The 72,089-nt window shown below is 42.6% G+C and overlaps 1 protein-coding gene across 1 annotated transcript; it reads right to left on the reverse strand.

Annotated features, from left to right (window-relative positions):
- Positions 1–31,542: 31,542 nt before the first annotated feature.
- LOC147901194 (uncharacterized) lies at positions 31,543–33,327 on the reverse strand. The gene is made up of 2 exons (XM_087375407.1): positions 32,504–33,327; positions 31,543–32,404 (listed from the first exon to the last, which is right to left on the reverse strand). The coding sequence occupies exons 1-2, from the start codon at positions 32,675–32,677 to the stop codon at positions 31,829–31,831; spliced, it is 750 nt and encodes a 249-aa protein (XP_087231533.1). The 5' UTR covers positions 32,678–33,327; the 3' UTR covers positions 31,543–31,828.
- Positions 33,328–72,089: the final 38,762 nt, after the last annotated feature.

Below are 72,089 nucleotides of genomic sequence, written 5' to 3' on the forward strand. Positions count from 1 at the left end.
TGAAGTGGTGGAAGTGGGGGGTTCCTGTTGCATCTCAGAGTATGCATGCATTTGTATTTATGTCGTATGTGCTGATGAACTCTCCGAGCAGCTTCATATTGAGGTGGCAGGGTAGTCGGTCAGCTACTAGCTATAAGCCTATCATTACCAATGAGGCTTGCATGTCCAGATCCTTTAGAGCTTGCTAGGCTACTGCATTGTGGTAATAGAGGGTATAGTCTTGACCCTCATAAACGTACTTGGAGTGGATGGCACATTTTTTTAATTGCTGGAGCTAGGTATCATTAAGCGTAGAGTGAGCTAGTGTGCTAATGACCTTGTATTCTCCCTATGCTGATGTTGGTGTGCGCACATCTAGTACATTTGTACATGAAGGAAGGCTGATGTCACAAGTCTCCACCGCCCACATTGTTGGGTCTATCTACCGCCATTTGAATGTCTTGGGTAGCACCCTCAGCATCTTCCAACCCCCTCAATAGATCAAACAAATGTTAAATCTCCAAATTGAGACCACATGGACACCCTAGTGCCTTGGATCGGTGCCTTAGCCATGTAACACATCAATTGGTACCACACCTACAAGCCTCTAGCTCAATGCTTTAGCCATCCCGCCGGGTCATCGCCATTCTACTATCTCGACAGCCGTCACCATTTTGCTAACCCTCCGAGTCGGTGCCATAGTGCTATCCCCCAGTCTGTGGGATACTGAAAACTATAAAAGGACCCCCTATCCCCCCAGATCATTGCCTTATTAAAAACAACAAAACTTTGTCAGTTTTCCACCTCTTACAATCTTCCTTACTGCCAAATAGCCTTCAAATTAGCTTCCTGCAATCTTCCCTATTGCCAAAAAAATCAACTGTTGGATGTCCTTTGATTCCTCCTCCTATACCAATAGATCCTGACAATGAATTACTTGAAGCCTCTTTAAATTTGAAAGAAATCTTGGCATGGCACCCTCCCCAGGATCCATTAATTACCAATCTACTACTATGTTAGTCCGTCTGAGTTCGATATAGCACCCCCTCCGTATCTACTTCAACATCCCTACGGTCAAACTCCAAACCGAAGAAGAGATCCGCACTCTTAGTAGACTGCTCAAGAGCCAATAGCAAAGGCTGCCACTCTGCCTTCTCGATCATCCAAGAAGCACTCCGCCTTCTCGATCATCCAAGATTCACCTAATGATGACCTTAACTATGTGGATGCGTAACAATCGATAAGGACTTGTAAGCTATTGGTGCTTATTCGTGATATGCCTACTGTATTAACTCACTTGGACCTAGATGCGCACTTAACGTTATGCCGATTGTCATGGGGTTTTGTTCCAAGCAACATACTTTGTCATTAGCCAAGTAGAGCATGTGTTGATCTTGCTCATCATCGCGGTTGTCAATGGTGGATTAGCACTGCCCCATAGTGACTTTTGGCTTGTAGCATAAGTAGGACTAGGTGTTTGCTACATAGGCTTTGAGGGAGGTTCTTTTGTAACTTCCTCGCTTTTAGGGGTCATTTCTTGTGTTTCTCCCTCGACAATTTTGCTAAATTTCCCCTTGAGCAGTACTACACATGGTATCATGGTATTTTATGGGCTCTAAGCAAATTTCCTCATACTGGAATCGAAGGTGGGTTCTTGTGGAGCTGCATTAGGAGTCGACGCAAGTTCTTGTGTTACTACCTCATGAATCCAAGCATCATTAGCCCATGGATTTTGTGTGTCTAGAAGTTTTGGGGCCCAAATATAATGTTCGCCTTGGTAGTAGCCTTAGGCCTTCAAGAGCTCTATTGCGATACAGCGTGGGTGAGACTTCTGCACTTGGCGTGTTGTCGGACCTTCCTCTTCGAGGGAGTTGTCAATTTGGGAATGGGGCGAGGAGGGGTAGGAAAACATCCCACAGTTTTGGGAATCCAAAATTGTTGCCCTCCTTCATAGTAGCTTAGGGGAGGGCGGAGGATGTTGTGCACCCATTGTTAACGAGACATGCGAGTACTACCCATGGAAATGGGCTTGGGAAGAAGAGGTAGAAGAACAGTTGGCATCGAAGGTTCACCTTTATTGTGGGGTAATGGCCTTGAGTGGAGTGGGGGTGAAAGTCTTTCTTGGGACAATGAATGGGGGGTTGGAATGTCTCCGGAGCTTCAAGATTATCTCCTCCACAACCTCCTTCCCCTTCTAATGTGGTTGCACTATAGGGAAAGCTGTGTCCTCCTTATAGAGCTTGAGATAGGCCATCAAACATGAGAATGGTAGTCCATGCTCTCCAGTCATGATGGCATAGCACCATGTTCTCCCAAGGCTCATCTGTTCATTTGATACTTCTGTGGAAAGGGTGTTGGGTTTAAGGGGCAGCAACCCTTAACACTCAGGGTCTCCCATTTTTTGGGTGATACAATACACTTATATCCTTGCTTTTTCTTTTTCTTTTTTAAAAAATGGAGCTAACTCCCCCCCCCTCCCCCGACAAAGGATTAAGGGGCTATAGCACCGGACGGAAGGATATGGCTATACTACCAAATGAAGGGAAAGCAGGTTATAGCACCGGATGGAGGGATAGTAGCCTATTGCACCATGTTAACCCTCTTGTCATACCATAAATTTGGTAGGTGGGTTAGGTGGTTGGCACGTGTCAATCTGGGGGGATAGGGGGCTGTATCACCAAACTGGAGGGATAGAGCTATAGCATCCGTAGGAGGATAGCACTACAGCACCAACTCCGGGGACTATTTTTTGATGATTTTTGATGATTTTGAAGTTTTTCTCGGTTTTTTTTGTGATAGGGGGATGCTAAATACCTAATCTACCTCCTCAATGCAAAAAACAACAAAAAAGAATAACATTTGAATGGAAAATGGGGTGTTTTGCACTTCAAGCATCACTTTTGGGTGTTTTTGTTGGAGCTTGCTATCATATACACCTTAGCTATCCTCTAAAATTTCTTCCTATCAATTAAAAACACTAAAAAACATCAACAACAAGCTCTACATAATCCAAAATGCTTTCCAATAGAAAATGACAACTTTCTCTTTTCCCTTCCAAAACTCACACTTGTTTACTATCAATGCTCCTAGTTAAGCATGAAGCAATGAGTAGATGACGAGAGAAAGCAAGTGCAATGCAAAATCATACCTTGAACTCCCTGGCAATAGCGCCAAAGATGTCTTGAAAAAATGCCGATGGAGACTCCACTCCAAGCTACTCCTTGTGAGAGTAATGCAAAGCAGGAGCCATCGAGAAGTGTCACTCACACAGCTCCTAAGTTGTTGCAATGTGTTTCCACGAGAGAAGGAGGGAAAGGGGAGAAGAGGGCAGAAAGAGAAGGAGAAGAGGGGAATGAAGGGCGATGGAGTGGCAAACACAAAGTACTACAAAGGAAACAAGAGAACACTCAAAAAAACTCTTGTAATGTGTTTCCACGAGAGGAGGGAAAGGAGACAAGAGGGGATAAAGGGAAGGATAAGAGGGGAATGAAGGGAGATGGAGTGGCAAACACAAAGCACTACAAAGGAAACAAGAGAACACCCAAAAAAACTATTAGAAGAGAAGAGGGAGCTCGTATTCCAAACTTGTGCATCCAACAATGAATACCAAAATCAACCACTTGGCCTTTTATACATGTCACCTTTTGAAGGGAGGGCCAACCCTATTCCTTGTACCTCTCTCTCTCTCTCTCTCTCTCTCTCTCTCTCTCTCTCTCTCGGTTACAACCACTTGGGCTTGTATGAGACCAAGGCATATGCTAATTCTCTCAACCTTTCCTTGTCTCCAAATGGCTCTTGTGTTATCCATATATGGGATCCAAATGGTTCTTGTGTTATCCTTGTTAATTTGGGTGATCCCGGTGACTACTTCAAAACTAAGCCATTTGTGCCTCAAAACCCATAAGGTTTGGATGGGCCAGATCCGTTAACATGCTCAATGGTTGTTAACAAGTGGCAACTATTTGCACCCCCTTCGTCTTAGCCTTCAGTATAGAGGCAGTTATGCCAATGGAGTATGTAGTGCCCAGCCTACACATTGCAATTAAGGAGAGGCTCACCAAAAATGCTTTAGTTAATCTTGAACGGCTAAATGAGACAAGATGGCATTGAGCATATTTCCTTCGAGTAGAGAAGGCGAGGCACAAAAAATGGTTTGACCACAATCTCAAGAACAAGGACCTAGAATAAGGAGACTTAGCACTCCTCTATAGCATCCACAACACCAAGTGCAAGCTTAAATATGGGGGCATGGGTCCCTACGGTGTAGTGGGGATCACTCCACAAGTTGCATGTAGAATAGCCATCCTAGATGGGATTGAGCTAGATGGCTACCTCAATGGTAGCAAGCTGTAAAGATATTATGGTCCCCTCACTCTACAAATTCTTCACGCCATACACCAAGACAAAGAGCTTAAGGCCAAGGTAGCATAGATGAAATGCTAGGCCATCATAGAGGCCAAGATACATAATGCAAAAATCAGGCAAAGGAAACAAGTGGCTCTATTTAAGGCTACAGTAGAACACGTAGGTCCACCGACTAAGGAATTAACAATAGATCTGGCTAGGTTGAGTATTTATTTGTAGGGTCCTAGTACAAGGGTGAAGGCACTTGTGGATCTGGGAATGAGTCATAACTTCATCTCCTCAAGGTATGGGAAGCACTAAAGGTACCACTAAACCTCAATCTTGCTTTAATTAGGGTCATTAATGGCAAATTTCTAAATACATTGCGTTATGGGGACTTGAAACTAACAATTGCTTGCCATGTGGTAGATAGTCAGTTTCATGGTTTAGGATCTATGGTGTAGAGTTTAAGGTTTAGAGACTAAGGCATAGGGTCTAGGTTCTAGGGGCTAAGATCTACATTTTAGGGTCTAGGATGTAAGGGCAAGCATCCAAGGTCATGAGTCTAGGGTTTAAAGTTTAGGGCTTATAGGTTAGTGTATAAGGTTAATATTTTAGAGTTTGGAATGTAGTGTCTAGGGTCTAAGGTCTATGGTATAGGGTTTAGTGTTTAGTATTTAAGGTTTAGGGTTAATGGCTTATTGGTTAGTGTATATGGTTAAGAGTTTAGAGTTTAAAATCTAGGGTTTAGGGTATAGGGTTTAGGGTCTAAGGTATAGGGTTTAGGGCCTACAGTCTAGGGTGTAGGGTTTAGGGTCTAAGGTATAGGGTTTAGGGCCTATGGTCTAGGGTTTAGGGTTTAGGAGCTAAGGTCTAGGGTTTAGGGCTTAGGGCTTATATGTTAGTGTATAAGGTTAAGAGTTCCAAGTCTAGGGTCTAGGGTCTAGGGTCTAGGGTCTATGGTCTAGAGTTGAGGGTCTAGGATCTAGGGTTTAGGGTTTAGGGCCTAGGGTTTAGGGTTCAGTAAAAAATATGCAAAATGCATTGCACACTATGAAATTGATATCCGATGGATACGATGCTTTGTACAAGACTTAAAAGAAGTAAGGGTAAGACATATGCAAAGTATCATACCTATCGGGGACAAGCACATAGGCCAAAAGCACACTGATGCATATTTGTATATGGGGTAGTCTAAGTTGTACTCCCCTATTTGAGCTAACATGCACTCTATGGCAAAGTTTTAGGCATCTATGTGATGTGGAATATTAGATTTTAGTATGGAGCCCATAATACTGGTGTTGTGGCTAGAGCTAGCATGAGTGTTATGGCTAGAGCTAGCTTGAGTGCATAAAAGGAGCTCTGACACTCCTCGGTCCAATCAAAGACTATTAGTAGCTTATACAATGGCTGGCTATGTCCACATAGAATAGGATGAATCTTTGATAGTAACCCTTATACCCTATAAAATGTTGCACCACTTTGGCATTCGTGGGTGGGGGTAGCTCTAAAATGAGCTTAATCTTATTGTAATCCATAGAGATCCCATTCTTGGACACTATGTGACCAAGAATTACTGTGTGTTTGACCCAAATTTGACACTTGAGAGGATTTAGGGATATCCTATACAAACTACACCTCTCAAAGATTAACTTCAGGTATTTTAGATGGTCATCCCATTTGGAATTTATGCACACATCTAAGAATACTTCCACAAAGTCTCTTAGGTACTCCTTGAAAGCGGTGATCATCAACCGCCACCACTGAAATGTGGCGGGCGCATTGGTGAGCCCAAACAGGATCACAGTGGATGCAAACACACCCCATTCAGTTGCAAGGCAATTTTGTGCTGGTCTTGTGGGGCGATGGATACTTAGTTGTACCGTGAGAACCCATCTAAGAAGCTATATGCTTCCTTCTCGGCTACCCTTTCTAGAACATATTTTGTGAATGGCAATGGGTAGTGATCATGCCTTGTGGTAGCATTGACCTTTTTTACATATACGCATACTCAAAACTTTCCATTCTTTTTTAAGACTATTACAATGGGTGACACCCACCAGTCAACATGCTCTATTTCATACATGAATCTCACGTCTATGAGTTTTGGTATTTCCTCCCTTGCTATGAGCACTTATTTGGGGTTCATAGGATAGGGGCGTTGCCGCACTAGCCTAATATCATTAACCATGGGCATAGTGTGCTACACAACTTCATCAAGCACGCCCTTCATGCATGGATGATTTTTTCCTCTTAGTTTCATTAAGAAGTGAAACTTTTATATTGGAGTTGAAAGTTTGTATGCCCTAATAAAAATAAAGGATTGAAAGATTCACCAAGAGTTGAAACTTTAATGGGAAAATTTTTGAAATTTTGCCAGGATTTACAAGGTTTTCTTCAAATTTCAAAAGAATATATATAAAATTGTAATATCTTCTATTGATATTATGAAACGGGAAAAACTAGCTTGATAAGCTTTTGCCAGGATTTTATATTAATATATAAGTATAGCTTCGATAAAAACATCCTTTCCTTCATGTCTGTATACTTCTAGGCCATGCAGTCCTTGTACTTTTGAAGGAGAGTAATTAAGGATTTCTCCTCATTGGGGGAGAGGTCGTCTGCTATGTATATTGGTTGTGGTTCAACCCCTTCTTGTGCCAGGTTCACTTCCTTAACTTTGGTCGGGCCATTGTATCCTTGGAAGCTACCTTCTTCCTGGGCTCTCTTGGCCTATTGGTATAGGATTTTATGGTTTTCTATCGAGTAGTCCTTATAATGGGGGGGAACCGATTGCAGGTCCTCCTTTTCTTTCCTTCTCTTCCTCCACTTTGGGGGTTAACTTCTCCTTGCCCTTGGTGGAGACTTTTGGGATTTTAGATCTTCTAAGATTTCAACCTAAAGGGAGCTCTTCCATGGCCATTACAGAGCCCATTGGAGCAGTAACCCTACTCAATCGGGATCCCCAATTGGTGGTGATAGTGGTTCATCCTACATACATTATCCAATGAAGGCAACTTCCCCCTTGCTCACCTCACAGGGTTTGACCACATTAAACATATGGAGGGCTACTATCCCCTTCAATTCTTCACATTTGGGGGTCATTTTCTGGAACCCTATTCTTTCTGCGACATAAATTGTCGCCAAAATGTGCATCCAATTCTGAGGAAACTTGGGTTTGAGGAGAGGGGCATACCAAAACTCATCTACCTCTTTCCCATCACACTCCTTGAAACAGTTTCAAGAGAGGGGCATACCAAACCTCATCTACCTCTTTCCCATCACACTCCTCACAAGCTTAAAACAGGTTGAGAGGTCTCTCTAGAGGATGGGATTCCCTCGTAGTAAGGATGCAATCGATAGCTTAACCTCTATGGAGAGGAAGGCCGCTAACCTAGTAATATCCCGTGGTTTTGGAGAGGGTTCCCGCCTATTGATAGTGTCTCCTCAAAGCCATAGAGGTTAAGGTATTCCTCCTCTCTCAGGTTTTGCAACATTGGGCCCTCCTAAAACATTTGTTGCATCAAGTCGGGACCCTATGAGTTATTGTGTTGTCTCAACAGTGACTCACATGTCTTGGAAGAATGTCGATGGATCCTCTGCTACAAGCTACTCCTTGTGAGAGCAATGTAAAGCACAAGCCATCTGCATGTGTCACTCAAGTTTGTTGCAATGTGTTTCCACAAGAGAAAGAGGGAAGGGGGAGAGGAGAGAGGAGAGGGAGAAGGGGAGATGAAAGAATAGAGGGGGAGGGAAGGGTCAAGGGGATGGAGTGGCAAACACAAAGGCACTATAAGGGAAACAAGAGAACACCCAAGCTGATTCTTTCAGTGATGCATTAGGATGCTGGAGATCTTAGAAGGACTGCAGATCAAGTTGCCATTGGACATCTTCAAGTGGGAAGGAGGGGGGTGTGGGAGGGACATCATTGTCATCCATAGGAATAGGTTCCTCTTCAGCAGTCCCTATGGGTGATGGATCAATGGGCATAGGTTCAAAATTTGTCAGCTTGAGGAGCGTGTTGAGTGCCTCCTCTAGAAGGTCAACATGAGCATAAGAGGAGATGGACTGGGAGGTCCCGTGCTATGCATATCTTGTGTTGGAGGAGTACTTGGGGAGGTTTGTGGGGTAGTAGGGGCAGGGCGGGATTGGTGGTTTGCTGGGAGGGTTGGGCAGGATCAACAGGAGATGGCTGTGGGATTTCAGCCGGAGGGGTGGTGGAGTTGAAGATTGCTATGGCTGCCTGCCCTTCCTCCTCGGCGACATCTTCGAGGTATGCTACATGAATAGTTTCAAAATTGCTCTCAAATTGCTAACCAAGGACTCGAGAGAGTCCTGGAGAGCTTATAGCACTAGGTTATACAAAATGATTATGCTGAGGGGATGGTAGGCGGTGGAACGGTATGCAACTAGGTGCCCTTGAGTTTGGATAGCAGAGGCCTGATTGTAGGCCTGCATCCAATTGATATCAGCTTGGAGGCGGTCAGGAGTGCAGAACCATGGGCTGAGTTCATTGGGCTTGGCTAGTTGCATCACTTCACCATCCTGTGAATAATTGGTGGATTCTGTGATGACCTGACACTACGCCTAAAAGTTGAGTAGGATGGGGTGGGCAGCGAGGTCGTTAGAGGGATGGAGGAGGAAGAGAATGGTGGGTTGAAGATCAAGGGAGAAATATGACATGGCAAGGATGGGGCAAAAATGGTCAGGATTTCGACGAAGGATGGTTTTGAGTGCATTGGGAGAGGAAGGGGGCGGTGAGGTATTTCACATACCTCGTGAGTTATGCGGAGACCTCCCAGTACACATGGAACTCCAACTACTCCTTGTCTTCTAATGCTGATTCCTCTGGGTGGCTAGAGGTACACAGGCACTCGTTTTCTTTTGCATGGTTTTTATGAGGGCACGCTCATGTGCTAAGAGATTCTAGAGGGTTTGGATCTGCCTGTCAGTCTGAGTCCTGGCTTGCTGCTCCTCGACTTGTGCCCTGCATTCTTTTGTGGTACGAAGGCTAGATTTTGCCTTGTCCAACTGGTCCATGAGGGTTTGGACCAAGGATTCACTAGCAAAAATCTCATCCTTAAGCTTGGTGAGGGAGACTTTCAGCTCTTCTGCCTTGGTTTGATATTCCTCTTCTCTATCAAGGGTGGTTTGCCCTATAGCTTGTGCAGCAACCATAAGCGTGTGGCTATCGTATGCGCTAAGTTATGCCTGGAGAAGAGTGGATGAGAGCTGGGAAGCGTGCTCTTGCCTCCTTTGTCGTGCCACTTGTGGGAGCTGGGGGCCATGGCATCCAACAGCAGTCAGCTGGAGCTCCATCTAGTCAGCACATGAGAGCTACTCGACTGACATGGTGATGTAGCCACTCGAGGTCTGATACTAGGGTGTGCTACAAAATTGGAGGGCTTCTGTGAGCCCAGCCCATAGGAATGAGGAGGATCCAGTGATGATGGAGGTAGTCTTCTAGGGTGGGTGGAAGCTTGAGGCCAAGACTTGGGGAGCAAAGGGTGTGGCATGAGTGCCTTGGGCTCTAGGGTGGAGGCCAATGTGGACAATGTTGTCACCAAGGAAGTCGTTGACATCGATGGGGACTTGAGTGGTAGGCTTGCCCTTAGAGAGCGAGTCGGCATGCTCTATTTGGTGCTGCCTACATAGGAATTCTTGCACCTATCAGTCTTTGTATTGGGTGCATAGCTGGTTGTCAAGGGGTGGCTGAGCAAGACAGTTAGCGGGGTTGGCATTAGCTATGTCCTTGGTTGCTTCGATATGGCCACTGTCTCTTCTTCTTCAGCTCGCACAGGTCCTGTGGTTGCTTTGTTGGCCAACCCATATCCAATCGGCAGTCGTTGTTGTTGCAGCATATGGTAAAGGAGTGCAAGATCTCCTTCCTCGAGGTCCTTGTTTTTGAGGCTGCAACTGATGAACCATTTTGCTGTGTCCTCCACCTAGAGAAAATAGGCTGCACACAATCTTGTCTCATCTAGTCATTTGATATCGATTAAGTGCTCCGCCAAGGCATTTTTGGTGAGCCTTTCCTTGACCGTAATGCGAAGGCTGGGCACTACATATTCCATTGGCATAACTACTTCCACCCCAAAGGCTAGGCAGAATGGGGTGCAATTCATGGCCACTTTGTAAGATGTTTGGTAGGCCCATAAGGCTACGATGAGCTTGTGCTCTCAATTGGTATGACTGGCTTCTATGTTGCAAGTTATAACCTTGCAGCACGTTTTGTTCGAGCTCTCAGCCAGGCCGTTTTCCCTGGGATAGTATGGTGTCGACTTCTTATGTATGATCATGAATTCACTAGTCAGGATCGCTATAGTTTCATTGAGGAAATGAGTTCCTTGGTCACTGACCAATTCTAAGGGACACCCAACTGTGTGATGACTTGCTCGTATAAAACTTAACTATGGATCACGCATCGGCTTTTCTTGTGGCTCCCCCTCCACCCATTTGGTGAAATAATCTGTGACCACAATGATGTACCTAGCCCCTAATCCTTTATCTACAAGGCTTATCGGGCCAATAAAGTGTATGCCCCATTTCTCAAGGGGTTAATTGGTTAATATTCCCATTAGGGGCATCATGCCTGCTTTATGTGGGATTTGCACTCTTTGGTAGGGGTTGAATCACTTGATAAAATCATCTGCATCTCCAAAGAGATTCGGCCACCAAAGGCTTGCCTACAGCACTTTACGTGCCATAACGTCAACTAGCAAAGTGATCGCCTACTATCCCGAAATGTGCTTCTTTGAGCACATCGATGTGTTTGAGCTCACACACGCATCTACACATGATGCCATTCTTGCCCATGCGGTATAACTAGCCTACAATTAGCTGATATGGTGATGTGTCCTTGATGAGTTTGTGGGCTCTGTCCCTCTTGAGGGCTTTATCTAGAGGCAACCCATTTGCCAAGTAGTGGCCTATTTTGGATGCCCATTTTGGAATTATGTCAATGAGGAATAGGGGAGCATTTAGGAGGTCATCCTCGACTCCTATCAGAGCTTCCCCATTGGGAATCCTTGAGAAGTGGTTATCTAGGATGCAAGTCTTTCCTTACGCACCGCGACTGTGAAGTCAAACTCCAAAAGGATTAGCATCCACCTTGTGATACATCCCATCATACAAGGCTTGTTAACCAAATATAGTAATGCTTGATGATCAGGCATTGGTGGGGGGAGGTAATTCTAGAATGAGCTTGATCTTGTTATAATCCATGGAGATACCATTCTTGGACACTGGAATCACACCGTGTTTGACCTAGAATTAACACTTGAGGGGATCCAGGGATATCCGGTACAACCTGCACCTCTTTAGGACCAATTTCAAGTATCTCAAGTAATCATCCCATGTTGAGTTCATGCACACATCATCCAAGAAGACTTCCACGAAGTCCCTTAGGTACTCCTTGAAGATGATGACCATCAACTGCTGGAATGTGGTGGGTGCATTGGTAAGCCCAAATATCATTACTTTGGCTGAATACACACCCCATTCGATTGCGAAGGTAGTTTTGTGTCGACCCTGTGGGACAATAGATACCTGATTGTATCCCGAGAATCCATCTAGAAAGCTATAAGCTTCGTTTCTGACTATTCTTTCGAGAACATATTCTGTGAAAGGCAAGGGCTAGTGGTTGCACCTGGTGGAAGCATTGACTTTTTTCATCCATGCATACTCGAATCTTTCCATTCTTCTTTAGGACTATCACAATGGGTGACACCCAGTCTGTATGATCTATCTCATAGATGAATCCCAAATTTATGAGTTTTTGGATCTCCTCTCTCACTATGAGCACATATTTAGAATTCATAGGATAGGGAAGCTGGCACACTGGCCTGATATCATCTAGCATGGGTATTGTGTGTTGCATGACTTCAGCGGGCACACCCTTCATATCTGTGTATTTCTAGGCCATGTAGTCCTTATACTCTTGAAGGGGGGCAATTAAACCATTCTCCTCGTTGGGGGTGAGGTCATTTGCTATGAATACTAGTTGTGGGTCCTCCCCTTTCGGTGCTAGGTTTACCTCCTTAACCTTAGTTGGGTTGTCATATCCTTGGAAGCACCCTTCTTCTTGAGTTCTATTGGCCTGCTGGTATAAGATCTTGCGATCCTCAATTGTGTAGGCTTTGTAATGGGAAGGTACCTATTATAGATCCTCCTTGTCTTTGTCCTTGTCCTCCACTCCCCTTGGGGTGGTATTCCTCTTCCTCCACTCCCCTTGGGGTGGCATACCTCCACTCTCCTTCTCTTCATCGTCCTCCTCCACTCCCCTTGGGGTGGTATTCCTATTGGCCTTGGGGGGAATCCTTCGAGCTATTGGGAGTTGGGAGCTTTGGACTTGAGGGGGGCTCCTTCATGACACTTATGGAGCCGACTGGGGTGGTAACCTTTCTCAACCATAATCCCCAATTGGACGAGAACTCAGGATGAGTAGTAGTGGCACCCACATATGTTAGCCCCAGTGGAGGTACGATTTGACCCTTATTGTCCCCTTGCTCACCTCGCGAGCTTTGAGCATGTTAAATATTCTGAGGGGAACCACAGTGCTCAACCCTTCGTGCTCAAGGGTTGTTATTTGGAACCCTATTCTTTCAGGGATGTCGATGTTTGCCAGAATTTGCATCCAATTTTGAGAGAACTCTCGCTTGGGGAGAGGGGCATACCAAAATTCATCTACCTTCTTCTCATCCTCTTCTTTCCTACAAGTTCGGAACAATTTTAGGGATGTGGTCCTGTAAATTGTGTCAGATTCCATGATAAATAGTTGTCAAGGATAGTGAGTGGGCCTTGTAGGTATGCAAGTCCACTCGTACTATTTGCTCCTCATGCCATAAATAGATGTTATCGTTGCACCAATCATGTAGTCCAAACAATCGCAAGAAGGGCCTGCCTAGGAGGGCTTCATATCCAGGCTGTTGGGTAAAGTCCATGACTACAAATCTAACGAGGTACATGAATCCGAATGCTATAATGTTAATACCCGTGAGGACTCCCAAGGGTTTAGTAGTTTCATCTCGCTCAAGGGAAGGTTTTCCTCACCTCTCCCAGCATTCCTTGGTGTAGACACTCACACCTGCTCCCCCATCTAGGATGGCATTAACCTTTTGGTTCTGGTAGGTTATGGAGACAGCTGCATTAGTATTATCACCTTCAAAGTATTGGCCTAACATATTAATGGGGTGACAAAATATGAAGAGGGGAGAGGAGAAGAGTGGAGATGAGGAGAGAGGGCACAGCTAGAGAGCACACCACAAATGACTAACTGTACACTAGAATTAGTTGAAAAAATAGAATATATACAAACCCTTTTAGGGTTAGGGTTAGGGGATCTAACCCTTTCCTTTATAGCACTCTATAAGGTTAGTGCTATGCACATATGATCACGTGATGGTGCTATGCACACATGATCACATGATGTTGAGCATGAACTCTCAACACCTTCCCTCAAGATCAACATCATGAAGTAGGCCTTCCCTCAAGATGATGATTCTGGGGAATCGAAGAAGGACTGAGCATTACATTCCATCACACCCCTTTAATGGGAATGTCCTTCCTCTGCATCAAACCAAGAGCTAGTCGGTGTTTCTCGAATAGCTCTTTACCGAGTGGTTTGGTAAAGATGTCTGCAACATTTTCTTTACTATCACAATGCTGCAGTGTGATGTCACCAAGTAACACTCTTTCTCTGATGAAGTGCTCTCTGACATCAATGTGCTTTGTCCTGGAGTGATATACTGGATTTTTGGCCAATGCTTGAGCCGATTGATTATCACAGTATATTGTTGTTGGCTTTGACTCATCAAAGTAATCTGTTTCTGACAATAGTCTTCTGAGCCATATAGCCTCACATGCACCTGTAGTGAGTGCTCTATATTCTGCTTCAGTTGAAGACAAAGAAACAGTTGGCTGTTTGTTTGACAACCATGATATAGCACCTTGACCAAGGAAAAATGCATATCCCTGTGTCGATCTCCTGGTCTCATGATCTCCAGCATAGTCACTATCACAGTATCCATGCAACCGTGGATGACTTCCTCTGTATTCTATCCCAAACTGTCTTGTACATCTGATGTATCTCAAGACTCTTTTGGCTGCATTCCAGTGAGACTGTTTTGGATTTGCCATAAACTGTGCTAGTGAGCTTACTGCATAACAAATATCTGGCCGTGTGATTGTTAGATATATAAGAGATCCAATGAGTTGCCTGTAGTATCTGTCATTGACTGTAGGCTTTTCTGAATCTTTAGTAAGTTTCAAACTCTGTTCCATGGGAGTGGCTGCAATCTTGCAATCTGCCATATGAAACTTCTTCAGGAGACTGTCAACATACTTGAGCTGACTCATGAATGTGCTATCTGAATCTCTCCAGAACTCAATTCCAAGACAATAGTGCATAAGTCCAAGATCTTTCATGTCAAACTCTACAGATAAGTCTTGTTTTAGTTTTCTGATGAAGCTATCCTTGCTTCCTGTCACAATCAGATCATCTACGTACAAAAGTGCAATAGTAATATCTTCCCCTTGAACTTTGTAGTAGAGAGTATGATCTGCATTGGACTTCATGTATCCCAGATCAGCAAAATATTTGTCAGTTCTGCTGTACCAGCTTCTGGGTGCTTGCTTTAAGCCATAGAGACTTTTCTTGAGATGGCAAACCTTGTTCTCTTTTCCTGATTCAACATAACCGGTTGGTTGTTGCATGTAGACATCCTCGTCTAGATAACCATTGAGAAATGCATTCTTGACATCGAGCTGATACACATTCCATTTACTGAGTGTCGCTAGTGATATCAAGAACCGTATGGAATCCATCTTTGCTACTGGAGCATAAGTCTCATCATAATCTTGGCCATATTGTTGTGCAAATCCTTTTGCAACTAATCTGGCTTTGTATCTCTGAATACTGCCATCTGGATTGTACTTCACTTTGTATACCCATTTGTTGGCTATGGCCTTCTTGCCTGGTGGAAGGTCGCATAATTCCCAAGTGTTATTTTTATACAAAGCATCCATTTCTTCATTCATTGCAGTTTGCCATTCTGGCTTGTCTACTGCGTCTTCGAAGTACACTGGCTCTTCTGTAGCCATGATGGTAGTTATAAGAGCATAGTTGGTGGTTTCCACCTGAATTGCTTTGCCTTTCTGAGCATATGTCAATCTGGCTGGTGGTCTGCTTTCCCTAGTAGACCGTCTGAGCTGCTGTGGCACTGATTGGGGTGTTGCTGGCAATTCTTGCTCTTCTTCATCAACCTGTTCTGTAGGTGACTGTGAAGTCGATGCTTCTATCTCCTGTGTAGGTGAGGTTTTCCATTCTGATTCCTCATCGGAGATTACATCTCTGGAGATTACATCTCTGGAGATAATGACTTTGCGGTTGATGGGATCATACAATTTGTATGCTTTGCTTTCTTCACTGTAGCCAACCATGATGCATTTGCGTGACTTCGCATCCAATTTCCTACGATGATCATCATGTATGTGGGCATATGCTATGCAACCAAATATGCGGAGATGCCCAATGCGTGGCTTGTGTCCAGTGAATGCTTCATAAGGAGTCATACCTTGTATCGGTTCGGTAGGAAGCCGATTAAGCAAGTAGTTAGCTGTAGCTATTGCTTCTGCCCAATACTGATTCGGAAGATGCTTTTCACTAAGCATTGCTCTAGCACTGTCTGCTAAAGTCCCATTCTTCCTTTCAGCTATTGCATTTTGCTGAGGAGTATCTGCACATGTGAATTGTCTTCGAATACCATGATTTTTGCAAAAGTTCATGAAGGCTGAAGACATGTATTCACCTCCTCTGTCTGATCTCATGACCTTGATCTTTCTGCCTGTTTGGTTTTCTACCATGGCTTTGAATTCTTGAAATCTGGCAAACACTTCAGATTTTCCTTTCAGAAAGTAGACCCAACAATATCTGCTGTAGTCGTCGATGAAGGTCAAGTAATAAAGTGAACCATTGATGCTACGGGTCTGGGCATAACCCCATACATCTGTATGAATTAAATCAAGAATACCTCGTGCACGAGAGGTACTTCTGACAAAGTTGGTTCGCTTTTGTTTGCCGAAGCAGCATGCTTCACAAACCTTTCCAAGAAACTGTAGCTTCGGAATCCCAATTGCCATATTTTGATTCCTGAGATCTAACAAGTACTTGAAGTTGACATGACCATATCTCTTGTGCCATTTTGCAGATAGTGGCATCTGTTGCATTTGAGCTGACATGGCATGCTTATCTGGTACTGTAGCTAGCATCCTGTATAAGCGTCCTTCCTTGATACCTTTTGCTACTAGCTGACCTCTTTTGGATTTGTCTCTGATAGTGCATTCATCACCGTCGAAGATGACTTTGTAGTTGTGTTCCGTCATTTGACCTACTGACAAAAGGTTCTTGCTGAGCTTCGGAACATAGAGCACATCTTTGACTAATCCTTTTGTACCAGTGAAATTGTTCATAGGGATAACACCTGTCCCTTGAACCGGATTCGGTGTATTTTCTGCTGTGTAGATGACATTCTTTTGACCTTCTAATGGCTTCATTTCTGTGAACCATTCCTGATGATTTGTCATATGAGATGATGCACCGCTGTTGATGTACCAAGGATCCTGTTCCACTTGGTCGACTTGATAGCTGAAATCCTCTTTGGGATTGAAATCAGTGTCTAGGTGCATTGTATCAGTCTGATACAATTCCTCACTTGCAAGAAACATATTTCCATGTTCATTTGCAAAATGACTGTGACTAGAATGTCCACCACGATGATTTCCTCTTCCTCGGGAATTCCCTCCTGCTGGATTGACTGCCTTGGTCATACTGCTTCTTGCGACAATCTCTTTCATAGTGTCCAAACTTGTGACAATAGTTGCATTGAATGTTTGACACATTGGTGGATGCATTCCCTCGTCCTTGGAATCTTCCTCGGTTGGAATGATTTCCTCTTTGCTGATTTTGATGTTGCTGAGGATGCTACTGATGCTGATGCTGATTCTGACTTTGTTGATGATGACCACTTTTCTGATATGATCTGCCTCTGTTTCTGCCTTTGCCTCTGCTTCTGTCTGAAGCTGTGAATGCCTGATCATTAGAATGACCTTTACGTGCTTGAATGGCCTGAGTCCTGAGTTCTTCACCAAGTAGAACTGACTGAAGTTCTTCCAGTGTTGGAATTTGCCTTGGAATTTGCCATTGGATGGCAATACTTTGGACTAGATTCTCATATCCTTCTCCTAGTCCATTCAGGATTACTTGAACCATTTCTGCGGGATTCATAGTCTCTCCTGCTGCTGCAAGTTGATTGTTGTAGTCTTTGATGCGGAGTACATAAGCATGACCGGTTTCACTGCTGTTGCGGAAACTCTGGTTGATCTGGTTTCTCAGGGTGAGAATCCTGGATGTGTTCTTCGACTCGTAAAGAGCTGCGAACATATCCCATGCTTCTTTTGATGTCTTGACTGTGTTGAGCTGTCCTAGCATGACATCTTGCACATTCTGCTTGATCAGGTGATAGGCATACTTGTCTTTCTTATCCCATTCTGCTTGAGCTCGGGCAATGGCAGGATCTGCTACTGGTGCGGAAACTGTTTGTGTAGATGTAGATCCCGTTGCTGGTGCTGTGACAACAGATGGAGTAGAGCTACTGGTGGCTGGATCGGCCAATGGTCTAGGTATGGATCCATCGACATACTCCCATTTGTCCTGAAGCACAAGAATGGTCTCCATTCGGTATTTCCATGTACCATAATTGGAGTTGTCTAACTTAGCAGATGCCTCCAGATTGAGGTTGCTAGTCGACATGGTGCAAACAATGTACTCAAAAGTGTCCTGAAAAACTCTGTATGAATCAACTGCAAATACACTGAAGATGCCAAGTGAAATCTCTGTACCGTCGGTGAAGATAGAACTGCAGTAAATAAGATCTGACCTGTGTTACAAGGCTTGTGGCAATGATGTCGGGAATAGCCAAGAGGCTTTACAAGGCTGAAAGATGATGTGCACGATGCCGTGAGATAGCCAAATAGGCTTTACAATGGTGGCATGTGTGTGTGAAATCAAGTGCTATCTGCGCACTGAATCAATCTGCAATGCCTCTGAACTCTGAAGTCTGCTCACTGAACTGATGAACGTAAGGTTTCAGGTAATGTAATGATGTGAAATCGGATGTGAGCGTATGGACTGACTCCGAGTAGGTACTAGTCGGGAATTTCGGGCATGGCTTAGATTGGCAACTTGGGGAATTTAAAGCGTCCCCTCTATGGCGATCTAGTCTACTCTGATCTAGATCTAAACCAACCGTCGATCGATGAAAGAGCAGCAAATAATTCCATTTCCTTTGTTCTTTTTAAGTGCTGGGTCAGATGCGTCGATGTAGAGGCAAATGTGCATGAAGGAAGTGGTTTTGTCGATGAGGCTCAAATGTGAGTGTAACTTGTGCCGAAATGTGTGCGTGATGTAACGAGCGCGTAGAGCACAAAAAATCGAGCGACTTTCCTTTTTGGAGCACCCTCAAATTCTTCCTGGATCAAGAGATATGACTTGATCTAGGTGGAGGGGCAAAAGGAGTGCAAATGGTGCTCAATGATGATGTGTCACTGTGAGTCACATGCAGTGATGATGTGGCACTATGCTTGGCAAGAGGTATGCCAGTAAAGCTCTGTGCTGAGGTGGCAGGAGTGTGCACATGCAGTGTGTGCACAGTGTGCCTGGAAAGGGACTGTGCCTGCAGGGGTCAGTGCTGACTGGACTGCTGAGGTGGCAGTGCTGAGGTATCACTGATGACGTGGCACTGATGACGTGGCACTGATGACATGGCACAAGTGACGTGGTCGATGACATGGCAGTGTTGACGTGGTAAATGACGTGGCAGATGACATGGTAGTGCTGACGTGGCAGATGACGTGGCAGTGCTGACGTGGCAGATGACATGGCAGTGCTGACGTGGCATGAGTGCGCTGTCGAAGTAGTCGTTGGAGTCATTTGCTTTGGAGATGGTAGACCGTTGGAGCAGCCGTGCGATGGCGAAGGTTGTAGAGAGCTTCTCCCATGAGCTGGAGACTAAGTGACAAACGGCCAGGAAGGAGACCACTGAATGATTCGATACTACGATGCACCTGCTCCTAGGCTGTCGATTGCGTCGATGAAGGTTTCCCTGAGTAGGATCGACATACGGATTGCACATGGAAAAGAACGGCGGGGTGAGACCTCTCCAGTTCTAAAGTGAGACCTGGGAGCTCGAACTGGGAGAGTAGCCATTTTTGAAGCAGCTCTTCCTCGGTGCGCAATCAGACATGATGCTGGTAATCGGAGATCCAGTCCCTGTGAGGCTATTCGCCTTTGCTCTCACATGCTTCATGCTATCGTGCTACACTGCCAGAATTCAATAGCTGGATGATGAAGGCGTTGCAGAGGCTAGGAGTCGTGAGCATGCACGCCGGTTGAAAGTCGCCTGTTAATGCGTAGGAGCTTTGGACTAGATCTCGAGCTTTGGAGGCTCTAAACAAACTAAACGAGCTTTGGAATAGAAGGTGGTCGACGGTGCTAAACCTATCCTCACAGAACTAGTTCTCTCAATCTCAATGCTCACTCTTTCTCAAAAGAAGTCTAGGCTCTCAATGAACGGAAGTCTCTCTCTCTCTCAACTCAAGAAACACTCAAATAAACTCTCTCAAATGATAGAAATCTCTCAAGAACAAATGACGGAAATTTTCTTCCGATGGACGGAATTTTCTCTTAACGGAAGTGAAGGGAAGGATCTCACAATCACTCAAGAGAACTCTCAATCTCACAATCTCTCTCACACTCTCAAGAATCACAATGTCTCAACGGAAGACAAGGGAGCTCTGATACCATGACAAAATATGAAGAGGGGAGAGGAGAAGAGTGGAGATGAGGAGAGAGGGCACAGCTAGAGAGCACACCACAAATGACTAACTGTACACTAGAATTAGTTGAAAAAATAGAATATATACAAACCCTTTTAGGGTTAGGGTTAGGGGATCTAACCCTTTCCTTTATAGCACTCTATAAGGTTAGTGCTATGCACATATGATCACGTGATGGTGCTATGCACACATGATCACATGATGTTGAGCATGAACTCTCAACATGGGGATCTTGGGTAGATTCTGGATTTCCTCCTATGGTTGGTCGACTTTAGGGCTGGTAGGTCCTGGGGGTAGGAATTACCCCTTCACTAGAGGGTAGGATTCTCTCTTAACAAGGATGTGTTTGGTATCTTAACCTCTGTGCAGAGGAAGGCTGCTAACTTGGAGCTATTGTACGGTTCCTAGGAAGTCTCCCTACCTATACGGATAGCAAATCCTTGAGACCGTAGATGTCTCCTTCCTCTCATAGGTTCTATAGTACATGGTTCTCGTGGAACATTGGCTGCATCAAGTGTGGAGCCTTTGATTTACCAGACCTGGATCGTTCCTCTTCTTCAACCCTCTCTAGCACCCTAAGTGCCTTTGCCACTCTATGAGTGGTGGGGTGGTCCAAGTGGATGGTATCTGACCCTATGTTAGCCTTGAGCCTATGCTCGAATTTCTCCTGGCATTCCCGTATCAAGTTTTAAGTGTCTATTAAGTGTCGTTTTTCCATGGCTGGGTCTTGATATGTTTCGTTATACGGAGGTAGAGATGTAAGGGCTTGGGCCGACCCTGGCTTGTTTACATCCAAGTACGGAGGCATACTCGGGTCATCCTAGGAGAGGGCTTGTCCGGAGGTGGCAAGGGTGGCTGTCTCCTCATCTAAACCATCTTGGATGAGCACTTGGTTCATCCCTTCGCCCACCTGAGTGGCCTTCATGGACCTAGTCTGTGGGGGTTAGGGTGCCTCAGGGTTTTACGACACATGCATTTTGTCCTTTGTTGCTTGCTTCTTTATTTTCATGCTTATGGCTCTAGCCTGCATCCTCGTGATGACCTTCAAGGGTACTGCCACTAATTGACCATGTTCAATACTTAGCAAATTGACACTAGTACTCTTGGGCGGTGTGGCTGGAGTTTCTAGTCTCCTCAGGGGCCAATCCTTGAATAAATGCTCTACTCTGCAACCAGCACACAAGGGCATAGGTCTGTTGTGGGCGGAATCGCCAGGGTAAGATCCTATAGGGGAAGTCCTTTAGAAAATGTTACCCTTGGCATTGGTCTGCTGAGCCCTTATATGGGGATTTTCTTTCCCTATGCGGACCTTGGCAAGTATAGCATTGGGGGACTTTGCATTACGGTTTCATGTCTCTTGCCCTTGCGGCCGTGGGAGTTGTCTGGAAATGGGATATGTTGATCCTCATGTAGGAGGTAGTGACTTATGATGCCACTTCCCTCCTCACAAGGGTAATAGTTGGGGTGACCGTGGTCCTGTTCTGGCTCCTCACAATCATTGGATAGTTCCTCCGCCAACACTTGATTGATTGGAGTTAAACGAAATGGGGAGGTTGCAGACCCAGTATGGGTGGTGGTAAGGGAGCCTGTTATGCCCTATATTGCCCTAAATTGGCGAAAGGGGCACCTTGTGCATTCATCGGGTTGGGTGGGGCCATCATGGCTAATGGGGGTCTCACTTGTGATAAATCGGTTGGGGAAGGGCCCTCAGGAATCAGCATTGGGAGGTGTTGTATAGCAGTGTGCACAGTAGAGTGCTTGCCTTGCCCTAAGGCGGGGACACTCATTGGAGGGGTGATTACCATTGCATACCTCACACCACACATTGTCTCTCTTGGGAAAAAAGTGGGGGTTACTCGGTGTCTCCTTGGAGGTCCCTGACTTCCACTACTGGCCCAGCTGATTCAGTAGGTTGGAGGCCAACTCGCTCATATCCAAGCCCTTAGGCTCGTTGTTCTCGTTCTTGGTAGGATCCATACTGGAAGACCTTACCGATTGTGATACCTTTGATGGAGTTGTAGTTTTGTCTTGGACAACCTTATCCATCATATTATCACTTATATGGATAGCTACCTTGCTATAGAGTTTGAAGGAAGTGGGAGTCATAACCATTAAGTGGTCATGCGGCTTTGGGTTTGCCAATCCGATGAGGAAGCGTGGCAGCAATTGTTCATCGCTCATCCTCTCATGTGGTTTGTAGCAGAGGGAATTGAGGTGTTTGATCCTAGCGATGTAATCCTAGAGGGATTCCTTGTCATTCTGTTTCACCTCATATAACTAATTAATCAGACTCCATTTATGACCATTGGGGGCGCGAACCCTACAATGAATGCTTTCTGTAACACCTCCCAATTGACTTTCTCTTTCATGTTAAGGGCCTTATACGATTGGCCTACCTTGCCATTCACACCGAGGCCAAACTCATTAACCATTTCTAGATCTCCGGGAGCACCAAAGGCTTCGCATATCTCCTTCCCCAAGGAATTTAGCTATCAACTTGGAGATGGCTATGGCCCGACTCCTAGAGGGATTGATGATCCTTGCTGGAAATACGGGTGCGGCTAGGGGTGGGACATCCCCCCTTCCTAGTGTGTTCACCAAGATGCGCATCACCTCATTCGATAGCACCGTTTGGGAAGCTGGTGTGGGCAATGTCATCATGGACCTAATGGGTCGTAGAGGCAGCCTCAAGCTTAGCCCTAGTGGCGGGATCCATTGGGTTGCCACAGTACCAGCATTGGGACTGTGAAGCTTGCTCCCCCGTGCATTGGAGCTATAGCTACAAGAGTAAACTGTCCGACTCTAGGAAGTGGGTTACTAGGCATCTACATGGAGGTTCCTTGCATTGGACGGTGAGGTGGAACTTGTAGCCGACGAATGTCTAGGGTACTTAGAAGATCAGAAGTTCATAGGACCATGCATTCCAAGTCAGGGTGCCCTATGAAGGCTATGGGACCTGAGTCCACAAAGGCGGCCTCAGTCCCTACCTGCTTCTCAGGGGCCAGTTGATGGTGGCCTCCCCTTTCCACGGACATATTGAAAGGGTTCTCCATATTTGCTGAATCCGTTTAGTCCTCTTTAGAATTTTAATTGAAAGACCAATTTACCATTGCCATCAAAGGACATTGTATGACAAATCATATAAGGTCAATAATCCCTAACACTATGAGATCATGTAATTCATCAAAGAAGAACACACATGGATTCTCCCAACCATCAATGGATTCTCCTAACCATCAGTGCTTGTCCTCAAGAAGTTCTCTATATCAATGCCTTGACCAATACCGAAACTTTAGCATCATTTGACAAATATATATCATAGGAGAAACCAAAATGATTATTGACTATATCCCTTCATGATGCTCTTCATGGCAATGCCTTGACCGATACCGAAACTTTAGCATTATTTGACAAATATATATCATAGGAGAAACCAAACCAAAATGATTATTGACTATATCCCTTCATGATGCTCTTCATGGCATTCTTCTTTATCTCTACATACATCATCTCTACAAGTTTTGGTAGCTTTGCTCTTACATCCTTCATTCTATTGGAGCCATTCCATATGAATTCATCCACCAATTGCCCAAGTCTTATCGACCATTTGTTCAAGGCCATATGCTTTTTTCTCATCAATATCACATTTTTTACTGGTTAATTTCTCATCTTTTGAACTTAGTACAAACAATAATGCTGAATAAGATGCTTTAGTCTTCACTATAGTTGACTGAGCATTTCCTCTATGGTGTCGTGCTAGTCCTTCTTCGCAGAGAAGCTATCACCATTTAAGATTTTATTTGATATCTTCTTGACAATTTTTATAGTATAAATCTTAAAGGCCTCCACCAAATGATAGATATTGTCCTTATAATTGTTTGCTTCTTTCCTACTATATAATTTGGTGCCTTGTATTATCTTTCGAAATTCTTATGCTATGCATATATCCATTATACATTGGAAGATGCAATCTTCATGAAACATAATGCAAATATAGTCTCTATGTTAGCAATGGCTTCCTCAAATCTTGGGGGCTTGGTATCCGCGTGGTAGGACATCATGTAAGAAAATAATACGTCTATGCTCAACAGATAACAGGATCTAGTACGCAAGAGAGAAAACAAGATAGTATGGAGAATAAAAAATTTGATTACTGTAGAACTGATACAATAGATAGCGCTGCCTCCCAACCGTGCGCTCCTATGAAAGAAGCTTCGATGGCGTGCTGGAAACAGTAGAAGACGGAGGCTGGATGCTAAGGAATCAGGGTGGCTATAGCCAGTGATGAAATGGGCTTCACGGGCTTACTCTTATATAGCCACCAGTTGTAGTCGGTTAGGCTCAATTAGGTGACCGACCCAGTCCGCCCAAAACAGTCGACTGGGGATCGGTCCCGAAATAGGCCACCGACCATACGATAGAACCGGTGCGCAAAACAGAGTAACTAACCTACGGTATCCGTTCAGCCCAGAGCCATCCGGGATCATCTGAGGCTCCAAACGAGCCCCACAACCCGAGAGTGGACTGCCTCGGGAATACTCCATCTACCCTCAGTGCGGTCAGTTAAGGGATGCCTTCCCGCTCTTGCATATAGCCTAGTTGGCGGTGTGCCAACTCTATCTGAAGCCGTCCAGCCATCAGGCCACACATGGCCCCCATCTGGTGTCCAAACCAGTACCTACCGAATAACCGAGCTACTCAAATGCCTTCTCCTCATATGGGGGGCTTACAAGTAGAGTTAGCTGGTTTCCGCGTAGTTACACGAGAGTGGAGCATTGACATCTAACACCCCTCCTCAATGTCCACTCGTAAGTGAACTTACTTTTTCGGCCCAATGCCAAGTCGATGAAGATGCCTCTCCAGCAAGTCTCTTCCAAGAGTCTTCGTGAAGATGTCCGCAGCATTCTCTGTAGTCGGATAGTACACCAAGTCGACCTCTCCATCCATGATGAGCTCGCGTACAAAGTTATATTGAATCTCAATATGTTTTATGTGAGCATGGAATACCGGGTTCTTTGTAATCGCGCCATGCAACTCTGATTATCACATGATAACTGTGTAGGCTTGTTCTGCACTGCACCCATGTCCCCCAAAATCCACCTCAACCGCACTACCTTGTAAGAAGCAAAGCATGCAGATTTGTACTCGGCCTTAATAGAAGAAAGAGCAACTGTGGGTTGCTTCTTGCTGACCCATGACACAACTCTAGATCCAAGTGAGAAACAGTACCCTGTCACTGATCTCCTACTATCCACATCTCCTGCCCAATCTGAGTCACCGGTCAAGATGTTGCCCTTGGTATAGGTGATGCCATAATCAAGTGTGCCTTTGATGTATTTCAGCACCTGCATCCCTGCCCTCTAATGGTTCTCCCAAGGCTAATTGGAAAACCTGCTTAGTACACCAGTCGCAAAATTGATGTCCGACTGTATGTTGCACAGGTAAATCAAGCTGCCCACAAGCCTTCTGTACTTCGCTTCGTCCACCACTGGTGATGAATCCTCGTTTGAGAGCTTCGCGTCAACCTCCATAGGGGTACCAACTGTCTTGCACTCAGCCATGCCAAATGCCTTCAGTATCTCTCCAGCATACTTCAACTGTGAAATGAAGATCTGTTTCGGCTCCTGCCAAACTTCAATCCCCAAACAGAAATGCATCAGTTCGAGGTCTGTCATTTCAAACTCTCTTCCTAGCAAATGCTTCGTCTGCGAGATCTTCTCTTCATGGTTCCCTGTTATGACAAGGTCGTCTACATAAAGGACCACGATCATGCACCTGCCTCCTTCTCTGAAGATATACAAATTTGCATCAGATGGGCTCCTCCTGAACCCATTTTGCAAAAAGTAGGCATCAATTCGCTGGTACCACGCTCGTGGGACCTGTTTCAGCCCGTAAAGTATCTTCTTCAGTTTCCAGACTTTACCTTCTGAACCGGGGATTTCAAAACCTGGTGGTTGTTCCATGTATACCTCCTCCTTAAGATCTCTATTCAGAAAGGCGGATTTCACATCCATCTGAAACACAGGCCAACTTTCCTGGGCAGCTAAAGCCAAAACACTGCGAATTATGGTTAGTCGAGTTGTGGAAGCAAAAGTATCTTGATAATCAAAACCATGTACTTGTGCAAGTCCTTTTGCCATGAGCCGAGCCTTGTACTTATCCAACGTGTCGTCGAACTTGTACTTGATCTTGTACACCCACTTGGTTTCGATTACCTTGCGTTTTGGTGGTCGATCCATAAGGTCCCAAGTGTTGTTCTTCATTATGGAGCCATACTATGACTGCATAGCCTCCATCCACCTATCATCGCCCTGTGCCTCTTCAAAACACTTGGGTTCATCAGCATGAATCACTTCTGTCATCAAAGCATAGTTGACCAAGTGTTCCCGCGCCCTTCTTTGCTCCTCTAATCTCTTGGACCGGCGGTGTTCGGATGGTTCCTCCTCAATGGATGGAGGTTCTTTGTCGTCCAAAAACTGCTTTACCCACTTCGAGAATGGCCGTTGCCGTTGTGGTTCTGCAGGCTCTTCTTCATCTTCTTTATCTTGAATCCTCCCAAGCACCGTTGGGGGAGTTCGATCTGCTGTTGGTGGCAGTACTGGATGGATATCCTGGTCCTGGTTATCTGGAAAGGAAGCATCCTCCTCCAATTGATGCGGCTATTCTGAGAAGATCACATCGCGACTTACAATTACCTTCTTAGTAACAGGGATATAGAGACGGTAACCCTTCGCCTCTTCACTGTAGCCCAAGAAAATACACTTCCGGCTCTTCGGTTCCCATTTGGTCTTGGTAGCATCAGGGACATGTACAAAACAGTCACATCCAAAAACTCTAAAATGTGCAGCTGAAGGTTTCTTACCAGAAAAGGCTTGCAGTGGAGTCATCCCATTCACAGCCTTCGTGTAGCTACGATTCAGGATGTAAACTGCAATGTTACATGCTTCAGCCTAGAAAGTCTTTGGCAAATCTTTCCCTTTCATCATACTCCGGTCCATTTCGCAGATGACGTGCATCTTGCGTTCTGCTACTCCATTTTGCTGTGATGTATGTGGCGGGGGTTTCTGCCTCTTGATCTCGTGACTTTTGCAGTAACTTTCGAATTCAGTCGATGTGAACTCTCCACCTCTGTCTGATCTCAACTTCTTTACCTTCCTCCTCGATTCTTTCTCGACCATTACATGCCATTCCTTGAACCTACGGAAAGCCTCGTCTTTCGTCTTCAGGAAGTATATCCATATCCTTCTACTGTAGTCGTCGAATCAATGTCATGAAGTAGTAGGAACCACCCAAAGCTTCCGTCTCCATCTTTTCGCAGAGGTCCGTGTGAACGAGCTCTAGAGGAGCCTTTGCCCTGCTGGCCTCTTTAGGAAAGGGCTGCTGATGCTGCTTGCCCATCATGCAAGCTTCACATACATCAGGCAGATCTGAAATTTCTGGTAGGTTTGCAATCATTCCACTTTTATGCATCTCCTTCAAAGAACTAAGGTTTAGATAACCAAACCTCTCATGCCACAGCTTAGTGTTCTTCACATCTGCTCGAGCACTGAAAGCTGAGAGTTCGTAAATGTTGTTGCGCCGTGTACCTTTACCAACGACCTTCCCTTAAAGATCCAGATCTGTGCACCATTCTTATCGAATTGAACTTTGAGGTCCCGATCCGTGATCGCAGAAACGGACAGCAAGTTCCTCTTGATATCTGGCACATAAAGAACATCGGACAACTGTTTTACAACTCCATCTGACTTGAGAGCAATCGTACCTTTTCCTTTTGCTAGACATTTTGCATCATTGCCGACTGCTACTTGGATGTCATTCCCTACTGACTGGAGCTACTGACTGGAGGGAGGTATACCAATCCTTCCGACTGGTCATGTGGCGCGATGCACCACTGTCAATGATCCACGGTTCATCCGCAGGTACATGAACTGCCTCTGTGCAAATCTCCTCAATTGCTACGAACAGCTCTATTGGTGTTGCCTGCGCGCTGTTACTGGACTCTTTCTTCACTCCGTTCTTCTCATCTGCAATCTTCTTGTGGCACTCATTCTGCTTGTGCCCTGCCTTGTTGCAATAGAAGCACTTGATCTTCTTCTTTCTCTTTTTATCATCAGAAGAAGATGGGTTACCGGAGTCCTTACCCTTACCTTTCTTTGATCCGGTCCAGAAAGTCGAATCTTCTCCAGTCCTCATCTTTTGACACATCTCGTCCTCCAGAAGCATCGCGCTGAAATCCTCAAAGTTGAGGGATGGATTCCTGTTCTGCGTATTCAATGCCGTAACAAGACCGTCGTACTTTGGTGGGAGAATCCGTATGTACCTTCATGCTAGATTCTCGCCGGTAATGGTGATGCCAATCGCAGTCATCTGATCGCGCAGATTCTTCACCCTGGTGATGAACTTCTCTGCCGCTTCAAACTAAGACAACGTCTCGTTCGCGAGTTGAGTCTCCAGATTCTGAATCCGCGTCTGATTCATGGTCTCGTACTGATTTTTCAAGACCGTCCATGCCTCCTCCGCTGTGGTGACATGTTGAATTAACGCCATGACGGAATCACTAACACTGCAGACAATAGAACACAGCGCATCTACATTTCTCCTTGTCCACGCGAGAATCTCATCCGCAGTTGGTACTATCTGTTGTCCTGCATTGGCTGGATCCGGTCTTGCAACCGGCCTCACGGTCCACCCTAGTAGTAGTGTTCCAAAGCTCGTATGTGCTTAGGATGGTCTTCATCTTGAACTTCTAGAGTGGATAGTTAGAGCCGTCCAACTTTCCGCTTTCGCCGAACGGTGGGATTCGCAGTCTTGCGGGCTGGGCCATCTCTCACAATCTGCTCGCAAACAGAAACACATTGCCAAATCTTCTTACTAGAGTCCAAGCTCTGATACCATGTAAGAAAATAATACAACGTCTGTGCTCAACAGATAACAGGATCTCGTACGCAAGAGAGAAAACAACATAGTATGGAGAATCAAAAATTTGATTACTATAGAACTGACACAATAGATGGCGCTGCCTCCCAATTGTGCGCTTCTGTGAAAGAAGCTACGATGGCATGCTGAAAACAGTAGAAGACAGAGGCTGGATGCTAAGGAATCAGGGTTGCTGTAGCCAGTGATGAAATGGGCTTCACGGGCTTGCTCTTATATAGCCACCAGTCGTAGTCGGTTAGGCTCAATTGGGTGATCGACCCAGTCCACCCAAAACGGTCGACTGAAGGTCGGTCCCGAAATAGGCCACCGACCATACGATAGAACCGATGCGCAAAACAGAGCAACTAACCTACATTGTCCGTTCGGCCCAGAGCCATCCGGGATCATCTAAGGCTCCAAACGAGCCCTGCAACCTGAGAGTGGGTTGCCCCGAGAAATGCTCCGTGTACCCTTAGTGCGGTCAGTCAAGGGATGCCTTCCCGCACTTGCATGTAGCCTAGTTGGCGGTGTGCCAACTCTATCTGAAGCCGTCCAGCCATCAGGCCACAGATGGCCCCCATCTGGTGTCCAAACCAGGACCTACCGGATAACCGAGCTACTCAAATGCCTTCTCCTCATATGGAGGACTTACAAGTAGAGTTAGCTGGTTCCCGCGTAGTTACACGAGAGTGGAGCATTGATATCTAACACATCATTCAACACACCGTACAACCAATGGTAAAAAATTGCCTTTTGCCCTTTGTTGTTTGTGGCTTCCTACAAATTGCCCATAACTCTCTTGCTTCATGGGAACTTTTAAAAGTAAAAGTCTATTTTTCTTGCTCTTCATTTGCTATGGTAGATTAGTCAACCTTCCACATTCTAAAATATACTTTGATTCATCTTGGAATAGGCACATAAAAGTAACCACCCTAGCAAACTTCGCTAGGTATTCTTCTAATGACAAGTTCCTCTTTTGCAATTCCTTCCCTACAATTATGCATGCATTGCAAAAATGTTGTCCACTAGTGGGCTAAAAATTGCACTTTTGTAGGAACCTCTTTGGAGACATCATGTATTTCTTTGGGTCATCCACGTATCTGCTCTCATATGATGTTGCTTAATAAACTATGTCAGTCTATCTAAAGGCTTTTGAATCTTAAAAGAAGCCACTCAATTCTAGTTGAACAAAATATAACTCAATTTGCCTTGTGCAACCAAAAAATAAACCCATTCATACTTTCATATAACTACCACTACAAGTTGCATAGTAAAGCAAGTTAAAACTGACTGCAAAGATGCACTTCAAAAAAATTGCCTCATGGTGTGCCGACAAGTTTTGGAAGTGCTAATTCTAACAAGGCATTCCATGCCGGCCCTCAATAATAAGGCTAGCTGAATAATAGACATTTGCTAGTGGCATCCAACTAGTTGGCATTAAACGCAAGCCTCAACATTCAATTCGATTCAATTCGATTTTAAAGAGTATCATACTAGCTAGATTTGCCTTTTTTTACAAGAAAAATGTTTAACTCTTATCATATGAATCCTTCAAAGAACAATCTTCATCCTAAGGCCTCATTCAATCTCATTCGCAAGAAAGAACCACCTTAAGCCGACACGTTTCTTTCCTTTTTAAGAAAGTCCCTAATAAAGTTCAAGGTAATAAGTCTAGTCGACAAGAAATGATGCGATAAGTTTTCTTCTAGCTAGAATGTGCCTTATATTTCACCAAAATTCTTCAAAGAACTGCCTTCGATATGCAAAAGCATTCCGTCTCCTTCACAAAAAGACCACCACCTTATGCCTCATTCGCAACAAACGGGCTTTCAGAAAAGAAACACCTTTTGTAAGGATAGGGCCATAGCTATATTTCATGAATGGAGGTTCTTCAGATTCTCGTTCTTGCTTCTTTGTAGTTACTTGTCCATGTGATGATTCCAATTCTTGAATGTCGCCTATAAACTTTCTTAAGTATAATATATGTTGCACAGTCCTATATGGGCATTTGAAAGCATGAACCTATGATTGAGCAGATTACATATAGTTGGGCAAATCTCAATCCTGCCCCTTGATTAACATAAAATAATTAATACCTAAATTTCCAGGTAGTTCCTTACGAACTTGACTGTTGCTCACATGACACATGCTGCTGCATGTCCATGCACTCTCACAAAGATTTGCAATACTCTCAACCCCTTTGCAATTCACCCATACGACCTAGAGAACATGAGAGAGAGAGAGAGAGAGAGAGAGAGAGAGAGGTAGACATACATACAAGGGCACATGAAAGCACAAGAGGAATACAGAAAAAGACAAATACAGACAGAGAGAGGGAGAGAGGCCAAATCCAAACACCTCTACTTCATAGCCTTGTCTTTGAAATACAGAGGAGGCTGATGTGCAGCTATATGTTGAACAATCAATCATGTACTGAATCCAGATAAGAAACAGAGAGGGACAGCAGGAAACATGTCCCTCGCAGCCTAAATTTACAATGCTGAAAAGGCAGATGAACCATCATAAGTGAACAACATATGGAGAGGGAAGAAAACAAAAAGGAGGAGAACCAAACTATGGATTTCCAGGCATTGACTCCCTCAACTTCGCAGTCATCCTTGCCAATCCCTCTAAGGGAAGATGAACCACCCATTCCCGGAAAAGAAGTAATAATCGCAGCTGCAACCTGATGTTTGTTTTAACTCGCTAAACCTGTCCGTAGCCTTCCACAGATGCTTGGCCAGAACGTAGGGAAGGGGCCTCTGTTGGCTTGATCCCCCTTTTGATGTGGGAGGGTTCTGTTTGTGCTGTTGAAAACAGAAATACTCCCAACCCAATCTGCAGAAAGATAGGAGGAATTGGGCTGACTTTGCTCCAACATCAGCTTCAAGGGTGCCCCTGATTGTTGGGGAGGAAGAATGCGATCATCATCGAAAAGAGTATTCCTGCTGAGTGTGCGCTCCGTGATACTATACCCGTCTTCGTCTGTCAAAACCTCGCTGATTTCATGCCCTTGAGAAAGTGCGGCATTCCTCTCTAGCTCTAGGAAATGAGCTAGTGACGGAGACATGGTCTCCTCACAAGTATCAGAGCCTGCGCAACCAAGGAATGGACAACACAAACGATGCCGCACTGTGCCTCTCTTCTTGGAATTTTCAGCTTCGAGTAGTTGCTGCACTACGCCTCCTCGTGACTCATCGATCTGGGTATTTGAGTGGATACCGATGAGCCTCCCCAGAGTAGTACTGGTTTCTGGGAAGAACGATCCAGTGGACTGCACCAAAATCACAAACGATACGAGCTCCAGAAGATCGCCATATTATTGATCAGATGAAAAAGATGATGTTTAGGGAGGTTGATAAGAAAAGCAAACCTCTGTGTCGAGATCCGAGGAGCATTCTGAGGTGAGGGACGGTGTGGAATTGAGGAAGGAGGCAGCAGCATCGTCAGCCAGACGCATGTGCTCGATGAGGCTCAATCTGGCAGTGAAGGGATGAAAGCCAAGCGGCTGGCCATAGCCATAACCTGCTTCTGAAGGAGCAAGCATATGAGATGTGGGAGATCGTCGATGGAGAGATATGATGGAAGAGGAAGGGCTCTTGTCTTTCTCTCTCTGTCTCTCTCTGAGTCCCCGTCTCCCTCTCTCCAGTGGCGATGGCAGAGGGCTGATAGGAACAAAGTTCCTAAAGCTAGGCCTCTCTCTCTCGCTCTCGTTCTCTCTGCCTCTATCTCTGGCGATCGCGAGAGAGAGCTCGTAGAGATTCAGATGAGCAAGCGCTTCTCTCTGCTGTCTCTCTCTGAGGCGATGGCAAAAGATGCCTCTATGGCTATGGCAAAAGCTACCTCTATGGCAGTAGATATGGCGAGGGGGAGAAGTGTAGAGGAAGACAGCGGATGCAGACAAAGATGGGCGGCGATGGCGAAGGGGAATGAAAGCAAAGGCGATGGCGATGGGAGAGGAGGTGGGTGTTTCTGCAATATTCTTCTTCAACGCTGGGTGTTTGTCTGGAGCGCGATCTGGGCCTCGGATCCTCTGTGGCTGATGCTTGATGCTGCATGCTTGCCACCATAGCCAAGCTCGAAGTGCTCACTGCCACTACTCTGCCATTGCCAATTTTGACACTCCCACTCTCACTTCTCACTCTCCCATTCCCGCCATAGCCAAAAGCTCGACCTCCCACACCCCTCAACAAGATGACTTCCTTCATACTCTTGCACCCAAGACGCTAGAGGCTTCCCAACACCTGACTTCCACACGACGCTAGAGGCTTCCCTACACCCGACTTCCACACGAACCATTGGTTGGTGTGTTGGGCGTCAGCACAGATTGCTTTTCGCCTTCAAGGTCTTGGGGCAGCTGGAATTTATGTCATCAGTCGTCAGACCGTAAGTCTCAGCTGTCGACGTCGGATTTCCCAGCCCCTCACGTCTCCATTAGTGCTGGAAGATGGCCTGCAACTTTGTTTTTTCGAGCTGGCGACTCGAAGTTCAACCTGCGATCGCAATCAATATTGGTCCCCAGGACCTTGACTTTCGAGAAATGCCTCCCGTGGGCATTTCCCTCAGGTCCTCTCAGCCTTGGCGAGCTCAGCATCAAGAACCTAGGCCGGTTGGTGTGAACACAACACCCAAGCAGACTCATCTCACACATATTCTGGGCTACCAGTTGGTGTGAACCCAACCAGAGACAAACAAGATGATTTCTTAGAGCCGATCCACTTTGCTTAGTGCTCACCCATGGGAGAGAAGGGCAGTCTGTGGCGGTGGACAGGCTATCTTGTATTAAAGCAACTTACACAACAAAGGTTTTCAATTGGTGTATGTAGGGTTCAACCCAACTTGTCAACACATATTATGCATAGGCGAGTTATGGATAGGAGTTTAGGTTGCCCATGCTCATGGGCCCTTCGTCAATATCAAATCGAAATCGTACACATGGCGGCCATGTGAGGGCACATCCTTGACAGCCACACTTGGTCACCAATACAACTAACATTGGTTGTAGCATCAAAGCTATCCCCATGGATTGCCCCACAAATTCAAGCTTTTGGACACTAGCTCAAGAGCCTTAAAAATGTTCTTTCTCCCCCTATGCTATCACTTTTATGTTCTCAATCTCCCATGCTTTTGTCCTCTGCAAGTGTTAGAAATATGTTTTCTTTGTAGCATAGGGCCTTGGGTCTCCATTGAGAGGTATAGGCTGAAGCGTGGAAAGCAATTCCATTAGCTCATGTGAAGAAGAGGTGTTGATTGATCAAAGTTAATAAAAGTTTTCACCTTCTTTGGGGTTTAAGTTTTAGAAAAGGTTGTGAATATCTTTGTTGCCACATCAATGCTTTCTCAATCAAGTGATTGCTACAATAGACCATTATGATTCACTTTCACATTGCTTGTTGAGTTGATGGGTTTAACTCATTACCTACCTATTTCCCCAATTGTTAAGAATTGTCCATTAAAGCCCCAAATTCTTGTATCCAACGTTGCAAAAAACAAGTAAATTTTTTATTAATCTTTTATCACCAAAGGTTCACCCATCCAAATCAACCCATGTATGTATTTGACTACCTAACGTCACCACCTAAGTGCTCTTAGCACCTACATCAAAGCCAAAGGAATCATTGGAGCTAGAAAGGACTATTTTTTAACTCGAGTTATAGTGGAGAATAATATAATTTTCCAAAATGGCATTTTATGGGCCATAGCTCCATTGGACCAATGCCAGACTAGTGTGCATAGTGGCACATGAAAAAAAGAGCTTCATGGCCAAAGTGGACTCGAGCCCATATTTTCCCTACACGGTATTCTAAAAACCCTATTCTAATTTTTGTTTCCAATGATGTAGTGTTTGATGAAAAAGTAAAGCAAGTGATATGCCATCATGGTAGAGCAAAGTGACAATCAATTGAGGACAATGTTTTTCCTTGCCTATAAGGCATAGCAACATAATGGAGTGGTGGAAAGGAAGAATAGCATCATTGTTGCAAGGAGCATGATGAGGACTAAGGACAACCTAACAAGCACTGAACAGAAGCACTTTGGACAACAATTTATCTGTTAAGCTGGTCCTCCACTATTGCATTACATGATATGACACTAGAGAAAGCATGGAGCAACTATAAGTGGGATGTCTAGCATCTCATGATCTTTAGATCAAGTGTCTATGCTTAGGTATCAAAAGATAAGAGATAAGTTTGATTCCAAAAGTGGGAAGTGCTATGTGATATGACACTAAAAAAGGTTGGACTCGACATAAGCCAAATGTCCATCATCTCACAACCTTTGGATCAAGTGCATATGCTCATGTGTCGAACAGCAAGAGAGATAAGTTTGATTTTAAAAGTGAGAAATGCATTATGGTTGAGTGTGCAAAAGTACACAACGCATATAAACTTTATGATCCTTCAACTCACAAAATTTTTACTTCCAATGATGGCTTATTTGATGGAATTATAGCATATTGAATGCCATCATAAATATGAGGAATCAAATGGTAGAGCAAGCCATTAATCAGTTAAGAACAATGTCAAGGATGAGGAATTGCAAACATCCATAGAATACGGTAATTGGGATACTTGTTGATGACATGGTACCTAGGGTGAGTAGGAATAGTCATCACAGTAGAATGGGGGAGTCACCCATAGGCAATCTACAAGTTTTCAACCGGAGATGCATCCCATGGGTAGCATGACCAAAAAGACACATAATCTAAGCCAATGCCAAAGTGGGCAAAATGATTGATGGATGAAATAGAAGACATTATCAAGGACATGAGACCTAGAAAGACAGTATATAGGTGTTGTGTGCCACAGGTTCGAGAACTTATCTGCTTCCAAGAGGTAGTACAAAATGAAGAATGGGTACGCATCACTGTAGAAGAGTGTAATGGGATTTAGAAGAGTGATGCTTGGGAATCGATAAAACCACCAAAGGGAAAGCATGCCAAAATGCGTCTACAAAGGTCAAGCACAAGGCTAATGGAAGTGTGGACGAATACAAAACAAGGTTAGTGGCAAAGGAATATGCTTGTTAAGAATGACAAAGTGAAGCTATCCAATTGATGTCGGGCCACTCTCTCTTGCATGCAATATGGGGCTATATTTGCATCAAATAGATGGTCAAGTCTTCATCCTTGGTAGAGAACTACACAAAGACGTGCACATGAAGTAGCCACAAGAGTGTTGAGAAAGAATGTGAACACTTGGTGTGTAAATTAAAAAAAGCTACTTTATGCTCCAAGCAAGGCAGCCTAGCACACCAAGATTGGCAATTATGTTACAGAGTAGTGGTTTCAAGGAGTAAACTTGATCATGGATTACATTGAAGAAAAATGCAAATACTCTCACAATTATAACACTCTATGTGGATGACGTCATCATAGCAGGTAGCACAGCAAGTTGATGATGGAGGTCAAGGTAAATCACTCCAAATAGTTTGAAATCATGATCTAGGGCTCTTGCATTACATTCTAAGTGTTGAGATAGTGTAGATAGACGTGGCTTAGTTTTTATTCAAACCAAGTACATAAACTCTATGCTAGAACAATTTAGAATTTTGGATGCCACATATCTCATAACACCTACTGAGACCTGGCACAATATGTAGAAGCTAAGTATATGGCTAATACAGGAAAGAGGCATTGGGAGGCAGTTAAGTGCATCATGAGGTACATGAAGGATATGAAGGAGGTGTGTATCTACTTTGGCAGAGGAGAGATGCGTGTATTTGGGTACATAGATTCAGACTATGTAGAGCATGTGGATAGTAGGAGATCCACTTCTGGTTATCTGTTCACCTTTATAGGTGGTGCAATGTCGTGGATGTCTCGTGCATAGAAGTGCATTTCTTTGTCTACCACAGAGGCCGAGTATGTTGAAGCCACAAAGGGTTACAAGGAGGCTATATGGCTTGATTAGCTAGTGAGAGATTTGGAGATTCATACAAGTGTGTCAACATTGCATAGTGATTCCATGAGTGCTATTCAACTAGCATGGATTCTGGTCTTTCATGTAAAGACCAAACACATTGAGGTTAGGTACCATTTTATCAGGGAGGTACTTGAGGACAAGCGCATAGAGCTTGTCAAGGTTCATACAGATGATGACCCTATAGATATGCTGATGAAGAGTCTACCTAGTCAGCGGTTTGAGTATTGTCATGCATTGATGGGCATTGGATAGTATGCTCATTGGTTGTTCTCCCTTAAAGGCACATTGGCCTTTAAATGGGAGGTTGTGGGGGTCAAAGGCCACTGTACCTTAACCCCGGTTATGTACAATACTCAAACACATATATATATGGATGACATAGAAGATTAGGGTGTCCTGCACCCACCAAAACTTGTGTGACTCTCTCTTTTGGCTCACTCTCTCTCTCGCACCTTCTTCCATTCCACTTTCGTTGTTGAGATCTCTTAGAATAGAACAATCATGGAGCATGCAAGGAACATGAGAGTACATGCAACCCCTTTGGGATGGAGCAGTGAATACAACAGATTGCCTTTAAATTCCTTAGATGAAAAGGTTAACGATTCTTTTGTGAAGATTTTTTGTTGTGAAGCATTTTTCCACGTTGATAAGGAATCGAGAATAAAACTTGAGGCAAAATCCAAGAAGTGCATCTTTATTGGATATGTGGGTAGTGAGTTTGGTTATTGTTTGTAGGATTATGAAGTAACAAAATCAATAGAAGCAGAGATGTTGTATTCAATGAGACTATTATGTATAAAGATCACTTGTACAAAAGGAAGAAAGAAGATGCAAATAAAGAATACACAACCCTGATAAGTCACAGGAGATGATATCATAGGTCACAAAAATGAGAATGTGTAGTAGTAGCAACAACAGCAAGAACCTCCAATTCCTCTAGGTGCACTTAGAAGGTCTACGAGGGTAAGAAGACCACCTGAGTGATTTTCTCCTTTCAATAATGTCCTATTGATTGATTCTGTTGACTAATTCTGGTGAACTAGAAGCGTATGAAGAAGCAATGTAGGTAGAATCCAAAAGGGAGTGGAAGCGAGGTGAAGAAAAAAGATGGAGGAAAAAGGAGGTACAAGGCAAGGCTTGTTGTAAAGGGGTTTGCACAAAAGGAAGATATAGACCCTGATGAAATAGATGGGAAAAAAGATGGAGGAAAAAGGAGGTACAAGGCAAGGCTTGTCGTAAAGGGGTTTGCACAAAAGGAAGATATAGACCCTGATGAAATATTCTCTCATGTTGTTAAAATGACTTCAATAAAAACTATCCTGAGTTTTGTGGCTATAAGACTTGCATCTTGAATGATTAGATGTGAAGATAGCTTTTCTTCATGGAGCAAGGGCCATATCGACATGCCATTGGACATATGTGGAATGTCTATATGGACCTTGCACCTAAAGGGGACCCCTCAAGGGCCATATCAACATGAAAGGGAATGTTCACCTTGATGCAAAGTTGTATTTAGTATGTTGCAAAGTTGTTTCAGCTTGCATCCTTTTTTCCTAGATATTCTTTATCATATTGTGAAGCCTATCATTTTCCTTTTGAAATCACATAGCATGCATAGTGGATTCTTCACAATTGCTCTTTCCTTAGCAATTCTCAATCACCCCTTGTGCTACATTGTGAATCTTCAGCACCATACCAAATTGCACAATGCCAGTTTGCCAAATTTTCATTTCAGTTTTGGAAGTTATTGCATTCCATGAAATCAAGTCTTGATTTTTTTTCAACATAAGTATAGAAGTGCAAGCTAGTATTTTAGATAATTTGTGATGTTAGTTATGAACAAAAGGGAGAGCATCCATTTGGTGCTGCATTTATGCCTATCCTCATCCTTTCCTTTTTGTCAACCACTGGTTGCCCATTTCCCTATCTAGCATAGCACACTTTATATGTTGAGTGGTATATTGTATGGCAACTAATGTGGAACAAATGCAAGTTCATTGAAAATATAATCCAAGAACAAATGCTAATAATCCAAGTACAAATTCACCTTAATCATTAACACTTCTAGTCAAAGAATTCAAAAAAGTTTGGTAGATGCCAATATAAACATCACCATGGTGGGTGTAAGTACAGATGATAGATAATCCATGTGGAAGTGCAACTTTTTTGCTTTGAAGATAATACAAAATGGTTCACATAATAATCTTATGTATGTTCCTTTGCATCCTTTTCCTTCATCTTAACGATAAATTCTAAAATTTTGATAGACTCGTCATCGTTGAGCAGGTCATGCTGGAACTGGGCTGTGTACACTTGGTGATCTTAGCATTGAAGCCAAACATACAGCCATGGTTGTACATTCTCCATCAAATATGACTACATTTCTTCAAAACCCTGTAGCTCAAACTTGGGAAGTATGCACCATGTATCGGACAGATTTCAGTGAGCCTTGTACATAGAATCATCCAAAATAATGGTGTTGGCTCGATTTAATTGCCTGTGCTGATCCCATATTGTCTGTAGGTCCTTGAACAAAATTGGCTTGTCTCCTAATGAAAAATATGCCTGATGATGCTGTTCTTGAGCCAATATTTTAATATCCTTGTGGTGTACAAAACAAGCACGAAGAATTCTATCAACTTTAATTCTTTGGGAAGTGCTCCAAACAAAAACTTCAAACCAAGTAAGATGAAAAACTAAAAATGTGGGAGCATCTTTCCTAATACATATAGCACGTCCCTTGGACTCTTGATAATGATTCATCAGGGATGCATATGTCGGGGGAGATTCTCCATGAAAGGACTCTATGATCTTCACCAAAAGACCATTCAGATCCAACACAATTACTCTCTGATCTTCATGGAGAGGTGTTGGAACAATCTTTCATGGGGGTGCAGGTAGGCATAATAGTTGAGGGTGATCCATCAATGGGATGGCTATTGGCCCACATGGATGTGTCTGAAGTCTCAATAACATTCTCATTGCCCTTCTGTGAATTTGGTCCCATGTATTGTACTCATCCTTCAATTGACTTGCCCGATTGGTCTCGAACACTATTGATCGGGCATGAGAGGCAGTAACATCAAGTAGACCTACACCAAAAGGTTGGTTTAATAGTGTTTAAAATAAAGCTTCATGTACATCCTCTAGAGTCATACAGACATATAAAATCAAGATGAGCCATATAGATTCAAAATGAGCCATAAATAATCAAAACAAGCCATATAAAATCATAATGGGACTTATAAATCAGTAATATAACATCATACATATAAAATCAGAATGAGCCATATAAAAGCAGAATGAGACATATAATATACTTTATAGTGAACCATAAAAAATCACAGTGAATCATATAAAACTAGACATATAACATCAGATATATAAATTTATACATTGAAAAAATCAAAATGAGCCATATGAAATCAGCATACAGACCTATAAATATCCCTTCTATTACTTAGCCCAAATGGCTTCGATACAATAGCTCTGTGCTATACTCTACACACCCCAATATACAGTCTAAATGGCTTGGATACAACAGCTCTGCACTGTACTCCACACACCCCAGTATACTATGTTGTGGGAATGACCCTAGAACCTAGGAGATCCTGGCCCTTCTTCCTTAGCATCCTTTTCAGCAGGTGACTAGAGGGATTGTCATCTTGCATAACCGTAGTTGCAATATCTTATGGGTCATATCTTGCATCTATAAGCTCTTTCACAATGTTATCAACCTTTTTTGCAATTCCATCTTGTAGCTCTAGAGTTTAAGAGTGTGCAGCTCTGTTACATATTGATGGATCTACAAAAAATGACAATCCAACAACGAATGCTGAAATAAGTGGAGTATGTTGAAGGCATAACCTCCACCCATGTGGACACTTACCATGGGATAGGATAAATACACCTCTGGTAAGAGGGAGTTACCAGAACAATGTAGTGGGATCATTTTGTAACTGTCCCTAATAGCACTCCTTAGTGGCCTGATCCACCACATAATGTTTTGGACTATGACTGTTACATTTTGAAACTTATTGTTGCCTTACAACAGTCGGACTGATCTTGGATGGCTATATAAACCTTGTATCAGCTCCTGTTGAAGAGAGTTGTTGAGTTGATGTATTCTCTACTAAAAAATAATATACAAGAAACATACTGCCTTTGCAAGGTTTCCTCTCTGTTCTTTTTATACATATCATGATAGTTTTGTAGTCCAATTACTTTTCGATTATACTCTAGCTACTGGCACCTTGTTCTCAGGAGGAGTGGAGACGTGTTTGTGTTTTTCACTTGTCTGAAGACACTTTGAACACTATTGGTGATCCTATCAGCGTTCCTACTCAAAATTGCTGGTTTTCGCTCATAGCAAAATAAGAGACACTGTCGATTACGATGTGATATAACAACAGAGAAACATACAAACCGCAACTCTGAAAACATCAAAGCTTCCAACGGCATTGTAGGATCATACTTGCATGCACAAAGCTAGGGAGTACACCAACGATTACAAATGACATAGGAAACCACATACAATAGCTAGTGTTGGAAAGCAATAGTACTTGAGCAATGCTCAAACACTAGGAAGGAAATCTTTAAGAAACTTGCACGTTGCCTGAAACTCTAGCCTAGTGAATACACTAGTAGAGGAAGACCTCATAGCGACAATTCAGCAATACGTGCACATCCGTATTGTAAAGAAATACTCCACCAAAGCGAGCTTTGATGAGGTTCAATATAGTTGTCATTAAGCATCAACTGCAGGAGCAATCGTTTCAATCCAACAAGGCTCAAAGCTTCAAGCTGCAATTCAGAAAGAAAGACCTCAACAAAAGCAACAACAAGCAAAGACAGCTGATAGTCGAAATCCTATTGGAATAGCGACATACGATAGCAACATCAACAAGACACAGAAACAAGCACAGTACATCATGGTCATCAAAGAAGATCACAACACGACATCACAGTTTCACTGTGAAATCAGCACTCAAAGCTTAGCTGACAGAAGCACATTCTACTGACCACCCAGTAAGCTACTATAATCACATCTCTCTCCTTTCCTTTCATGGCATGACTAGCCCATGTCGGATAGCTTTGGAGAGGAAATGTCGCCTCACCATATTGGTATTGCATATTTTACAAGAAATAGAGCGCTCGGGTAGAGGCTGCTTCCCAAACAGATGATCCAAAGGATATCTTTCATGACCCTTATTATATCCCTAGTGGGACAAGTTCCTTTGATAATTCCCTACATAGCCAAGAGGTGCAAGAGGCAAAAACTGAGCTAGAAAGCTTAATGCTATCCAATCCAACATAGGAATTACTACAAAGAACACTTGCCACTAATACCTGTAGTAGCCAGTGTCTTTGTGATTGCAAGGAAACAACTGAATTTCAATCCCCTCCCACCACCTCCAAAAAAGAAGAAGAAGCCTGTTAAAGTTCAAGCTCCAGCAACAGCTCAGCAAAAAATTCAAAACGCATTGGTCAAAGATGCAAAGTTTACTGGCAAGAAAGGTCAACATATTGACAGCCATGTTGGGCAATTTGAGACAAGGTGGACAGCTAGTGGATTTGGAAAACTACCAAATGATATCAAGAAGGAGCAATTTGCAACAACATTGAATGGTAAAGCAATGAATTGGTTTATGCAATATGGTATTGTACATTTTGCCACTTATGATGAATTAAAGATTGCTTTCTTAAGTCATTTTAGGAAAGAAAAAACACCAGAGGACATCTTGAAAAAACTGAGAATAATGAAACAAAAAGACCTCATGGTTGAGGACTATTCACAAATGTTTAGAAACCTCAACAAAAGGCTAATAGCAAACCAAAGATCCACCCAGGAGCAACTGGGAGACTATTTTTGCAAAGGATTAAACAAGGAACTGAGAACTGCAAAAGCTGGCAGGGACCAACTTGGAGGAGCAAATGATTTAAACAATATGGTGGAAGCTGCCCAGACGGCAGAGAGAAGACTTGGTACAGCATCAAGATCCAAGAAGACAAAAAAGAAAATACATTCAGATTCAGAAACAAACTCAGAGATAGACACAAATAGTGAAGCAGAAGAAGATATTGAAGATGAGGAAGATGACTCATCAAAAAATGATGAGGATGATGAGGAACACTCCAAGAAAAAGAAGAAAGAGAAAAAGCAAAAGCTGAAAGAAAAATCCACAGCAAAAAAGACAGCAGGCAAAATCTCCAAGTTGGAGAAGATGATTAAAGACCAGCTGCAAAGCTTAAAGCAACCCCCACAACCACAGAAGGTTCCATGGGACAATCATGACAGAGAGAGATGTTGGTACAACCCCAATTATAGAGGGAGAGTACCACCTTACATTCAGTAACAACAGAATCATGCACCAGCAGTACCTGTTAATCAAATAGCAGTGGCAAGACCAACACAACAAAGGTATCAAAATACAGCCCCAAGAAGGTCCAATCAACAACCATGGGGGAACCAGCAGTAGAGGCAAATGCAAGACCAAGCTTGCACCTATTATGGTATTGATGGACATAGGCAAGGTCCACCATGTGAGCTTTGGTGCAAGCATAGGGAGGAAAGAGGTATACCTATTGTTCAATACGATGGAAGGACCAATCAAAATCACCAGCAACAACCTCCTCCAAGAGTACATATGGTTTACCCATCAATCAGGAGTACAACGACATCAATCAATGCAATCAAAGAAATATTCAGGCTTTGGCAATTATGAGGTGCAAGAATACAAAGCCATTACCAGGGCTAGGAAATGCCCCAAGGGAAACATCCAAGCCAATGAATTGGCCAAATCAAACTGAGACTAGGAACAAAGCATTGCAACAAGTGCTAGAGAACAATGCCTCACAAGATGTCAAAAAACACTTGACTAACAGAGGCAAAGGGATAATACAGTACAAACAGAGAGAGAGTACAAACAGAGCGTACAAACAGAGCCGACTGCAATCCAAAGACAGTCCGCCTGCACAACACAAAAATCAAGATATAGATTTACAGGGTAGTAGCAATACATCATCACAGATTCTAGGGAAGAGCCAACATACAGAAAGTGCTTACTCAAGTAAAAATACAACTCCAAAACAGAAAACAAACTCTCAGGTCAGAACAAAGCTAGAGTTCCTAGAATTATAGAATACGATTGCACAGACAAAACCATGGACTATGATACATGCCAAGACAACAACTCTAGGAAGTGAGGATACTACGACAAGTCCCCAAGAGATGCAACAAGGCACGAGCATGTAAAATGAAGACAACACACTCTTTTTCCAAGAGTTAATGGACTCCAAGGTACAAATTATTATTGATCAACTACTAAACTTGGTTCCGACTTTCAAACAACAAATTTGTAAGAGATTGCATCCAGAAGAGTCACATCCAACAAAAGCTCAACAACCAAGTAATGATGAGGAGTAAACTCTAGATATTTACACATCAACACTTGAAGATGTGGACTACCAAGTACCACTCATTGATGTAGACTACAAAAGGCAAAGGATTCTAGAAGTTTTGGTTAATGGAGGCTCAGGTGTCAATATCCTATCAAAGGATATATTAAAAAAAATTTGGTGTAATGAGTTGGTTCCAATACCATTCCAGGTGAGGATGGCTGACCAAAGGAGAATTCAACCTCTTGGAATATTGAGAGGGCAAGAGATTACAATCATGGGACTAACATTCACAGTCACATTTGTAGTGCTCCAAATGGAGGAAAAGGATTCTGCTTACTCAATGCTATTGAGTAGGTCATGGTTAAGAGCTACCAAGGTCAAGCAAGACTAGGGCTCAGAGAGAATCACTATCAAGAAAGGGAAAAAGAAAGTCAAGATCAACCTATCCTCCAGAAGGTGTTTTCCAAGAAAAACACAGCCACTTCAAGTAGAGGGAATCAATATGATTCCAGATTTTGATGAAGATGAGGAAGAAATTTTCCTCAAAGGAAACCCCACTGTAATTTCTATTTTTGAGATTGATCTTATTAAGATTATTGATCAATATACAGGTCCAAATCAGTAGATACAACATTTTGACACAGATCTGACTGCTGTAGAATAGAACAAAGTCGAAAACCAATTGGATTAGGTTTTCACGGAAAAATATGCAACAGAGGCTACTGATGCAAGCAAAAATGATGCACCAGGGGATATCACTTCTAAATTAGCAGATGAGGCAATCATGGAAGCAGAAATAAAATTTGAAGAACATATGCAAAAAAGTGCAAGGGTCAGGTAGGATGACTTGGAAGAGATGAACTTCGGAAACACTAACAACCCACAACTAGTTATGGTAGCACAAATCTCTCTCCACCTTTTAAAATGGCACTCAAAGAATTATTGATGCAGTACAAAGATATTTTGCATGGCACTACACTGATATGAAGGGGGTAGATCCTAAATTTTGCCAACATAGAATCAATCTGAAAACTAATGTAGTACCAATCATACAAAGTAGATATAGAATGAATCCAAATTATGCCAAGTTGGTCAAAGAGGAGATTGACAAGTTATTAAGAGTTGGTTTCATATATCCCCTAACACATGTCACATGGTTATCTCCTATTGTGATTGTTCTAAAGAAAATAGGAAACTAAGAATTTGTCTAACTATAGAAAATTAGATGCAGCCACTATCACTAATCCATTCCCAATACCATTTTGTGATTCATTGCTTGATGTTGTAGCTAGACATGAAATTTACAGTTTTTTGGATGGCTTCAATGGGTACAACCAAATCAGAATGGCTCCAGAACATAGGGATACAACTTCTTTTGTCATAGAATGGGGTGTGTTTGCATCCAATGTGATGACTTTTGGACTGAAGAATGCCCCACCTACTTTTCAAAAATATATACAAGAGGTATGTGCAGAGTACTTGAAATCCTTCATGAAGGTATTTTTGGATGATTTCTCAGTTTTTGGAAAGATGGTGGAACACTTGAATCACTTAGCTTTATGCTTTGCTAGATGTAGATTTGCTGGTCTCAGTCTAAATCCATCAAAGTGTGATTTTGCTGTTAGTAGGGGAATACTACTAGGACATATTCTCTCCCAACAAGGTATGGAGATTGATCCTAACAAGGTTTCAGCAATTCAAAATGCAAAAGCCCCAAAAAACATAAAACAACTACAAAGATTTATAGGCCAAATCAAATGGCATTGCAGATTTCTAAGATACCTTGTAGATATTTGTTATCCTCTCACAAAGTTGACTAGAGATACAGAACCATTCATTTGGGGAAATCCTCAAGAATATTCATTCAGCATTTTGAAAAAGATGCTTATGGTGGCACCTATCCTACAACCCCCTGATTGGTCTCTCTTCCTTTTGAAGTATTTGTGGATGCTTCAGATTCAGTAGTTGGTGTAGTCCTAATGCAACAGAAAATACCAAAATGGTTCAGATTAGTCTACTATGCAAGCAGAATCTTAACCAAACATGAGAGAAACTATGCAGTCACAGAAAGAGGGGCACTTGGTATGATTTATGCATTGCATAAGTTTAGGCATTATTTACTAGCTAATAAGGTAAATTTTCATGCTGACCACCAAGCTTTGACTTATTTGGTCAATAAATAACAACTAACAGGAAGGATTGCAAGATGGATGCTTTTGTTACAAAAGTTTGATTACACTATGGTACATAGACCAGGAAAACATCATGTCATAGCTGATTATTTGAGTAGTAGACTATAGTCAGGAGAAGCTCCGATTGGCATCCCAGATGAACTCCCTGATGCAGGTACATTTATGGTAAGGATAGAAGAACCACCAAATTGGTATGACAAGATGTTATATTTCCTTACTAATGGACTAATCCCACAAACATTGAATAGGGATCAAAGAAAGAAGTTAGTATTGCAAAGTAGACCTTTCCTTATTATTGCTGGAGTGTTATACAGAGGAGGCATGGAGTTTGTTGCAGGAAGTCTCAAGGTAGCAATTGACAACAAACTTTCCCTAGAAGACTCCATCAATGCAAGGTTGAAATATCTTTTAAAATTGGATGAGGATAGATTGGCCAGCTCCCATACAACTGACATTATCCAGAAAAGGAGGGCAGCATGGATCAATAGAAATATAAAGTTCAAGCTTTTCAAAAAAGGAGACTTGGTGTTAATGTTCAACACTAAACTGGGCAAAATGCTAGGTAAATTCAAACTAAGGTATGATGGTCCATTCAAGGTGATTGATACATATCAGCAAGGGACATTTCTCTTGGAAGACCTACATGGCAAATCCTTTGAGAAACCAGTCAATAGTTTTAGACTTACGCCTTACATTGGTCCTAATCCCACACAAGCTAACATAATTTTACTGTAGAACCCTTCTGAGGTACACAGTTATACAATCTCTGTTTCAACCAATCAGCTAACTAATGGGGTATCATGCAGCATTTCAATATCTTGAAAAGAAGCAACTATCATAAAGATATATCCCTACCGAAGCTTCGAGGGATCTCCATATCAATTCAACAACAGGACTAAGACAACACAAAAGACAGTGCACCTAGTACCCACAGTTGCGAGATAACACTTCTATTGACAAAGACCAATGAAGAGGCTTTTTAGAAATCAGCACAAATACAACAGGAGTTCCATGCCCCAGCGAGAACGCCTTCAAAGAGAAATCCAGGGGAGCTTAGTGATAGCTCTGTACAACATCATAGCAAGCAATCACATAAAAAGTGGCTACAATTACATTCCACATAGATTCTGCCAACAACAAAACAACGACATTGCTGCACTTCCCATCTCGTTCAAGTATGCTCAACTTACTCTACAATAAACAAAAGTGATTATGTAGGTGAGAGGAGGCAACAACAAGATGATGCCACGATGAGCTCTGCTCCAACAATGATCTGATGTGTTTCTGACAGAAGTCCGAACAATGTGACAAAACTGACTAAGAACTCCACCAAGGTTCCGACAGGGACCAAACTAAACAAATCCGACTACGGTCTACCTCACACGTGCCGCACGTGTCTTTTTTGACTTTTTGAACTCTGATTGAGGTCCGATGCCTTGTTCATGTATTTAATTCGGCATCCGATCCACCCACTCCGGTTTAACTTTCGTCCGATTCTAGTGTCTGCCATGGTCTGACCATTCACTCCGACTCCGATCCTCCAAATGAATCGTAATAGTCCGACTATGCTCCACTTATCTGACCTCATTCTGCCCCAAGTCTATTGACTCATAGAAAATTGGGTGGACACAGAGGACACTAGATTCGCTGTATTAACACATCAATGCCCGTATGTACACAAATTCCATGGTGCTAAATTCAACAAGGCCGCTTGCACAAGTGATGCCCTCACCACGAGAAACATCAACATCACCAACGCACGCCATACCGACTCCATAATAAAGATGCATATAAGCAAGGAGGGATGGGAGGTGGATAATACACACCCCCAATCGCCACTTTAAACTACCAGTCTGGCACATGCAAGACAACCAGAGAATCTCCACATAAGCCAAGTGAACGATAGCTTCTCCACACAAACTTCCCTTCAAATGGCTCCGAAATGTGGTTTGAGGCTCACAAATCCATTGCCTTCCAAACCACAAGAGTCGTCGCTAGAGCCGCTCTTTTAGACGATGACATGGGTTATAGCAAGAAGTCCTTGACTCCAGCAAGAAAGAGCCCAGACGAGAAGAAGGCAATTGTTATCGCAGAGAGCAAAGAGATAGAGTTGGATGACGAACCCCCCCAGCCACCGCTCAAGAAACAAATAGTAATGACTACTTTTTCCAACTTCAAGGTCTCTTTGGACCTCAGCAAAAGCCAAAAATGGTGGAAAAAGATTGGCTTGCTTCAGCACACAAGTATTCCATGGACATCCTGGAAGGCTCCACAAGATCCTCTTGCACATTATGAGGCTTTCCAAAAATCTAGAGCAACAATCTCATGGTGACACCCAAGATTATCTCAGAGGTTTTTCAATTGCCTTTGATTAAGGAGGAAGTTGCATACAAAAAGGATGTAGATAGTGAGATGCACAATGAATTCGGACTGCCTGAAACGTAGAAAAATTATTTCTTTGTTAGTAATGTGCAAGATACAGGCACAGCTGGTGTGGTATCTCGAAAGGATGCAGCTTTTGGTAAAGCCAAACACAATGAGCTGAGATTCCTATGTAGTACTCCGTGCAGCCGATAAGGGCACATGCATAAGTTGGGCTCACCTATTACACTCACATCTGATGGGCGAGATTGTAAAGAAGGATTTGACTACCTCTAATGCACATTCCAAGATTGCACCCTTCATTACAACATTTTTCGAATTTGTAGCCCATGGCAAAGAAGAGATGCCAAATGTGATTATACAATATCGAGAGGATACAAGAAAACAAATGCATGACAGAACAGAGCTACATGACAGCAAAGAATCCGACCAATTGAAGGATGCAATAGTGCAAGACTTGCAAGAGGCACAGTATTCTCAAGATGAAGCATTGCAAAAATGGTATATGGTAAGTCCTTAGTAGAAACACTTTGGGACACGCCACTAGCCAAGGAGGAGATGCCTCCTCAGCAAGCAGAATAGAAATCAGCCAAAAAGATCAAGCTCAACCAAGGAGATAAAACGATGATGCCAAAGGAAACATGGTTGAAGCTCGAGGATGACGTGGCCCAGTTATTCCTCAACTCACCCCCCAACACCCCATTTGAAAATTTGTCTCCAATCCACAAGCTAGACTTGAAGGAAACTCCTGTCAAGGAAATACAAGCATTCGCAACAACAGCAGAAGTGTTAAGCATGCAAGCTGACCACACCCTGCTTGTACTCCAACAGTATTTTGGACACCAAAAGAACAAACAAGCAAAGTTGCAACAACAGGTCCAATAGTTGCAGAAAGACAAAGAGGCAGTACATGAATTCATGCTCAAACATTCTAAAATGCAGCAACAGCTTGTTGCTGCACATGCCAAACTTGCAACACTTGAGAAAGAATATGCAAAGTCTAAGGAGCACTAGAACAAACATATTGCAAAGCCAATAGCCTAGGTTAAGGTACAACAAGATTGCATGCCTACTACTGTAACTACCTAGCTCCAAGAAATGAGGGATGTATTCTTTGTCCAGCTCGATCATATGGGAGCAGATCACAGTGACTAATATGCTTTGTTAAAGCAATTGATTCATGCACTACAAAATGTAGAACAGCAACTTACGGAAACGGCCGACAAAGTAGATGACATATTCCTTATTAGTAAGTATGAATTTACTGAGTTGAAGAATCAACTGCTCAAGATCCCAAGAGATGTGGAATAACTTAAAAGGAAAACTCTTTACTATTGCCAAGCAACCATACGATGCTTTTGCTTCAGTTGCATATGCCTATGAGGCCATAGCCTATGAGCTAGAGACTATGAGGGCAAAAACAAAGGATGCCCAAAGGAAGAAGATGCCATTGGATGACACTCTCACACTCTTTGAAATAGGAAAAGCAGAGACTCCTGCAAATTTCAATATGCCTGCAGAATTCATAACACGGGATGCTCAACATACAACAGTAGTGCCAGAAGAAGATGCCAACACTGAAGTCAAGACTACCCCAAGCCATTCCATGTGTGCAAGCCCCAGCAGAACAAATGAGGAGCCAGAATCAGCTACAGCAATAGAAAAGACTCAAGGACAGAAAGAGAAAACTGACACTGCAGATCCAGTTGTCACCCGGGGAACAACGATGACCTCAATGCTTCACATACCTTCAAGGTTCACTTGAAGGAGTATTTCCAGTAGAAAGGGGTTTGTGTCCCCATCTTTTTGTAAAAAATCCTCTCCATCAGAAGTGCCATGTGTGGAAGGCATAGCCTCCACCCACGTGGACACTTACCATGGGATAGGATAAATACACCTCTGGGAAGAGGGAGTTACTAGAACAAAGTAGTGGGATCATTTTGTAATTGTAGGGCCAGTTGTAACTGTCCCTAACAACACTCCTTAGTGGCCTGATCCACTACATAATGTTTTGGACTATGACTGTTACACTTTGAAACTTACTATTGCCTTACAACAGTCGGACTGGCTATATAAACCTTGTATCAGCTCCTGTTGAAGAGAATTGTTGAATTGATGTATTCTCTACTAAAACATAATATACAAGAAACATACTACCTTTGCAAGGTTTTCTCTCTATTCTTTTTATACATCTCGTGATAGTTTTGTAGTCTGATTACTTTTCGATTATACTCCGACTACTATCAAGAGTGGAGACATGTTTGTGTTTTTTACTTTTTTGAAGACACTCCGTATAGAGTACCTCTAACTAGTATGTTTTTATCAATAAAACATTAGCTTACAATTGCTATCTAACTAGCACATCAACAGAAGTCTTCTAGGTTAGTACTCTCTACATGAATACTAACTAACTAACATAGGGTAGTTGGGACCATAAGAATGCCAGTTTGCACCCAATAGCATAACTTGTGCACTGAGTAGAATATCTAGTACACTGAGTAAAGTACCATAGAACATAATCTAGTTAGCTTTTAAATAAATGTTAAATGGGGATTGACTTGTTAAGATAATTTTACAAGGGTTTTCCTCAAAACAAGGTATTTTATTTATCATTAAAAAAAAGGACTAAGAAGTCTTTACAACTATAGGAGACCAAGTCATAAGATATACTAGACAACATATAGGTTTTCAAAAGTAGAAGAATGCCATGTGGGTTGGACCCTTGGTTCCACTCTAGCATGGACCTAAACAACAAGAGAGTTTGTACATCACAACTTCTTGCATGCACGTGGTTTAACAACATTCTTAACAATTGTTGCATCCTCCATCATGCCTAATGGCAACTTTTGTCTCTTTAAAGGTTCAAGTAGAGAAGCAGAAGTGCACTTCTTCTTCTTGCCCAGCCTGTTAGCCACATTTTCCAAGGGGTTGTCATCACCCATGTCCATCTGGATAGTAGCTAATGCCTCCAATTTCTTTTAAAGTGTTCTCAAGTCATTCAATACTTCAACAATATCATCTGTCTCGTCATATCCACATCTTTAAGCATGGGGACATTACTAGAGACATCTTCACTAGGGATGACCTTCGGTGCAAGTTGTCCTCTCCACTCGATTCATTTGTTGTAGCCACCTTTCCAAGCTCATCCTTTGCATCAAAATCCTCTCCAAGGTGTTTAGGGTAGGAGCTATCCTCTTCATCATCTATATCTGCACAATATAGTTTAAATCAATAGTGGAAACACATATGTGGCTTTAACCATACATTACTATATCAGTAGAAATATATGGTAATTAGCATATATGCTAATAGCATATATGATAATTAGCACATATGCTAATAACAAATATGCTAGTAACTAATATGCTAATTAGCACATATTCTAATAACATATACACTAGTAACTGATATGCTAATTAGCCGATATGCTAATAGAATGCTTGATATGCTAACTAGTACATATGCCAATAATAGACGTGCTATTAACAATATGCTAATAGCACAAATATGCTAATAACATACATGATAATAATAAATATGCTAATTAGCACATATGCTAATAATAGATATGATGATTAGCACATATGCTAATAATATATTTGTGTTATTAACATACCTGATAATAGCACATATGATAATAATAGATATGCTATAAGTGCTAATAAAAAACCTGTTAATAATAGGTGTGCTAATAGATATGCTAATGGATATGGTACCACATATGCTAACAATATGTACTAATGGATATGGTTCCACGTATGCTAACAGACAGATGTGCTAAAATAAGTTGTGCTACCAGATGTTGTGCTAATGCATACAGTACCACATATGCTAACAATATGTGCAAGTGGATATGGTTCCACGCATGCTAATAGACATATGTGCTAACATTTGTACTAATAACAATCTTCATACAGCACCAAATGTTGTAATGGTAGGACACCTCTAACAACACACTTTCACTAGCTGACATGCTAATAGATATTTTGACAGATGTGTTAATAGGTATGCTAACACACAAGTGAGTTAATATCATAGATGTGCTCAAAACATAGGTATACTGAATTGAATTTCAGGTCTATTAGCAAACTTGATACATTCAACCTTACACCATGCTTCTTACCAGATAGATCCTTGCTAACAATTATTGTTGCAAATTGCATACCAACATAAGGCTTTCTAGTATCTTTGTCCACAAACATCCCAACCATCATCTTCACAGCATCATCAATTACATAGTTGCAATCAGAAGCCCTGCATAATGAGAAGTTATGGCAAGGCAAAGAACGTGGTAGCTATGTTTGCATGGCAAGCATACCAACATCATGGCATTCTCGTGCTCAAGGGCAACATTGATTTGGCCCCTTACTGCACATGGGGGATGAGGAGGGGCAAGTACAAAGTATGCATGCCCCTTGCTCTTCAAGGCATGTAGCATCTGCAAAGCCAGAGCACGTTGGCCTCCCAACTCTGACAAATTCTCTGAGTGTAGGTCTCAAACTAGAGCCTGCAAACATGATACAACATGGACCAAGTCTTAGAATTATTGAATGAATATATACAAACGCAACTCAAGATGGGACTAGTGACAGTCAAAGTTGGATGCACATGCCTAAGCATCAAACACTTTGTTCTCAGCATGTTCGGTGTCCAAGCACACTAGGGCCTTCGAGAGATGTTCAAGTCAATTGCAGCTCAAACATTTTCTTTGTATCTGCGAAGTATGGCCGCAAAGATCACAATTCAATCTCTGCTTCCTCCTTCTCTACTCTAAGTTGCTTCACAACTACACTTACAATTTCCCAAGTTCTCTTCCTAACCATTGCATCTGTTAATGAAGTGTTTGCCCTCTCCAATCCATGTGCAACAGTTTTCAGTTCAGCATCCAAGTGATCAATCAAGAAATACTTTTTTCCTCTGCATGTGGGTGGCAAACAAGCATACAACCACTATTTTTCTTGCCTTGCCCCTTGTAAACTATCTCCTTGATATGGGGGTTTCTTCACAACATGCCCCTTCTCATCTGTTCTAGGAATGTCATCTTGAAAGTAATATTCCTCATCATCATGGATTGCATAACTTCCTTCATTATTTCCTCTTACACTTAATGGTGTGGCTCTCAAAATAGCCACTTTTCTTTAATTCCTTGACATGCTGCTCTGCAAACATTTCCCATGCAAAATCATCTGAACTGCCCTGCTCAATCGCAACAACTCGGCTAAACTATTTTGCTTATGACCTCGCAAAGGCCACTATGACATCCATATTAGTACGGTGTTGTTTTTTGTACACCTTATTGTGGAAAAGAAGAAAATCCCTATATGCTTCAGGACGAACACTGTTGAACCACTACCTCTCTGCTAATAGATCAGCCTCCTTTAAGGTTTTTGGATCACCTCCCATCAAACTAAGGCCATATTCAGCATGAAAAGCCTCCTTTATAAGGCACAACCTCCTTTGCTTTTGATACCCTAGTTTGGGAGCTTTCCATCACCTTGAACACAGACTGCCACATTAGTTGAAGTGTATAAATAATGTGAAGATGAGACATAGAGAGGAAAAAAAGCTTGTAGGTATAGAAAAAGGATGAACTAGCAAGAGGCTTGCATTTCAACTCTCCTCCTCTTTGGAGGGGTTTCATCTTTTGCTTTTGGGCGATCCTTTGGCTTAGCTACTTCCCTTTTTTATGAGTCCACAGGAGCAGCTTCCTCTTTTCTATTGGCACTTTTCTTCCAAGCTAGAGGTGGAAGTGGCTTTGGCTTCCCTCCAACCTATTCTCTCCTATGCCTCCTTCCCTCCCTAAAGTTTTGGAGCCCATGCCCACAACTCCTTCCCTTCCCAGCTATGATCAACTCGTGCGAGCACGTCGCCTGTTATAGATTTTGCACCATCCTACTTTCTAATCCACTCACTAAGGCTCCCAGCTATAGTTTTAACTTTAGCTGCATTTAGTTGAGGGCAAGGCCATGACTTGCTATGATTATTCACGTACTCTTAAACATTAATTTATATAAAAAATATTCATATCAATATGATTCATTCTTAAATGTGTGTGCTTTCAACTTATGCTATCTTGTCAATGCTAAAAAGCACAAAAAGCATAGCAGGTTAACGTGCTTCCACCCATCATTATTTTACTCCGCTTGCTCCTATATCTGTGGTTTTCTCATAGAATGTGAGAGGAGCCTATGGTATTACTAGAGTTGGGTCAATCAAGGCTATAATAAATGGGCTTGTCGCAAATTTGGTTACAATATGACTCTCTTTGCTATGAAGACAACTTTTTGGCTGACGGGATTTAAGCCCAATGAGTCAAAATGAATATCCCGATTTAGCCATGGAAAAGAAACGCATGGCAGAGGCATAGAGGTTAGTTCGGGAATGTTAAGATAGATTTTGAGCAGTGGCTTAGGACTAACAAAGGCATGGATATCATCCATCCCAATTATGAGATCCCAAAAAGGGCCTTAAACCCTTTACCTATCCTAGAGAAGGTGGATGAGATAGTCCCAAATAGCACACCATTGGGGAAGGTCCTTCTACGTCATAAGATGTTCGATGAGGACCCTACTTGGCAACACATTGTAGATGAGGACCCCACGTCCTTTTACAAGTTTAAAGAACCACAACTCGAAGGCTGAGAACCTATTGGCCAACCTTGGGATGCCACTAGGATTGCCTTCTTGTCCACAGAGACAAAAATGCCCATAGCAGCATCATTTGGAGAGACCTCTCCGATTGGATGAGCAGACCGATGGTTGTCCTAAAAGAGGTGACCCTTGAGGATTGCCTTCTTGTCCATAGAGATACAAATGCCCATAGCATCATCATTTGGAGAGACCTCTCTGATTGGATGAGCGGACATATGGTTTTCCTGAAAGAGGTGACCCTTGAGGAAGACGAATCTCCACCTGCGAATCTCCACCTGAAGAGCTAAATTTGCTAAGAATACCAATCAACAAGTTGGGTCAATACTTCGAGAGTGATGACACAAATGCTATCATTCTAATCATTTGCCATGCCACAACAATATTAGATGGCTGAGTGGTTTTTAGAATTGTTACAAAGCAATGCTGGGCAAGATGGGGGAAGCTTGAAATGGAGAGCACCAACCTAATTATGAAACTAGTAAATGGTGCTATAACTTAGCCAATGGGAGTCCTGAAGGACATTAAGATCAAGACATTTGGTATCACCTACGTGGTCTGGTTTGTGGTGTTGGACTTTTGGAAACAAGCAGTTGGATGGCTATGATGTCATGTTAGGAAGACCATTTATGCATGGCGCAAGTCTAGTCCATGATTGGGCCTCGAATAGGATATATCTATGCAAGGATGAGCAAATTGTAAGGGTCAACCTCCAAACCTGGAAAGCCTGCCCCATGACTGGAAATCTATTTGTAGCCAAGTCGAACACAACCCAAAAAGCTACACCCATCAATGTGTTCCAAGCTTGTAATGAGAAGCACATGGGAGAGGATAGAGATGAGAATTGGTATGCTCTGCTACCAGAACCTGGGTTCTCTCAAAACTAGATGCATGTCCTAGCAACCATCGATGCGGTTGAGAAAACAGGAACCAAGATGGCAGCTTATGATCCTAAGGTGCCTAGAATGGTAGTTTCCCTAAATAAGCTCAATCTTGCAAGGGCACCAGTGGATGATCTGGGAGTGCGAAAGGTGAAGATTAATCATCACTGGATGAGGTATGTGGGTGCTATCATGGCACATCACGAGTTCTCATCCAATTGGGGAGCTAGGTTGGATATAATTAAGGCCTCCCTTGGATCTCTTTAAGGTGCAAGGAGCTCCCCTCTCCAAAGTTGAGCCTCCTGTGGAAGAGAAAGCACCAATAGAAAACAAGGCATCAAGAAGCAAGGCCCCTAAGGACTCCTTGAAGGGGAAGCAAATGGCTTTAGAAGCTATAGAAGAGGATGGAGAGGAAGAAGAAATGGATATGTGATAGGTCCTGAAGCATTTTAAGCACTATACGATATAGGACCCTAAGATACTCCTAGAACAGGCCAAAAGGTCAACTCAACAAGGTGGCCAATATGGGTATTGATGGCCCTGCCAAGGTCAAGGAGGTGGACCTTGCTAAGGAAGGTGAAGACCCTAAGCAGGTCTACATAGCCGATGATTTGCCCCCCGGAGTAAGAACATGCCTTACTTGCTTTATTGTAGGAGCTTCAAGACTGTTTTGCTAGGAAGTATATAGATATGAAGGGTGTTCCACTCGAGGTTGTATACCATGCCATCCCTATGATGGATAACATCACAGTGGTATGGCTATGACCCTATTTGATGAACCCAAAATATGCGATGATTATCTGAGAAGAGACACAAATGCAACTCGACTCAGGGTTTGTTTTTTATATCGAGCATACTGATTAGGTGTCCCCTATTGTCATAGTGCTGAAAAAGTATGACAAGGTTAGAGTATGTGTTGATCTCAAGAAAGTAAATACTGTGACTCGTAAGGATCATTACCATTGCCCTTCACAAAGCCCATCTTGGAAAGGGTCACAATTGAATCATATAACTTCTTAGATTGGTTCTCAGGATACAATTAGGTGTCCATAGCACCACAAGATTAGCACAAAACTACATTTTCCACAGAATGGGGAGTTTATGCCTCAAAAGTAATGATCTTTGGACTTACTTATTCTCTTACAACATTCCAAAGGTTGATGATAACAGCCTTCAAAGAGTTCCTTAGAGACTTTCTAGAGGTTTTTCTGGATGAGCTATGTGTCCATTCCAAATGGGAAGATCATCTCAAGTGTTTGAGACTCATATTTGAGAGATGTCATCTCTACCAAATCTCCCTCAACCCTTTGAAGTGCCAATTCTAGGAGAAGCATGGGGTTATTATTGGGCACGTAGTATCTAAGAGTGAAATTTCCATGGACTTTAACAAGATCAAACTTATTCTGGAATTACCCCACCCACGAACGCAAAGGTTAAACAATGATTCACTAGGCATACATGCTACTATCATAGGTTTATTTACAATTATGCTGAAATTGCCCGCCCCTTATACAAATTGTTGATCCTATTCCATTAGGTGTCAATTATCCCCTGAGGCCCTCAAGTTAGTCATGGCATTAGCCCTGATTCTAATTGATGCTTCTAATTCATGATAGGGTGCATATTGGCACACCCAGGTGAGTTTAACTTGGACTACCCAATATACTTTGCTAGTCACTAGTTGAATGATGCCGAGATGAACTACACCACATCTAAGCATGGACTAGCCATGGTGTATGCCGTTAAAAAATTTAGGCATTACTTGTTAGTAAACAAGTTTGTCTTCTTCGTGGACCACCAGGCTCTCCTTTACTTTGTCAACAAACCATGCATGGTTGGTCGCATCACGCGGGGGATGCTCATCCTCCTAGAATTTGATTTCATGGTAGCAGTCAAGAAGAGACGCATGCACAGAAGATGATCTTCTAGATGCCCCATTATTTCTGATTGAATTGATCCCAGAGTGGGCATAGGAAATCGGGCACTTCTTGGCCAATGGATTTCCTCAGGACAAGACAATAAGGAGAGGGCTAGAAAATTGATCAAGGATGCAGCCCCATATTAACTAATAGTAGAACAACTCTATCGGATGGGGAAAGATGGCATTATGCGTCGATGCATTCAAAACGATGAATTTGTAGAAGTTCTAGAGAAAGCTCATATTGGGCATTTCTGGAGGCCACTTTGTAGGAGAGCTTACAGCCTACAAAGTATTGCAAGCCAGATTGTGGTGGCCAATGCTCTTTGTAGATACAGCCAAGTTCATTAAAGGTTGTGATCCTTGCCAACGTGTTGCCATAGCTCATAGCTAGGACTATGTGCTTTTGATGGGAGTTCTCATTAACCAGCCTTTTAAAAAGTGGGGGATGGATTTTGTAGGTCCAATTAGCTGAACGGCTAAGGGGAATTAGGGTCATTACATTATAGTGGCCACGGGCTACTTCACCAAGTGTGCATAGGGTAGGGCAACTGCTAAGTTCCTATACAAAAATGTAATAAACAGTGAGTCATGAAACACGACAATGAGTCATGAGTTGTCGTTTGCAATAGGCTATTATGATTTTTCACTAGTCTTAAATATTGATCAATTTTACAATCTTTTGGAGACATTAATGAGAACTATTTTCATAACTTTTACAAAATAAGCATAATTTCAAACTTCTTTTGAAAAATGTACATATTGCTAATTGAAAGATGAAAAAGTTTCTACTTTTCACATCAAATGACAAATTGAAAAAAACAAGATCAATGATATGGTCTAATATTCTTTAAACTACCAATAATTCATGCATGTCTACGTAAAGTATTATACATTACTTACTTAGAATTACAAAAATGTGCTTTTTCTTCTATAAAAACTTCATCCTAATCATTGAAGTTCATCCTTTCATTGAATTAGAGACTATATGTGGTGTTAAGATAAGTAGGTATATGTCATCCATAGACAAAGAAGAGGCTTGTTGTTGAAAGAAAATATTTCGAAAGATGTAGAAAGAAAATCAAATATCTAAACGTCAAATTTTAGACGATTGTGAGTAGTACAATTTAGTGGTTTACTTTATTTTGATCTAAATATGAATCATGAAGATGAAAACTGTTGTCCTTTTTAAAAATGATGTAAATCTAGATTCTGGAATCCACTTTGTTGTGATAAAGTTGAACGGATAAAAATTTTTTTTGATGAAACAAAACTTTCATCCAAAAAAAGGAAAATTTCTAACATGAGTGAATGCAAATGTCATTCTAGTATAAGGAAAAACATTTCATCACATAAAACTTTCATCGACGGAAAATTTTCGTTGGCGAAATTTTTTTTCTATCGACGGAATTTTTTTTGAGAAAAATCAAAAAAATAAATTTTGTCAATGAAAATTGGGATTCCAGAATCGCACTGGATTCTAGAATCCCAAAATTCATCAACGGAAAAAAATTCCGTCGATGGATTAAAATTTTCATCGAAGAAAAAATATTCATGCTGATGGAAATTTTCTATCAATGGAAGTTTTACGCGAGGAAGTTTTTTGAACGATATTTTTGTTCATTCATAAATCGAAATTCATCTTTTTTCATATGAAAATTTTGTTCTATGGACAAAACTTTACTTTTTTTCAAACAGAAAAATCATTATGTTCACGCTTGTCAACATAGTGGATTCTAGAATCCAAAACTTCATGAATTTTTCAAAAAGACAATTGCTAGCATACTCATGCTTCCAAATCTAGCCTTTTTAAACTAAAAGCTATATTTTTGCAAAGGCTAGAGCTCTAAATTGAACTAATAGACCGAAACACATTAAATGAAAAATTATACTATTCAAGATCGTTTACAATTTGACCATTTGAGTCATTGTGCTTTTATCTAAATCTAGAGACATGCTTGCTTTGAATAAACCTCTTCTATGGTCGTGGACTCCATATATACCTACCCATCTTAATGTTAAAATATATGAAAATTCCCACCATTTGAACAACTGTGTATAAAAAAGAAAAGTTGTTTGTTAGACAATGCACTAAAAGTGTTTCATCAAATTGTATTAGATCTTAAAGTCACATAATTTTACGAATGATCAATTTGTGGATAGCATGCTATCTACAAAAAGTATTCTAGAAATGTGTACTTATCCATGAGGGCAATGTTGTTACTTATGTGGAAGTCAATTCATAAAAAATTATTTCAACCAATGGACTTTAGGGAACATATCATCTAGAGGTGCTTAAACAATGCAATAAAAGAAAAGAAAAATGGAATTCATTGATGTGTGGACATGCTTAAGTTATAGGATGTAGAAATCCTTGTATATGGATTTGAGTTAAAAATATACGGGCACTTGCACAAAAAACAATTGGTGTTTTAAAGCAAAAGCTCTAATGACTCTCTTAGTTGAATGAAGGAGTTTCTGTTAGAGTTAGCTCAAATGTCCACCTCTCATGTAACCCACCAATATTCTGTGTACCCAATGTTGTAAGGCCCCCATATGAGGAGAAGCCATGATGGGTATCGGATATTGGGAGGGATCCCCAGTTTAGACACTGGAAGGGGTCTTAGAGTAGACCAGATGGTTATGAGACGGCTTAGGAGCCAAGAGTAGATACCCGTCTGCACAAAGGGGGGGTTCGGGGGGGCGATAGCCCCCCCGATAGCAGGGGGTCCGGGGGGCGCAGGCCCCCGGTGGGGGTCTGGGGGCAAAGCCCCCAGCGGCAGGGTCCTTCATCTGCCCGCCGGTATGTTTTCTGAAGGGTCGGTGGTCTTCCAGGCTGACTGTCTATTAGGCCGACTGCCTATTACAGGGCCGACCGTCAACCACTTACACTATATAAGTGGCCACCCCCTATCATCAGAACACTAGTTCTTCACGCTCATAGTCCTCCGTCCAGCATCTGTCTAGATCACCATCGAAGCTCTGTCTGTAGAGCGCACGGGTGGACAGCCAACCATCAGTTGTATCAGCAGTTTGGTATATCAGAATTTTTTGTATTCTCTCCAGCTTTCCATCGTGTACTTGCGTTTTGTTGTTATCTTCTGTTGCGTACTATTTTCTTATAGTTTCTTCTTCTTTGTAATTTGTCGTGTTTTTCAAATTAAAGAAGAGAACCCTTTTTTCAATTGATAAAAGTACTAGTGACAACATTGCCCTCATGGATAAGTACACATTTCTAGAATACTTGTTGTACATAGCATTCTTTTTTCATAAAAGTACTAGTTTTTCAAAATGTTTGACATGAAGTGTATATTTCGTCCCTCTAATTTTGAGAAAATGCACATTTTTTGGGATTTTTTCCAAAAATGGAGTTGAGTTGTCATTTGCATGATTTTGTTGTCATTTTTTATGACTCGGTGTTAATATCCCACTTCGGCCTTCCACTCAAGATTGTGAGCCACCGAGGGAGACACTTTGTAAACCACACGATTAGAATATTGATGAGTGAGTTCCTCATTGTGCATCAAAAATCCACCCCATATTACCCTCGAGCAAATGGACAGGCCGAAAGCTCAAATAAGTTTTCGTGCCACACTATGACATGCACAGTTGAGGCCAGTTGCAATGACTAGGAGCACAAACTCACCGCAGCACTATGGGCATACCGGATGGCCTACAAAGTTGCTATGAACTGCACACCCTTTAGCCTAGAATTTGGGGTAGAGGCAGTTATGCCAATGGAATTTACAGTGCCAAGCCTTAGAGTGATGGTTAGGGATTGAATATCTAATGAGGCAATCCTTGAGAGATTAATCGAGCTAGAAAAGATAAGCTTAAAGGTGGCTTATGGCTTAAAGGTAGAGAAGGTATGCCACAAAACATGGTTTGACCACAACCTACGAAGTACCTAAAGGAAAATGATCCCATGCTTCTATATAGCATAAGGAATACCAAGAAAAAGTTGAAATACCAGGGTATGAGTCCATGTTGAGTGGTAGAGATCATGCCTCAGGGGACTTGCAGAATTGCAAGCCTTGATGGTATTGAGATGGATGACTGTATTAATGGTAGTAAGCTTAAATGCTACTACGGACCCTTAACACTGTAAGCGTTATAGGTCATCCATCAATAATAAGAGCTTAAAAAGAAAGTTGCCTGAATGAAGTTGCAGGTGTTAGAAGAGGCTAGAGCATGTTAGGCTAAAGCTAAAAATTTAGGACTTGTATCAATTGATAAAGCATCAGTGGAAGGGCTAAACGCCATGAAGGACCTGATGCCCCTACAAGGGTACATGCCAATTTTCAATTTTCAATTGTACAAGAAAACAATATACTTGACCGATGCCTTCATCGATCCTAGTGCCATCCATAATTTGATCTCCTACAAGATGTACCAGGCTGCTGCTAACATATAAGGTAACCCTAGAACCCACGCCTATTATGGTACGTTTCGTAAATGGAAAAATATCATCCGCTATATGTTGCATCAAGATTTTTTTATCCCATTAATAACCATTGGGTGGCAATTAGGTTTTAGGTTATGCCAGCGGGTGCCATGGATGAACAGGTCATTCTTGAGTGAACGTGGTGCTAGGCAGTGAACTGCCAAATTGATTAGCAAGAATGTATGGCGACTCTAACCAATGACGGCCGCGCCTGGGTTGTCTCAATCAATGAAATGACCTCTATTCCAATATTCCCCGTGACAAAGAAGGCCGACACAACCTATGCTCTCAACGGTCCTTTATCTACTGCGGCTGCTACTTTGAATCTAACTACAGCCATACCGATGCAAAAGAATGGGCCTACAACAACTACACCAAGCACACATAAAGGCAAAAGCTTTTACTGGCTCCCAAAGGATACAGCCTCTTCTTCCACCTCTTAGGTCATGCCAAATCAATGTAAGAACATAGTTCCACCTCTTCAATTCAACTCTCCATCCACAAAGGGTCATCCTAAGCCAAGGAGAAAGACCAGTTTCTGAAGATGCAAGCCAACGAAAGGCCAATGATAGATTATTCCCAGTAGATACCCAAAAAGTTGCTGGAAGATCAAGGTTTCTACTAAGGCAACACCTTCACATGGGTGTCCCGAATGTGCAAGTCTCCAGTGTGTACCAATCAACGCCCTACATCATCCACCACAAAGATCATCGTAGTGCCACAAGAACCTGCCTCTAAAAAGGAGGCAGATGCATAAGAACCTAATGTTGAAAGCTCACAAGAAAATATGACAAATATACAATTGCGGGACTCTCCCTTGTACCCTCGAGTGATCATGCTACAAGAATCAACGACATGAACAATTAAGGCAGTTAGACAAGAGCTTGCCGTGCTCAAAGGAAAAGGTGAGACCCGTTGGGTTACAAAGTGCACCCCCTAAGATTCATCCTTGCCTTATTCTTTGACAACAACACCAAACATGGTAGACCCATAGGAGCATGCCACTAAAAAGGTGATAGACCCACAAGAACTTACCATTGTTCTCACACTACAACCACGACGTGAGAGATATAATTCCCTGACAACAACTTCTGGATCTTGTTGGACTCCACAAGTTTACATCGTGCTTCACATAGTGCTACAATCAGTTGAATAATGCACCAACAAGCACACAACACCCCTTCTGTAGGCTTCTTGCATGCTCTTTCTAGGTGGCTAAGCAAGTACGCCACGGGGGAAATCTTTTGGCGAGCTTTTTAATGTGAGCTTTTTTACCATTTCCTTTGTTTTTGCGGGCTTTTTTTAGAAATCCATACATGTTTTTGTTATAAGAAAGATGGGGAGGTTAGAAAGAGGGGGAGAGAATATAGGATATGTTCATTTTCATAGCATGTGGGAGGGGTGGAAGAGTGTATACTATGCACAAGGGGGGGGAGGATATGAGTGGCAGTAGGAGGCAAAAAATTATGGAAGATATGTCCATATTCAAAGTAGAAGGGAGGAACTAAGGGAGATATGTACATTTTCAAAGTGTATAATTTGAATTTTTTGACCTCATATTTGGATTCCTCGTCGAATTCCGGTCATTTTGAGTACCAACATGACCATATTCTGATAAAAATTGGAAAAATGGTGTTTTTGTCATTTTGGCCTGTTTGGGGCCTGTTTTGAGTCTAGCGCAGACTCAAAACAGGCCCCAAACAGGCCAAAATGACAAAAACACCATTTTTCCAATTTTTATCAGAATATGGTCATGTTGGTACTCAAAATGACCGGAATTCGACGAGGAATCCAAATATGAGGTCAAAAAATTCAAATTATACACTTTGAAAATAAACAAATTTCCCACATGCTCTCCCTTCCCCTTTACATTTAGTACATGAACATAACTTTCACATTCCTCATCCTCTCTCTCCTCCTTACACTCCTCTTTGCATACCTTATAAGTTCCCCCTCTATGTTCTCCACTATGATAATGAATATATGTTCCAACTCCCCTCCCCTCCCTTCTCCATGCCACCTTACCCATGCGCCTGTCCCTCCCCCTTTCCTTTATCTCCCCTCCCCCCCCTCTCTCCTCTTAACTACAACCACAACCCAAACTTTCAACCCACCCCACTCCATGACCCCCCCCCTCTCTCTCTCTCAGGTGAATGAAAAGCTTGAAATATTCATGAAAATTGAAAAAAAGCTCATGACAAAAAGCTCACCAAAAAATCACACCCGCCACGCCACCTAGAAGATGCAAGGTATTCTGAATCTTAAGATTTTCAGTCCACCGTCCATGCACAAGGTCAAGGTGAGAATAGAGAATCAACGTCATACATGAGAATAGGGTATGGTCCATGGCACATCAACTTCTGATAAAAATGAGTCTGTGCCATTCATTGTCAAGTCCTAAGTGCTCCATGCCATAAGGGTTCCCACTACAAATGCAATGTTCGGTCTAGTAGCTATCATAGCATACATAAGACTCCCAACCGCTAATGCATAAGGAACCTTGGCCATCATGGCCCTCTCCTCAACTGATTTGGGACTATCTACCTGACTCAATTTCACATATGGAGGCAATGGAGTACTTACTGCCTTTCCCCCCTCCATATTGAAATTTGCAACACTTTTGTAACATACTCCTTTTTGTGGAAGCCAAAGGAGTTTCCTACTCCCATCATGCGTGATGCGCATACCAAGAATATGACCTGCAGGTCCCAAATCCTTCATGTCAAAGGCCTCATGAGACTTAGCCTTCAATGCATCAAGATCATAATAAGTTTTCTTGCTAGCCAATAGCATATGATCCACACAAAGTGCCAAGAGTATCAGGGTATTAACCTTTTTAGTGTAGAGGCTCTTTTTCAGCTTGCAAACTAAATGCTCTTTGCCATCCATCTGCATAAGGTCCATATCCTCTGCGGCCACAAGTCCAAGTACACATCTAAGTGTGGTCATCTTCATAATCGGAGAGAAGATCTCATCAAAGTCTACAACCTTCTCTTGCTTGAACCCTTTAGCAACCAAACGAGCCTTGTACTTAGGCACATCATCACATGTGACCTTCATCTTGTAGACCCATTTACATGGCAATGCTTTCTTTCCATGTGGCAAAGAAACCAAGTCCCAAGTCTTATTCTTTATGAGTGAACTCATCTATGATTGCATAGCATACTCCTGCTTGTGGTGATCCTCACGCATCATAGCCTCTCTGTAGCAAGAAGGCTCCCCACAATCAATAAGCATCACATAGTCTACCCCTAGAACAAATCTCTCAGGTGGTCTAAACACTCTAGATGTTCTTCTCAAGGGCATTTTAGCTTGCTATCCTGCCTGCATATCAGCCACATTTGGCTCATCATTACCACAAATAGATGATCCATCATCTGCCCTTGATTGTGTACCTATGGGAGTACCTGGTGGCACCATTTCTTGCACATTAGGTGCATGGACAGCTTGCTGTCTATCAACATATGTGGGTGGATTCACATCCTGGAAAGTGACTCTCCTTATTTCCACATCCCTCATGGCTGTCTTATGCATCTTCTTCTCATTGAAGACCACATCATGGCTTCGTATGATTTTATTTGCTTTTGGATCCCAAAGACGATAGCCCATCTCTCCACTTTCACCATAACCCAGATATATGCAGTTCCTAGACCTAGGATCTAGCTTCTTCTGGAGCTCTTTTGGCACATATGCATATGCCTCACACCCAAATATATGCAAATGAGAGTAAGAGGGCTTCTTGCCACTCCATGCCTCTTCAGGAATACCACCATCCAAACTCTTACTAGGTGATCTATTGATCACATATACTGTTGTCTTCATTGCCTTAGCCCAAAAACCACCAGAAAGACTTGCATTGGAAAGCATATATTGCAACCTTTCCTGAATGGTGTGGTTCATCTATTCTCTGCAACTGGATTCTGCTCTAGAGTATCAAGAGACGTGAGCTCCCTCTTGATCCCACGTGTATCACATAAATGCTGAAAGTCATGAGAGATATACTCTCCACCATTATCAATCCATAGGCATTTAAGCATTCTACTTGACTGATTTTCAGCCAAAGCCAACCATTTTTGAAATACCTGGAACACATTGCTCTTCCAAGCTATAGCATAAGCCCACACTTTCCTAGTTGCATCATCAATGAATCATAGTATTCAGCCCCGCCTAATGACCGTGTAGGCAGGGGACCACATACGTCTGAATGCACCAAATCAAGCCTTTCAATCTCTTTCTTTCCCCTTCTTTTATGGGCTGATTTAGTCTGCTTCCCATAGAGACAATGCTCACAAAAACTCAAATGTGGTACATAACCCAAATGGCATAAGAGTTTCATTTCATTTTGGCTCATGTGCCCCAACCTGCAATGCCACAAAGAAGTACTTGGCTGCTCGATTATTTCAACAACATGATCAGACACCCCTGATACATGTAAGGGATACTAAGTCCCACACTTGGCACCCCTGGCCAAAACCATAGAGCCCTTTTAAATTTTCCAACTCTGAAAGCCAAAAGTGGTATGAAAACCAGCATCATCTAGCTAACTTGCTAAAATGAGACTCTTGTCAGGTTAGGCACATGTCTCACATTTTTCAAAACAAATGCAGACCCGTTTGCAAAAGAAAACTTTATGTCACCTGCTCCCACTATGTCACATGCATAGTTATTTCCAAGATGCACATAACCTATCTTTCCACTGTCATAAATGGAGAACCATTCCCTATGGGGACTAACATGGAATGAAGTACTAGAATCCAAATTTCAATCCTAGGAATATGCATCATCTGAAGTGGTAAGCAAGTCTACAAGTAGACTAGACATGAAGAGAATGTCATTGTCACTATCATCAATGAGACTGCATTAATCTCCTTGATCTTCATTTTTCCTTTGTCCTCCCTTGGACTCTCTTCCTTCTTATTTGCACCCCAATTTGCATTCTTTTTCTTATCCTTTTGCTCTCTTTTCAGCTTGTAGCAATCCTTTTTCATGTGGCCCTTCTTACCATAGTGGTGGTAAAACTCAATGTTATTGCCCTGCATTTGCTACAAGACTTCCCTCTTTCTTGGGACTTCCCCCTGAACTGTGATCTGCCCCTTTGCACATTTAAGGTTGCATCCATCTTGTTGCAATCCATAGACTTCTGTCTAATCTCCTTCGCCAACAAGCTACCCACAACATCATCAAACTTCAGTACTCCACTAGGTGCAGAGTTATTGATAGCTGTATAGAAGGTATCCCATAAGGATGGTAATGAACATAATACGAATATTGCCAGTCTCTGCATCAAAATTCATCTTTTGAGCTTGAAGCTGGATAAAAATAATATTTTCATTCAAGTGAGAAGCAATGGAGACCCCTTCCTTCATCTATAGATCAAACAACCTCTTCATGAGGTAAACTTTATTAGAGGTAGTTTCCTTCTCATAAGTGGCACATAATTTCTTCCACAAATCTTCCCTAGTCTGCTCATTTACTACTATGAAATAAACTGACTCTGCAAGATGAAGTCTTACAGTAGACTTAGCTAATGCATCCAACTCATTCCAATCATCCTCAGAGATATCTGCAGGCTTAGCTTCAATCCTTACCAAGGGTTTAATCTGCTTCTTTTGAATAAGCACATCGCTTATCTGTTCTTTCCACAAAGAAACGTTTGTCCCATCAAACTTTTTAATGCTAAAAAACTCATTTTAGACATGGAAGAGAATGCCATGATGCAAATGAAACAAAATCCCAAATGCTAGAACCTGTAAGAGAGAAATCACACCAAATACTAGGTGCACCCAATATGTCTGCCTTAATGAAGGATAGTGTCACCAAAACTCAAGGCTCAAAGCATCAAAATGCATCTAACTCATGTGCATAAACTATGCATCCATATGAGCAAATCTAGCCCAAAATAAAATGTCAACCTGCAATGACAAAACAATGGCAAACCCAATGCCAATAAGAGCCAAATGCCTCAAGCATAAACATTGCCCATGGGCATAAGCATATCTCATCCAAGAGAGCATAGCACTATGAGTGCATCAACTGCAATGTGTTGAAGCTTTCCCTCAGCATAAAATAGCATCTTTGTGCTAAATGTCCATCAATAAAGCATCTCACAAGGCAATTTGGGCCTATGAGTGCATCCAACAAGGATCACAATGCATCCAAGTGGCTTGTAAAGCATCCACTGAAACCCAATGCAAACCACAAATGAGAGCACACGGCTCAGACTACAACCAGAGTGATCTGCATAAGGTATATCCAAGAAATCATGACCCCACAGCAATGACCGCTAGTGAAAATAGAACCTGGGATGTCTCAAAACATGGGCGTCACTGCATATTTGAACTCAGCATGACAATCTACAAATATCTCTCTTTTTCCACAACTCCAAAATCTCATCTAAGGATGGAGTAAGAGCCAGTCAACCCTTGTATTTACTTGTAAAAATGAACCTTGGGAAACTTCACCTTAGCCAAAATGCCACGTGGCAATCAATGAGAAGATCTTGGAAACTTTGAGAAATTTCCTTCAAAGAGACAATGAAAAAACATAGAGAAACACAACTCCCTCGATTCTTCACGGAATGGCAAGCAGCTTTGTAGACAGATGTTTCAGGTAGTCCTGGATCCAACGGGATAGATAACTCTAAAGATGGAGGCCTAGACGTTGAGATCCCACTCAAACAGGTAATGATGAAATGAAGATGTTGGATGGACAATAGGAGTCCCATGAGACATAAAACTCAAGAAAATGACAAATTCAAAACTGCTCAACTCTGCCAACGAACACTTCCTGATAGCTCAAGGTATAAACAACCATGCTCATATCTCCCCTGAAAAAATCCATGAAGAACAACCCCGGATATCTTTGACTTCAAGTAGCATATGCTCAAATACCACCCTGTGGCTCATCTCAAACACCAAAAACATTTTTCTAATTACACTAGTGTTATCAGTCTTTTCAGCCCTTCCTTGGCCTAGAAGGCTCTCTGGTTGGATGCCTGTAGAACTCCCTCTGGCTGAAAAATGACTGCAACCACCAGTTCCCACTGCCCCTGGCTTCCCTGAGTGCAAACTGAGCTCCCCTAGCTCCGGTTTCACTATCTAGCTCCACAGCAGTGGCCTCTCCTTCAAGAAGCCCCCTCTAAAAGATACAATCGACTTCTCCACCAACAAGATCCCAGAGTCTCCCTCATTCTCTCATGTGAACATAGCTATCTCACAGGTGCTTTGCTGCTCATAGAGCACCTGTGTCGCCCATGGTCCTCCAGTCTCTAGTAGAGATACCACCTCCATCTAGAAGCTTGTGCTCTCCATTGCATAGTAGAGCCGCCCAAAGCCAGTAACCCGTCACCCAACTATGGCCTTCACGCGATGATTACAAGTGTTGCAGCTACTTTCTTCTCATGGAGCACCTAGATCCCTTGGCCTCCCATCACCCAGAGTCCTTATGCCTACATAGTAGTGATGCCGCCCTTGGCCAAAATAATATGTCCTCTGTTCATCAACTTTGGACCAGCGCAATAGCCATCTCTCCATCTGCAGACCCAAACTCCCACCTCAAAGACGCTATCCCTGTCTCAGGATCTCCCAGCTCATGTGGTCACCAATCAAGCACCTTCGTGAAGCTCCCTCCAAAGCAATAGCTCCATCGCCCATCACGTGATCATAGCCAGCACCGCAGCCTCTCCCTTGCTCATGGTTGCATGTACAAACAACGGTCATCCAGCTAGCAAAAAAGATGCCCATATCTGTCTAGTAGCTCACCACAAGAATAGCAGCCTCACTCGTCATCATGGAGCTCCCGCCTCTATTGTCCAAGATCCTCCTAGAGCTCCATTTATCTAAGGGACTCCTGGCCTATGTAGTAGCGATGCCCCCAACTCTCCAAGCTCCTCCTCTAATGTAGTGCTCCTCCCCCCTTAGATCCCCCCACCAAAGGACCTCAAGCCAACCCACCATAAGCTTCCAGCATCCTCCTGCAAGCTACCATCTCCATGTACTGCCCAACTTGTCTTCCAAAAGCATGCAGAGAACAATCCCATTGCCACCTTGCATGTGCACGTTCCCTTCCATATTTTCCAGCCACGCCATCATGTGGAATTTACCACTCTCCCATAAAAAAATGCAAATACCCCCCAAGGCACATTACATCCACATTTTGGACCTTTGGTCACACAATTCCCCCACACATTAGCATGCACATTAAGGCTTGCATGCACCCCCATAAACCCACATGAAAAGCCCCTTGACATGGGCATCAAAACATATCAAATTCCTGTAACATGCAAGACTGTGTTGACTCAGGAAAATATAAAAAAACCCTTCATGACTTGACTTTACATGACCCCAAAAACATTCACTTGACCACACACTGGACACCCTTGCTCTGGAAGTCTGGTACAACCACATTGCATTTCATCATTTCCCAAAAGTCCCCGTAGAAGTATCTACCATCTAAAGAAAATATCTACATCAGTGTAGAGACTTTTATGAGAATGTCCATAGCTCAAAGCCACCACCAACTAGATATGTACATAGTTATGCACCTACCCATCAGCATGCAAAAAGTGAAAAACATATTCACATTTTTATCCACACATCTCTAGCAACCCCTTTCTTCTGCTGTGACATTCATGTCTAGCAGCTAAAAGAAAAAAATGAGCAAACCACCTAGATCAAAAACAAAATGAGTTTGTACTCTATGCATCTGCTTTTCTTTTCCCAGAAGGATAACTTTGAACCCTCCATTGCCAGATATGCATAATCCACCATCCCCCTGGATCAAAAGGAATCAACAACACACCAAATCGATATAGCCACCAGCTCCTTCCATATACCCACATCCTCATCAAGCCTCCAAGATCCCGTAGCTTATCCTGCCAAGACATCACACAACTCCACTGGCTATTAGCCATCACACTTGTATCATGAGTCTTGCTCAGCTTCACATGAGCCACATCTTTTCACTACCTCACACATAGATCTCTTGGGAACAACCAGCCCATAATCTGTGATTAGGGACTGAACAATAGACCCTATTGCCTCAATCTCATAAGCTCCATCACTACCATCCTGCTCAAAGTGCATACTGGTGTTTACATTCTTTTCTGAAGAAATCAATGCTAACATATCATCCAGTGCATCATCAAGAATGCAATCCAGCTCATCATCTG

The sequence above is a fragment of the Dipteris shenzhenensis genome, chromosome 6 (genome assembly GCF_047967505.1).
Source record: "Dipteris shenzhenensis isolate YYH24624 ecotype China chromosome 6, Dip_SZ_1.0, whole genome shotgun sequence".
Lineage (NCBI taxonomy): Eukaryota > Viridiplantae > Streptophyta > Polypodiopsida > Gleicheniales > Dipteridaceae > Dipteris > Dipteris shenzhenensis.

What these genes read in the sequence shown, in the direction of transcription:
- LOC147901194 (XM_087375407.1), bottom strand. Translation starts at nt 32,677, where the DNA reads ATGCTTGCTCCTTCAGAAGCAGGTTATGGCTATGGCCAGCCGCTTGGC. An exon ending in CCTCGGATCTCGACACAGAG is followed by an intron (nt 32,405 to 32,503) that starts GTTTGCTTTTCT and finishes ATTTTGGTGCAG; the next exon opens with TCCACTGGATCGTTCTTCCC.